General features: G+C 44.7%; 1 protein-coding gene across 3 annotated transcripts; it reads right to left on the bottom strand.

Annotated features, from left to right (window-relative positions):
* Nucleotides 1-31,866: 31,866 nt before the first annotated feature.
* Nucleotides 31,867-45,789, bottom strand: LOC125538172 (uncharacterized). 3 transcript variants are annotated; one of them, XM_087526130.1, is made up of 9 exons: nucleotides 45,404-45,784; nucleotides 43,904-45,061; nucleotides 40,505-42,796; nucleotides 40,151-40,322; nucleotides 38,595-38,845; nucleotides 36,651-36,810; nucleotides 36,484-36,573; nucleotides 35,390-35,700; nucleotides 33,999-35,200 (listed from the first exon to the last, which is right to left on the bottom strand). In XM_087526130.1, exons 1-9 carry the CDS (start codon nucleotides 45,689-45,691, stop codon nucleotides 34,760-34,762), a joined length of 5,163 nt encoding a protein of 1,720 aa, XP_087382256.1. In that variant the 5' UTR covers nucleotides 45,692-45,784; the 3' UTR covers nucleotides 33,999-34,759. The 3 variants fall into 3 exon arrangements, with proteins under 3 accessions (XP_087382257.1, XP_087382256.1, XP_087382255.1); XM_087526129.1 differs by having other exon boundaries at nucleotides 35,390-35,706; nucleotides 45,404-45,783; XM_087526131.1 differs by lacking the exons at nucleotides 33,999-35,200; nucleotides 35,390-35,700 and adding an exon at nucleotides 31,867-32,059 and having other exon boundaries at nucleotides 45,404-45,789.
* Between the last annotated feature and the right edge of the window lie 26,300 nt (nucleotides 45,790-72,089).

Raw genomic sequence — 72,089 nt, 5'->3', positions numbered from 1 at the left:
TTTACTTCATTGGTGAAGCTGCTAGAATTGCCAAACCCGATGGGAAAGATAAACATAGACCCGTTGTTGGCATGCCCGTTGTCTCGGTTAAAATAGGAGATCACTGTTATGATGGTTTATGCGACATAGGTGCTAGCATGAGTGCTATTCCTTTTACCTTATATCAAGAAATTATGAATGACATAGCACCCGCTGAAATAGAAGACATAGATGTTACTATTAAACTTGCTAATAGAGACACCATCACACCACTTGGGATTGTTAGAGATGTTGAAGTCTTGTGTGGGAAAATAAAATACCCTACTGATTTTCTTGTTCTTGGTTCCCCACAGGATGACTTTTGTCCCATTATCTTTGGTAGACCTTTCTTGAACATCGTTAATGCTAAAATAGATTGTGAGAAACAAACTGTTGGTGTTAGCTTTGGTGATGAGTCTCATGAGTTCAATTTTTCCAAGTTTACTAGAAAACCTCATAAAAATAATTGCCTAGTAAGGATGAAATTATTGGTCTTGCTTCTATTGTTGTACCTCCTTCTGATCCTTTAGCACAATATCTGCTAGACCATGAAAATGATTTGCATATGCATGAAAGAAATGAAATAGATAGAATCTTGTTCAAACAACAACCTCTGCTTAAGCACAATTTGCCTATTGAAACTCTAGGAGGTCCTCCTCCACCTAAAGGTGATCTTGTGTTTGAATTAAAGCAGTTACCTGACACTTTGAAATATGCTTATCTTGATGAGAAAAATATTTATCCTATTATTATTAGTGCTAACCTTTCAGAACAAGAAGAAGAAAGATTATTCAAAGTTCTAAGGAAGCACTGAGCTGCTATTGGATATACTCTTGATGATCTTAAGGGCATCAGCCCCACTCTATGTCAGCACAAGATTAATATGGAACCTGATGCTAAACCCGTTGTTGATCACCAACGTCGGTTAAATCCGAAGATGAAAGAAGTGGTAAGAATGGAAATATTAGAACTTCTGGAAGCAGGTATAATCTATCATATAGCTGATAGTAGATGGGTAAGTCCTATCCATTGTGTCCCTAATAATAGAGGTATTACCGTTGTTCCTAATGATAAGAATGAACTTATTCCACAAAGAATTGTTACAGGCTATAGAATGGTAATTGATTTTAGAAAATTAAACAAAGCAACTAGAAAAGATCATTACCCTCTGCCTTTTATTGATCAAATGCTAGAAAGATTATCTAAGCACACACATTTTTGCTTCCTTGATGGATATTTTGGTTTTTCACAAATACCTGTTTCTCAACCCGATCATGAAAAGACCACTTTTACTTGTCCTTTTGGAACTTATGCTTATAGACGTATGCCTTTTGGTTCATGCAATGCACCTGCTACCTTTCAAAGATGTATGACTGATATATTCTCTGACTTCTGTGAAAAGATTGTTGAGGTTTTCATGGATGACTTTTCTATTTATGGGAAGTCTTTTGATGATTTTTTAAGCAACCTTGATCGAGTTTTATAAAGATGTGAGCAAACAAATCTTGTCTTGAATTGGGAGAAGTGCCACTTTATGGTTAACGAAGCTATTGTTTTGGGCCATAAATTTTTTGAAAGAGGTATTGAGGTGGACAAAGCTAAGGTTGATGCAATTGAGAAAATGCCATGTGTCGGTGTCAAAACCGGCGGATCTCGGGTAGGGGGTCCCGAACTGTGTGTCTAAGGCGGATGGTAATAGGAGGCAGGGGACACGATGTTTTACCCAGGTTCGGGCCCTCTTGATGGAGGTAAAACCCTACGTCGTGCTTGATTATTCTTGATAATATGAGTAGTACACGAGTTGATCTACCACGAGATCGGAGAGGCTAAACCCTAAAAGCTAGCCTATGGTATGATTGTATGTTGTCCTACGGACTAAAACCCTCCGGTTTATATAGACACCGGAGGGGGCTAGGGTTACACAAGGTAGGTTACAAAGGAGGAGATATACATATCCGTATTGCCTAGCTTGCCTTCCACGCCAAATAGAGTCCCATCCGGACACGGGACGAAGTCTTCAATCTTGTGTCTTCATAGTCCAACAGTCCGACCAAAGGATATAGTCTGGCTGTCCGGAGACCCCCTAATCCAGGACTCCCTCAGTAGCCCCTGAACCAGGCTTCAATGACGATGAATCCTGCGCGCAGTGTTGTCTTCGGCATTGCAAGGCGGGTTCCTCTCCAAATTTCGAACGTTTGTCAAGTAGTGTCTGGTACCATAAATGTTGGGCTTCTTGGCTTCCGCACCCAATAAGGGCTATCTTCCATGCGTTCAATGAATACGAGGAGCCAGGGCATTTTTACATTCGCCCCCCTAGCCAGATAAATAAATTGTCTATTAAAGGGATGGGGATTCTTAGATCCAATCCATACCATCCTCCCCCAGCGAGAATTCATCGAAGCACGCTTCAGAAAGATCCACTCCAGCATGGCCGACCTCCGCGGCTCCTCCTCCCGCCCCCGTAGCCCTAAGCCCGGTGATTGGGAGAGGTGTTCCGTCCCACACAGTTGATTAGTCGAGCTGCAGACCAAGGGATTTCTCCCTCCAGTGTATACGGTTCCCGTCCGAGCCGGGCTCGCCACCTACAATGGCGGGGAGCAAGCGGAGAGCTTCCCCAGCCCCTCGACGAGGGATCGGGTATGCCTTGTTCCTTACTTATTAAGGGGACTCGGATTTCCAATTCATCCGTTCCTCCGCGGGCTCCTGGAGTTTTATGGCCTCCAACTGCATAATTTCACCCCTTCTTCCATTTTACACATCACCGGCTATGTTGCCCTCTGCGAGTTATTCCTGGGCTGCGAGGCTCATTTCGAGCTGTGGAAAAGGTTATTTTGCCTCGTCCCTCGCACACAGAAGGGGTCACTTTATCAAGTGGGCGAAGCCGAAATATGGCGCATCGCTGAAACCGGATACCTGTCCGGTACTCCGAAGAAGACGTCCGAAGACTGGCCTTCGGAATGGTTTTATATGGAAGACGTCCCCCTTCCGGACCCTGTTCGGCGGGGTCTTCCTGAGTTCAGCAATGCTCCTCTGAAGAAACGCCGAAGTTGGCACCCACGGAGCCCACAGGAGGAAGACAACGGAGAAATCCTTTACCTGATGAACCGGATTAAAGCGCTGGCTCAATCAGGATTGACAGTAATCGAGGTTATGTCAATATGCATAATGCGGGGAGTGCAACCACTTCAATATTGAGGGCACCCTCTGTGGTGTTTTAACGGGGAAGATGACGCCACCCGTTGCGGGCATAAGGGTCCGGACAACGCTGCCGCTTTAGCAAAAATTCTGTCCAAATTGTTCAAGGGGGAGGAAGAGGAGTTCATCCGCATCAAGCCACGGGATGGATTCTCCATGTACAACCCTCCAAGCTGTGTGAGTTATATCTCCTTACTCCCATTCTTCCCGCATTCTTTGTCGTAGGTACTCACCTTGCCATTTTGCGGCAGGAACTGCGAAAAGCCATAAGGGAGGTCAGCAGCCCATCTCCACAACCAGAGGACCCTGACCGGGCCCTCGGTCCCGGACTCGAAGAAGATCTGGACATATTCATGGAGCTGATAGACCGGCAGTTCTATTAATTAAGCTGTGATGACGCCATGGTGGCCATTACAGCCGACTATCCCGGACTGCTTCCTGCGTCACACGTAAGAAAAACCAAAAATCCCAACTCCAAAAACTAGGATCCCCTTTTAGACACTTCACCTACCATATTCATATGGTGTTTTTACAGGGAAGGCATTCGGGACGCCATGCCGAACCCGCAGCAACTCGCCAACAAGAGGCACCGAGGCCGGGCAGGCCAAAAAGGAAGGCGGTCAGGACGGAGACGCCGGCGCAGAGGTATGACAGAAACCCCGCTCCGTGGTTGTCGTCTTTCTTGAAATGTAATGACGTCCATGTTTCTTTAACAGAATAAACGCTCACCGGAATGTGTCCAGTGAGGCTGCCGATCACGCTTCCACCAGTCGGGCTCCAGGACCGGACATAGAGGCGGAAGCCGACATGGGGCGGACGCCGGATACTCACCCTACAGAGGATGCGGATAGACTATCCGCTACGAATTCAGAAGTGGAGAGCGCCATGAATCATAGGCGTCGTCGGGCCGTACTCCACGACGCTTGCTTCTCACCAGAGGCATTTTATGCCTTCAATTCTGGAGAGGTGTACCTTCGTGCTGCTCAAAATGGTCTAGCTAGAGCCACGGACTAGTATGTAAAGGATGTACGGGTAAGCAAAACTGACGATTATATGTATCAGTAGCCCCTGAGACTAGAAATAGTTAGCAGAACTGATTTAAGGATCATCTTATTGTGCATGTTCTTACAGAAAAGAATAGTCGACTGTCACAGGAGCTAGAGGAATGCAAGACCCAACTTCGGGCCGTTGTTGCCGCATTGAAGTAACCTAAAAAGTCCCCAACGGGTAACATTTCTTTCAAAGAATGATAGGTACCATATAGCGTGCGGCATGGCTACAGATCTAATAATAGATGTTGCAGATGAATCCGGAGAGAATCCGGAGGAGCAGCACACCGTACGACAGCTAAAGGCTGGCGAACACGTGCTGACTGAGGTCAGGCGGGAGACAAACAATCTCCAAGACGCCAATACCAAGCTGTGCGTGGAACTAAAAGATGTTCGAGCCCAGCTTGCGGACTCCGAGAAGGAGAATAAGCGGCTTCGACGCGGCATATTCAGTAAGTGCTTGAACGAACCCTTAATAAAGGGGACGGGGGAGAAGCCGGCTAACAGAGTTATGTCTGCAGGTATGCTGACGGGTTGTCCTGCGGAGGAGATGCCCGGGTCTGCGGGTGATCTTCTATCCGAGCTCTCACAATTGCACGAACAAGTTCGGTAGGTGATGCAAGGTATTGCCTAGGCCTTGTGGCCATCCGTCTCCCTGCAAGAAGGCATTGGAGAGCTTGTGGAGAAGCTCAAGGGAGCACGGCGGCGCTTCCGATTATGGAAGATATCTGCCTGCCGTCAAGGTGCCAGGGAAGCCTGGGCCATGGTGAAGACGCGGTATACCAAGGCTGACCCAAATCACATGGCCGAGGTCGGACCTGTGGGGCCTGATGGGAAAGAGATCCCCGTTAGCTTAGTCTATGGGCAAGTAGAATTAGCCGCAAAGTATTCCCAACAGGATTGTAGGCTAGACCGCGTGTTGGATGGTATAGAAGAGGAATTTAGTCAGTCTACATGACTATGTAATTAAAGTGACTGTTGGGGAATGTAGCAATTTCAAAAAACTTCCTACGCACACGCAAGATCATGGTGATGCATAGCAACGAGAGGGGAGAGTATTGTCTACGTACCCTCGTAGACCGAAAGCGGAAGCGTTAGCACAACGCGGTTGATGTAGTCGTACGTCCTCACGGCCCGACCGATCAAGCACCGAAACTACGGCACCTCCGAGTTCTAGCACACGTTCAGCTCGATGACGATCCCCGGACACCGATCCAGCAGAATGTCGGGGAAGAGTTTCGTCAGCACGACGGTGTGGTGACAATCTTGATGTTCTACTGTCGCAGGGCTTCGCCTAAGCACCACCACAATATTATCGAGGACTATGGTGGAGGGGGGCACCGCACACAACTAAGAGATCAATGATCAACTGTTGTGTCTCTGGGGTGCCCCCCTGCCCCCGTATATAAAGGAGCAAGGGAGGGAGGCGGCTGGCCTAGGAGGAGGGTGCGCCAAGGGGGGAGTCCTACTCCCACCGAGAGTAGGACTCCTCCTTCCCTTGTTGGAGTAGGAGAGAAGGAAAGACGGGGAGAGGAACAAGGAAAAGTGGGCTGCACCTCTTGTCCAATTTGGACCAGAGAGGGGGCGCGCCTCCTTCCTTTTGGCCTCTCTCCTCTATTCCCGTATGGCCCAATAAGGCCCATATACTCTCCGGCGAATTCCCATAACTCTCCGGTACTCCGAAAAATACCCGAATCACTCGGAACCTTTCCGATGTTCGAATATAGTCGTCCAATATATCGATCTTTACGTCTCGACCATTTCGAGACTCCTCGTCATGTCCCCGATCTCATCCGGGACTCCGAACTCCTTCGGTACATCAAAACTCATAAACTCATAATATAACTGTCATCGAAACCTTAAGCGTGCGGACCCTACGGGTTCGAAAACTATGTAGACATGACCGAGACACGTCTCCGGTCAATAACCAATAGCGGAACCTAGATGCTCATATTGGCTCCCACATATTCTACGAAAATCTTTATCGGTCAGACTACATAACAACATACGTTGTTCCCTTTGTCATCGGTATGTTACTTGCCCGAGATTCGATCGTCGGTATCTCAATACCTAGTTCAATCTCGTTACCGGCAAGTCTCTTTTACTCGTTCCATAATACATCATCCCGCAACTAACTTATTAGTTGCAATGCTTGCAAGGCTTAAGTGATGTGCATTACCGAGAGGGCCCAGAGATACCTCTCCAACAATCGGAGTTACAAATCCTAATCTCGAAATACGCCAACCCAACAAGTACCTTCGGAGACACCTGTAGAGCACCTTTATAATCACCCAGTTACATTGTGACGTTTGGTAGCACACAAAGTGTTCCTCCGATAAACGGGAGTTGCATAATCTCATAGTCATAGGAACATGTATAAGTTATGAAGAAAGCAATAGCAACAAACTAAATGATCAAGTGCTAAGCTAATGTAATGGGTCAAGTCAATCACATCATTCTCCTAATGATGTGATCCCGTTAATCAAATGACAACTCATGTCTATGGCTAGGAAACATAACCATCTTCGATCAACGAGCTAGTCAAGTAGAGGCATACTAGTGACACTCTGTTTGTCTATGTATTCACACATGTATTATGTTTCCGATTAATACAATTCTAGCATGAATAATAAACATTTATCATGAAATAAGGAAATAAATAATAAATAATAAATTTATTATTGCCTCTAGGGCATATTTCCTTCAGTCTCCCACTTGCACTAGAGTCAATAATCTAGTTCACATCGCCATGTGATTTAACATCAATAGTTCACATCACCATGTGATTAACACCCATAGTTCACATCGTCATGTGACCAACACCCAAAGGGTTTACTAGATTCAATAATCTAGCTAGTTCACATCGCTATGTGATTAACGCCCAAAGAGTACTAGGGTGTGATCATGTTTTGCTTGTGAGAGAAGTTTAGTCAACGAGTCTGCCACATTCAGATCCGTAAGTATTTTGCAAATTTCTATGTCAACAATGCTCTGCACTAAGCTACTCTACCTAATTGCTCCCACTTTCAATATGTATCCAGATTGAGACTTTGAGTCATCTGGATCAGTGTCAAAACTTGCATCGACATAACCCTTTACGACGAACCTTTTGTCACCTCCATAATCGAGAAACATATCCTTATTCCACTAAGGATAATTTTGACCAATGTCCAGTGATCTACTCCTAGATCACTATTGTACTCCCTTGCTAAACTCAGGGCAGGGTATACAATAGGTCTGGTACACAGCACGGCATACTTTATAGAATCTATGGCTGAGGCATAGGGAATGACTTTCATTCTCTCTCTATCTTCTGCCGTGGTCGGGTTTTGAGTCTTACTCAACTTCACACCTTGTAACACAGGCAAGAACTCCTTTGACTGTTCCATTTTGAAATACTTCAAAATCTTGTCAAGGTATGTACTCATTGAAAAACTTATCAAGCGTCTTGATCTATCTCTATAGATCTTGATGCTCAATATGTAAGCAGCTTCACCGAGGTCTTTCTTTGAAAAACTCCTTTCAAACATTCCTTTATGCTTTGCAAAATAATTCTACATTATCTCCGATCAACAATATGTCATTCACATATACTTATCAGAAAATGATGTAGTGCTCCCACTCACTTTCTTGTAAATACAGGCTTCACCGCAAGTCTGTATAAAACTATATGCTTTGATCAACTTATCAAAGCGTATATTCCAACTCCGAGATGCTTGCACCAGTCCATAGATGGATCGCTGGAGCTTGCATATTTTGTTAGTACCTTTAGGATCGACAAAACCTTCTGGTTGCATCATATACAACTCTTCTTTAATAAATCCATTAAGGAATGCAGTTTTGTTTATCCATTTGCCAGATTTCATAAAATGCATCAATTGCTAACATGATTCGGACAGACTTAAGCATAGATACGATTGAGAAACTCTCATCGTAGTCAACACCTTGAACTTGTCGAAGACCTTTTTGCGACAATTCTAGCTTTGTAGATAGTAACACTGCTATCAGCGTCCGTCTTCCTCTTGAAGATCCATTTAATCTCAATGGATTGCTGATCATTGGGCAAGTCAATCAAAGTCCATACTTTGTTCTCATACATGGATCGCATCTCAGATTTCATGGCCTTAAGCCATTTTGCGGAATCTGGGCTCATCATCGCTTCCTCATAGTTCGTAGGATCGTCATGGTCAAGTAATATGACCTCCAGAACAGGATTACCGTACCACTCTAGTGCGGATCTCACTCTGGTTTACCTACGAGGTTTCGGTAGTAACTTGATCTGAAGTTACATGATCATCATCATTAGCTTCCTCACTAATTGGTGTAGTAGTCATAGGAACAGATTTCTGTGATGAACTACTTTCCAATAAGGGAGCAGGTACAGTTACCTCATCAAGTTCTACTTTCCTCCCACTCACTTCTTTCGAGAGAAACTCCTTCTCTAGAAAGGATCCATTCTTAGTAACGAATATCTTGCCTTCGGATTTGTGGTAGAAGGTGTACCCAACATTTTCTTTTGGGTATCCTATGAAGACGCACTTCTCCGATTTGGGTTTGAGCTTATCAGGTTGAAACTTTTTCACATAAGCATTGAAACCTCAAACTTTAAGAAACGACAGCTTAGGTTTCTTGCCAAACCATAGTTCATATGGTGTCGTCTCGACAGATTTAGATGGTGCCCTATTTAATGTGAATGTAGCTGTCTCCAATGCATAACCCCAAAACAATAGTGGTAAATCGGTAAGAGACATCATAGATCGCACCATATCTAATAAAGTACGGTTACGACGTTCGGACACACCATTACACTGTGGTGTTCCAGGTGGCGTGAGTAGTGAAACTATTTCACATTGTTTTAACTAAAGCCCAAACTTGTAACTCAAATATTTTGCTTCTACGATCATATCGTAGAAACTTTTATTTTTGTTACGATGATTCTCCACTTCACTCTGAAATTCTTTGAACTTTTCAAATGTTTCAGACTTGTGTTTCATCAAGTAGATATACTCATATCTGCTCAAATCATCTGTGAAGATCAGAAAATAATGATACCTACCGCGAGCCTCAATATTCGTCGGACCACATACATCAGTATGTTGCTCGGTCCATTGTTCCGGAGAATGGAGTCTTAGTCATCTTGCCCATGAGGCATGGTTCGCAAGCATCAAGTGATTCCAAAAGCCCATCAGCATGGATTTTCTTCATGCGCTTTACACCAATATAACCTAACCGGCAGTGCCACAAATAAGTTGCGCTATCATTATTAACTTTGCATCTTTTGGCTTCAATATTCTAAAAATGTGCATCACCACGATCAAGATCCAACAAACCATTTTCATTGGGTGTATGACCATAGAAGGTTTTATTCATGTAAACAGAACAACAATTATTCTCTAACTTACATGAATAACCGTATTGCAATAAACATGATCAAATCATATTCATGCTCAACGCAAACACCAAATAACACTTATTTAGGTTCAACACTAATCCCGAAAGTATAGGGAGTGTGCGATGATGATCATATCAATCTTTAGAACTACTTCCAACACACATCGTCACTTCACCCTTAACTAGTCTCTGTTCATTCTGCAACTCCCGTTTCGAGTTACTACTCTTAGCAACTGAACCAGTATCAAATACTGAGGGGTTGCTACGAACACTAGTAATATACACATCAATAATCTGTATATCAAATATACCTTTGTTCACTTTTCCATCCTTCTTATCCGCCAATTACTTGGGGTAGTTCCGCTTCCAGTGACCAGTCCCTTTGCAGTAGAAGCACTCAGTTCCAGGCTTAGGTCCAGACTTGGGTTTTTTCACTTGAGCAGCAACTTGCTTGTTGTTCTTCTTGAAGTTCCCCATTCTTCCCTTTGTCCCTTTACTTGAAACTAGTGATTTTGTTTACCACCAACACTTGATGCTTTTCTTGATTTCTACCTTCGTCGATTTTAGCATCACGAAGAGCTTGGGAATCGTTTTCTTTATCCCTTGCATATTATAGTTCATCATGAAGTTCTACTAACTTGGTGATGGTGACTTGAGAATTCTGTCAATCGCTACTTTATCTGGAAGATTAACTCCCACTTGATTCAAGCGATTGTAGTACCCAGAAAATTTGAGCACATGCTCACTGCTTGAGCTATTCTCCTCCATCTTTTAGCTATAGAACTTGTTGGAGACTTCATATCTCTCAACTCGGGTATTTACTTGAAATATTAACTTCAACTCCTGGAACATCTCATATGGTCCATGACGTTCAAAACGTCTTTGAAATCCCGATTCTAAGCTGTTAAGCATGGTGCACTAAACTATCAAGTAGTCATCATATTGAGCTAGCCAAACGTTCATAACGTCTGCATCTGCTCTTGCAATAGGTCAGTCACCTAGCGGTGAATTAAACACATAATTCTTCTATGCAGCAATGAGGATAAACCTCAGATCACGGACCCAGTCCACATCATTGCTACTATCATCTTTCAACTTAGTTTTCTCTAGGAACACATATAAAACATAGGGAAGCAATAACGCGAGCTATTGATCTAGAATATAGATATGCAAATACTATTAGGACTAAGTTCATGATAAATTAAAGTTCAATTAATCATATTACTTAAGAACTCCCACTTAGAAAGACATCCCTCTAATCTTCTAAGTGATTGCGTGATCCAAATCAACTAAACCATAACCGATCATCACATGAAATGCAGTAGTTTTCAATGGTGAACATCACTATGTTGATCATATCTACTAAATGATTCACGCTCGACCTTTCGGTCTTAGTGTTCCGAGGCCATATCTGCATATGCTAGGCTCGTCAAGTTTAACCTGAGTATTCTGCGTGTGCAAAACTGGCTTGCACCCGTTGTAGATGGACATAGAGCTTATCACACCTGATCATCACGTGGTGTCTGGGCACGACGAACTTTGGCAACGGTGCATACTCAGGGAGAACACTTATACCTTGAAATTTTTAGTAAGGGGTCATCTTATAATGCTACTGTCAATCAAAGCAAGATAAGATGCATAAAAGATAAACATCACATGCAATCAATATAAGTGATATGATATGGCCATCATCATCTTGTGCTTGTGATCTCCATCTCCGAAGCACCGTCATGATCACCATCTTCACCAGCGCGACACCTTGATCACCATCGTAGCATCATTGTCGTCTCGCCAATCTTATGCTTCCACGACTATCACTACCGCTTAGTGATAAAGTAAAGCATTACGGCGCAATTGCATTGCATACAATAAAGCGACAACCATATGGCTCATGCCAGTTGCCGATAACTCGGTTACAAAACATGATCATCTCATACAATTAAATATAGCATCATGTCTTGACCATATCACATCACAACATGCCCTGCAAAAACAAGTTAGACGTCCTCTACTTTGTTGTTGCAAGTTTTACGTGGCTGCTACGGGCTTAGCAAGAACCGTTCTTACCTACGCATCAAAACCACAACGATAGTTTGTCAAGTTGGTGTTGTTTTAACCTTCACAAGGACTGGGCGTAGCCACACTCGGTTCAACTAAAGTTGGAGAAACTGACACCCGCCAGCCACCTGTGTGCAAAGCACGTCGGTAGAACCAGTCTCGCGTAAGCGTACGCGTAATGTATGTCCGGGCCGCTTCATCCAACAATACCGCCGAACCAAAGTATGACATGCTGGTAAGCAGTATGACTTATATCGCCCACAACTCACTTGCGTTCTACTCGTGCACAACATCAATGCATAAAACCTAGGCTCGGATGCCACTGTTGGGGAACGTAGCAATTTCAAAAAAATTCCTACGCACACGCAAGATCATGGTGATGCATAGCAACGAGAGGGGAGAGTGTTGTCTACGTACCCTCGTAGACTGAAAGCGGAAGCGTTAGCACAACGCGGTTGATGTAGTCGTACGTGTTCACGGCCCGACCGATCAAGCACCAAAACTACGGCACCTCCGAGTTCTAGCACACGTCCAGCTCGATGACGATCCCTGGACTTCGATCCAGCAGAATGTCGGGGAAGAGTTCCGTCAGCACGACGGTGTGGTGACGATCTTGATGTTCTACTGTCGCAGGGCTTCGCCTAAGCACCACTACAATATTATCGAGGACTATGGTGGAGGGGGGCACCGCACACGGCTAAGAGATCAATGATCAACTGTTGTGTCTCTGGGGTGCCCCCCTGCCCCCGTATATAAAGGAGCAAGGGAGGGAGGTGGCCGGCCTAGGAGGAGGGTGCGCCAAGGGGGGAGTCCTACTCCCGGTGGGAGTAGGACTCCTCCTTTCCTTGTTGGAGTAGGAGAGAAGGAAAGAGGGGGAGAGGAACAAGGAAAAGTGGGCTGCACCCCTTGTCCAATTCGGACCAGAGGGGGGCACGCGCCTCCTTCCTTTTGGCCTCTCTCCTCTATTCTCGTATGGCCCAATAAGGCCCATATATACTCTCCGCGAATTCCCGTAACTCTCCGGTACTCCGAAAAATACCCGAATCACTCGGAACCTTTCCGATGTCCGAATATAGTCGTCCAATATATCAGTCTTTATGTCTCGACCATTTCGAGACTCCTCGTCATGTCCCCGATCTCATCCAGGACTCCGAACTCCTTCGGTACATCAAAACTCATAAACTCATAATATAACTGTCATCGAAACCTGAAGCGTGCGGACCCTACGGGTTCAAGAACTATGTAGACATGACCGAGACACGTCTCCGATCAATAACCAATAGCGGAACCTGGATGCTCATATTGGCTCCCACATATTCTATGAAAATCTTTATCGGTCAGACCGCATAACAACATACGTTCTTCCCTTTGTCATCGGTATGTTACTTGCCCGAGATTCGATCGTCGGTATCTCAATACCTAGTTCAATCTCGTTACCGGCAAGTCTCTTTTACTCGTTCCATAATACATCATCCCGCAACTAATTTATTAGTTGCAATGCTTGCAAGGCTTAAGTGATGTGCATTACCGAGAGGGCCCAGAGATACCTCTCCGACAATCGGAGTGACAAATCCTAATCTCGAAATACGCCAACCCAACAAGTACCTTTGGAGACACCTGTAGAGCACCTTTATAATCACCCAGTTACGTTGTGACGTTTGGTAGCACACAAAGTGTTCCTCCGGTAAACGGGAGTTGCATAATCTCATAGTCATAGGAACATGTGTAAGTTATGAAGAAAGCAATAGCAACAAACTAAATGATCAAGTGCTAAGCTAATGGAATGGGTCAAGTCAATCACATCATTCTCCTAATGATGTGATCCCGTTAATCAAATGACAACTCATGTCTATGGCTAGGAAACATAACCATCTTCGATCAACGAGCTAGTCAAGTAGAGGCATACTAGTGACACTCTGTTTGTCTATGTATTCACACATGTATTATGTTTCCAGTTAATACAATTCTAGCATGAATAATAAACATTTATCATGAAATAAGGAAATAAATAATAACTTTATTATTGCCTCTAGGGCATATTTCCTTCAGTGACATGTATAATGCCTTCTAGCCGGATTGTAGATCATTTGTCATGGCGGACCTTTTCACTTCAACCTCGGGACCCGATAGTCCGGAGTGTATCCGAATACCCGCTCAGTTATATAAGAACCGGGGTATGCGTGGAGACCAGGCGTAGGGGTCATTAGTGCTTGAACAGACAAGTGCCCAACTAGTTATGTTATATTACATGGGTAGTAAGAAACATCTTCCAGGGAGAATAGTTCCATTAAGGGTTCCTTTCCCTGGGTATGCATGCCCTAAAGTGCATATCCGGACTGCGAGAGGAAACGTAGGAAAAAACATCTGGGGCACATATGGAAAATAAATAAAAATCATCTTTTGTTCACCGACCTAATATTCTCTTAAGAACGCTAGCTTTCGGCTTCACCCAGTCTGAGGTACACATCCGGCTGACCCGGCAGTAACAATCGCAGAGGTGCTCCCCTTATGCCCTAGCCGAATTAACGGGAACGTAGGGCATAAATACAAGAGCCAGGCAACCCAGCTTGGCCAAAACTTAAGTCATATCGATGCATATAATGGCGAAGAAAAGGTACATGCGGAAGAATAACACATGTGGTGGGCATGAGGCCTAGATAGATAATTAAGCTTCTGTGTAAGAAGCCCCCAGGTATAATGAGCGCGGTTAGCGCATCTATAGTGTGCAAGCGAGGCACAAGTTGGCCCTTGAAGGCCTTGAGAAAGAATAAAAGAAAGAAAGAGAAAAAAGATAGATAATATATATTCAAAAATGGACAGAGGAAGGAGACGAACATAGAGTCCGGCGCTAGGCGTAGAATCTTTGGAGCCTGGCTGTGTTCCATGGGTTCGGCTCAAGTCGATTATTTGATGCATCCGCAGACGGTACGCTCCACCGGTCAGAACTTGGTCAATAATGAAGGGACCTTCCCATTTGGGCTCGAGCTTGGTCTTTTTCTTCTCCGACATGCGTAGAACTAACTCACCAACGTTATAAGTTTTGGCCCGTACTTCTCTGCTTTGGTATCTGCGAGCCTGTTGCTGATAGAATGCGGAACGGGCTTTTGCCACATCGCGCTCCTCCTCCAGGGTGTCCAGACTGTCCTGCCAATCGAGCTTGGCTTCTCTTTCTTCGTATCTTCGTACATGCGCACTCGAGGTGAGTCATGAATTATGTCGCAGGGCAGAACTGCCTCTGCGCCGTACACCATAAAGAAGGGTGTGTATCCGGTACTACGATTCAGCGTGGTCCGCAGCCCCCAGAGTACGGAGTCGATCTCCTCTACCCAGTGCGTGTTAGACTCTGTTCAGGACCGCACTAATCTGGGTTTAATGCCGCTCATGATAAGACCATTTGCTCGCTCAACTTGGCCGTTGGTTTGTGGGTGATAGATGGAAGCATAATCGAGCTTGATGCCCATGTTGCTGCACTAGAGTTTTACCTCGTCGGCCATGAAGTTCGTGCTGTTGTCAGTGATGATGTTGTGGGGGACGCCATAACGGTGTACAACCCCGGATATGAAGTCTATCACCGGTCCGGATTCGGCTGTTTTAACAGGTTTGGCTTCTATCCATTTGGTGAATTTATCCACCATGACCAGTAAGTATTTTTTCTTATGGGTTCCCCCCTTAAGGGGTCTGACCATGTCAAGCCCCCAGACCACAAAGGGCCAGGTGATGGGGATTGTTTGGAGGGCGGTGGGTGGCATGTGGCTTTGGTTTGCAAAAAGCTGGCAACCGGCGCAGCATTGGACCAAGTCCTGTGTGTCTGCTCGGGCCGTCGGCCAATAAAACCCTGTACGGAAGGCCTTGCTTACAAGGGCCCGGGCTGCGGCGTGGTGGCCGCCGAGTCCGGCGTGAATTTCTGCCAAAAGCATCCGCCCTTCCTCTTCGGAGATGCACCTTTGAAGGACTCCGGTGGTGCTTTTTTTATATAGCTCTCCCTCGTGGACCTTGTAGGCTTTTGATCGCCGCACTATGCAGCGTGCCTCATTTTGGTCCTCGGGGAGTTCCTGCCTAGTTAGGTAGGCCAGGAATGGTTCTGTCCACGGGGCAACGATGGCCATTATTACGTGGGCTGAAGGTGTTATTTCGGTGGCGGAGCCTCCGATTATGTCAGAGTGTTCGGTATCGGCCATTTTGGCCGGGTCCGGACTATTGTTACCGGTGTCCCCTTCCCATACTACGGATGGCTTAAACAACCTCTCCAAAAAGATGTTGGGGGGACCGCATCGCGTTTTGCGCCGATGCAGGCGAGGATATCCGCCGCCTGATTGTTTTCCCGAGCCACATGGTGAAATTCGAGCCCCTCGAACTGAGCTGACATCTTTAGGACGGCGTTTCGATAGGCCGCCATCTTCGGATCCTTGGCATCGAAGTCTCCATTTATTTGGGATATTGCGAGGTTCGAATCCCCACGCACCTCCAGGCGTTGAATGCCCATGGAAACTGCCATCTGAAGACCATGTAACAGGGCTTCATATTTGGCTGCGTTGTTGGAGTCTGTATACAGTATCTGCAGTACGTATTGAACTGTATCTCCGGTTGGGGACGTCAGGACGACGCCAGCCCCTAGACCAGCCAGCATTTTCGAGCCATCGAAGTGCATGATCCAATTGGAGTATGCGCCGTACTCTTTAGGGAGTTCGGCTTCCGTCCATTCGGCGACAAAGTCGGCCAATACTTGTGATTTAATGGCTCGCCGAGGTTTGTATGTTATGTCGAACGGGAGGAGCTCAATGGCCCATTTGGCAATCCGGCCCGTAGTGTCGCGGTTGTTTGTAATATCATTAAGTGGCACTTCCGAGGCTACTGTAATCGAACACTCTTGAAAGTAGTGTCGCAGCTTCCGGGATGCCATGAATACCGCGTAGGCTATCTTTTGATAATGTGGGTACCGTGATTTGCATGGAGTGAGGACAGTGGATACATAGTATACCGGCTTTTGAAGAGGGAATTTATGTCCGGCAGCTTCTCGTTCGACGACGAGCACTGCGCTTACAACTTGATGAGTTGCTGCAATGTACAACAGCATTGGTTCGCCGATGTTTGGCGCGGCCGGGATTGGGTTGGTTGCTAGTATGGCTTTTATTTCTTCCAATCCGGCCGTGCCAGCGTCCGTCCACTCGAAGTGTTCGGTGCGCCGAAGGAGGCGATAAAGGGGTAATGCATTTTCTCCTAAGCGGGAGATAAAGCGGCTTAGAGCCGCCACACATCTAGTTAGTTTCTGGATTTGTTTGAGGTCCATTGGGATAGCCAACTGTGACAGAGCTCGGATTTTGGCCGGATTAGCTTCAATTCCTCTACTAGAGACAATGAAGCCCAGGAGCTTTCCGGCTGGTACGCCGAGAACGCATTTTTTCGGATTGAGCTTGATGTCGTATGTTCGGAGGTTTTCGAATGTGAGCCTCAAGTCGTCTATTAGAGAGTCGACGTGTTTGGTTTTAACAACCACATCATCTACGTATGCCTCTGCTGTTTTGCCGATCTGTTTCTCCAGACATGTCTGGATCATGCGCTGATATGTTGCGCCGGCGTTTTTGAGCCCAAAAGGCATTGTGTTGAAACAGAAGGGGTCGTATGGTGTGATAAATGCCGTTGCGTCTTGGTCGGACTCCGCCATCTTGATTTGGTGGTAGCCAGAGTATGCTTCGAGGAAACACAATGACTCATGTCCTATGGTAGCATCGATAATTTGATCAATGCGGGGGAGGGGGAAGGGATCCTTTGGGCAAGCCTTGTTGAGGTCCTTGAAATCGACACATAGGCGCCAGGATTTGTCCTTCTTTGGTACCATCACCAGGTTTGCTAGCCAGTTCGGGTGTTTTATTTCTCTAATGAATCCGGCCTCCAATAGCTTGGCTAGTTCCTCTCCCATAGCTTGTCTCTTAGGTTCAGAGAAACACCGAAGAGCCTGCTTGACCGGCTTGAATCCCTTTAGATTATGCAGGCTATGCTCGGCCAGCCTGCGTGGGATTCCTGGCATGTCTGAGGGGTGCCAGGCGAATATATACCAATTCTCGTGTAGGAACTCTCGTAGTGCGGCGTCCACGACGGGGTTTAACTGTGCCCCGATGGAGGCTGTTTTTGTAGGGTCCGTTGGGTGGACTTGGAATTTGACTATTTCATCCGCTGGTTTAAAAGATGTGGACTTGGATCTCTTGTCAAGTATCACGTCATCCCTGTCCACTGTGGAGCGTAGCGCGGTTAATTCCTCGGCCGAAAGGGCTTCGGATAATGCCTCGAGGGCCAATGCGGTTGTTTTGTTTTCGGCGCGGAGTGCTATGTCCGGATCACTAGCGAGCGTGATGATTCCGTTGGGCCTGGGCATTTTGAGCTTCATGTACCCATAATGGGGTATGGCTTGGAAGATAGTGAACTCTTCCCGTCCTAAAAGGGCGTGGTATCCACTGAACGGGGCCACTTGGAATGTAATTTCTTCGGACCTATAATTCTCTGGCGTGCCGAATACCACGTCTAGTGTGATTTTCCCAGCACAGCATGCTTCCCGACTGGGGATTATTCCTCTGAAGGTTGTGCTGCTTTGCTCAATGTGGTTCCAGTCTATTTCCATTTTTTGAAGGGTTTCCTCATAGATGAGGTTCAATCCACTACCGCCGTCCATGAGTACTTTGGTGAGTCGAAAGCCGTCCACAATTGGACTGAGGACCAGTGCGGCTGGTGCTCGGGCTGTTCGGAATTTAGGTTCATCACTGGCATTGAAGGTAATAGCCGTGTCACTCCATGGATTTATTGCTGCCATGTGGCAGATTTCGGCGAGGCTGCGGAGTGTTCGCTTGTGCCTATTATTTGATGCGAAGGTTTCAAAGACTGTTAATACCGTATTGCTATCCACGGGATGGTGCTCTGTGGTATTTGGGGTGAGAAGATCCTCACCACTTTTGGCCACCTGCCGGAGTATCCAACATGCTCTAAGGCTGTGTGTTGGTATGGTATCCGATGTACTATGAATTTTGCAGGGTCCGTTAAGCCATCCCTCCAATACGATTCCATGCCCTGAAGAGGGTTTTTGTTTCTTTGTAACTAACTCGGGTATCTTATGATAGTGCACCCTATTACTTCAGACTGGGTGTATATTCCGAGCCGGATTATCCCAAAATTTCTTTTCGGTTTTCCAGGCGTTTTCCATCGCACAGTACTTTCGTACTATGGATGCCAAGTCAGCGAAGCGTGATATGTCACGGCGACTCAAGGCCTTAAGGATTCCCTTGTCCATGCAATTATTGCAGAAAAATGAGACTGCGTCTTCCTCGCGACAGTCCTTAACCTTGTTCATCACAAGGAGGAATTTGGCCCAATAATGATGTACTGTTTCATGGGGCTCTTGCTGATGTGGGAAAGATCATTTATGTCTGGGTGGGTGGGTGGAATTGGATCCGAACCCCTACCCAATCTGAGACCCAGGGGCCAAGGTGTTTCCAATCTTGGAATTTCGGGTTCCGGGATGTTGCCCGATAAGTCTGGCCCGCTGCCTGACTCTAGGTTCAGGGCTTGGGTGATGTCCTCCCATAAACGGGTATCCGGCTCGGAGAGCTCAGGAATCCGGACATAGTTAGTCCTCAAGATAGAAGAAGAATCACCGCATTGTTCCTCCACCACCGCAACATGATGGGTGACCGGTGGAGAGTTAATCTCCCTTTGATCGGGTTTAAGCCCAATCCGATCGTAGTTCGTAGCAACTCCCAAGGCGGCGATGCGATCCAAGAGCTCGTTTAGGGAAGAGAGCTCCATTGGATCCATCTGCTCGGCGAATTCCGAGCCGACGTGGAGGCTGTTTTCGATGACCCGAGAAGTCATTGTCGGGGCAGCAGCCGAACGGGCGGTCATGATGAAACTGCCTAGCCGGAGAGTTTGGCCGACAGCCAGGGCTCCCCCGGCAGTGATGTTGTTTTTAACAACGAGACGAGGCATCCTTCCTTACGGTGACGGCACAGAGGAACTCTCAATGAAATCACCAATGTCGGTGTCAAAACCGGCAAATCTCGGGTAGGGGGTCCCGAACTGTGTGTCTAAGGCGGATGGTAACAGGAGGCAGGGGACACGATGTTTTACCCAGGTTCGGGCCCTCTTGATGGAGGTAAAACCCTACGTTCTACTTGATTATTCTTGATAATATGACTAGTACAAGAGTTGATATACCACGAGATCGGAGAGGCTAAACCCTAGAAGCTAGCCTATGGTATGATTGTATGTTGTCCTACGGACTAAAACCCTCCGGTTTATATAGACACCGGAGGGGGCTAGGGTTACACAAGGTCGGTTACAAAGGAGGAGATATACATATCCGTATTGCCTAGCTTGCCTTCCACGCCAAGTAGAGTCCCATCCGGACACGGGACGAAGTCTTCAATCTTGTGTCTTCATAGTCCAACAGTCCGGCCAAAGGATATAGTCCGGCTGTCCGGAGCCCCCCTAATCCAGGACTCCCTCACCATGTCCAAAAGATATCAAAGGTATTTGTAGTTTCCTTGGTCATGCTGGTTTCTATAGGAGATTTATCAAAGATTTTTCTAAAATTTCTAGGCCTCTTACAAATCTTTTGCAAAAGGATATCCCTTTTGTTTTTTATGATGATTGTTTAGAAGCCTTCAAAACACTCAAGAAAGCCTTAATTTCTTCACCTATTGTTTAACCACCTGATTGTAACTTGCCTTTTAAAAGTATGTGTGATGCTAGTGATTATGTTGTTGGTGTTGTTTTAGGACAAAGAGTTGATAAGAAACTGAATGTTATTCACTACGCAAGTAAAACTCTAGACAGTGCACAAAGAAATTATGCTACTACTGAAAAAAATTCTAGCAGTGGTGTTTGCTTGTGATAAATTTAGATCCTATATTGTAGATTCAAAAGTAATTGTTCACACCGATCATGCTGCAATAAAGTATCTTATGGAAAATAAAGATGCCAAACCTAGGCTTACTCGATGGGTTCTTTTGCTACAAGAATTTGATTTGCATATCACTGATAGAAAAGGAGCGGAGAACCCCGTAGCTGATAACCTATCTACGTTGGAGAATGTTCTTAATGACCCATTACCTATTGATGATAGTTTTCCTGATGAGAAATTAGCTTCAATAAATGTTTCTAATAGTACACCTTGGTATGCTAACTATGCTAATTATATTTTTGCTAAATACATATCCCCTAGCTTTACATACCAACAAAAGAAAAAAATTCTTCTATGATTTAAGACATTACATTTGGGATGACCCACATCTTTATAAATAAGGAGTAGATGGTATTATTAGACGCTGTGTACATGAGCACGAACAGGAACAAATCCTACGGAAATGTCACTCCGAAGCTTATGGAGGACATCATGCGGGCGACAGAACTCTTCACAAGGTATTGCAATCTGGGTTTTATTGGCCTACTCTCTTCAAGGATGCTCGTAAGTTTGTCTTATATTGTGATGAATGTCAAAGAATAGGTAATATCGGTAAGCGTCAAGAAATGCCTATGAATTATTCACTTGCTGTTGAACCATTTGATGTTTGGGGATTTGATTACATGGGACCTTTTCCTTCCTCTAATGGGTATACTCATATTTTGGTTGCTATTGATTATGTTACTAAGTGGGTAGAAGCTATTCCAACTAGTAGTGTTGATCACAACACCTCTATTAAAATGCTTAAAGAAGTTATTTTCCCAAGGTTTGGAGTCCCTAGATATTTGATGACTGATGGTGGTTCACACTTTATTCATGGTGCTTTCCGTAAAATGCGTGCCAAGTATGATGTTAACCATAGAATTGCATCACCCTATCACCCTCAGTCTAGTGGTCAAGTTGAACTTAGCAATAGAGAAATAAAATTAATTTTGCAAAAGACTGTCAAGAGGTCACATAAGAATTGGTCTAAGAAATTATATGGTGCACTTTGGGCTTATAGAACAACATATAAAAATCCTATGGGTATGTCTCCTTATAAAATGGTTTATGGAAAAGCTTGTCATTTGCCTCTTGAGTTAGAACATAAAGCTTATTGGGCAATTAAAGAACTCAACTATGATTTCAAACTTGCTGGTGAGAAGAGGTTAATTATTTGATATTAGCTCATTAGATGAATGGAGAACCCAAGCTTATGAAAATGCCAAGTTATTTAAAGAAAAGGTTAAAAGATGGCATGATAAAAGAATCCAAAAGCGTGAGTTCAAAGTTGGAGAATATGTTCTTTTGTACAACTCTCGTTTCAGATTCTTTGTGAGAAAACTCCTCTCCAAATGGGAAAGACCCTATGTTATCGAGGAGGTTTATTGATCTGGAGCTATCAAAATAATTAATGCCGAAGGTACTAACCCAAAGATTGTTAATGGGCAACGAATAAAACATTATATCTCAGGTACGCCCATTAATGTTGAAAGCAATATTATCCAAACTATGACACTGGAAGAACACATAAAAGAAACATTCCGGAACACTCCAGAATCGTGAAAAGAGGAGGTACATGATACGGTAAGTAAACGGACTCCAAAAAATCTGCACAAATATTTTTTGTCCGTTTTGGAATATAACAAAAATTAGGAAAATAAGAAACAACCAGGAAGGCACACCTGGTGGACACAAGACACCAGGGCGCGCCCAGGTGGGTTGTGCCCACCTCGGGTACCTTCTGGACTCCGTTTTTCTCCCGTTTGCTTGTTTCCCAAGATAAAAAATCTTTATATACCCCCCGAACCTATCGACCATTGCATCGCGGAGAAATCTTCTATTTTCTTTTCTTGCTGTTTTCGGTCAGATCTGTTGAGTCGGGCATCATGTCTTCTTCTTTGTTCAACAACATGGAAGAGGATTCTTGGTTGATGAAGATCGAGCTAAAGAGAGAACAGCCCATAGAAGCCGTCAAAGGGGACAAGCGCAAGGAGGATATTGGAGATCAAACGCCGGTGGTTGAGCAGGCCTGGCCTGCCGAGGAAGAAGAAGATATCCTTAAAGCTTACTATGATCATCTCACCCCCACCGAGATTGAAGCCTTTTGGATCATCGAAACGGTTCGTGTGCAAAATAAAAATCTCACCCGTGAAAATATTTTGTTGCAAGAGCACATCATCGCCCTCTGGAGCGTCATCCGTAGATTAGAGAATCTCTTGATCATGAAGGACAAGATCGCTACCACTTCATCACCACCACCACCTTCTTCATCACCAAAAGAAAATTTAGTATCGGGTATGGGCATTCCCCTTGGCTTGCGCCAAGCTTGGGGGAGGTGCATCGGTATCGTATCACCTCCACTATCTTTTGCCTTTATTTACCTTTTTGATCCATAGTTATCTTTTGCTTTAGATGAATAAAAGTTTAGTTCGATCCTTTCTTTTCGAGAGTTTGCTTAGTGATCTATCTTTGTAATCGTATGCGAGATATATAATAAAGTTTAGTTGGAGTTTTGTTTTCTTTACTTTCATGTTCAACAAAAAAGAAAGGAAATAAATGAAAAACATCATATGTTAATCTTTTGGTAAGTAATGACATCATCATAAGGAAAAGTATAAGTAGAAAATTTTATTGGAGATTGACAAACATAGCATTGGTCGATGATGCAATTCATGAAAGAATTAATAAGGGGAGAGAAGATTCACATGCAAATACACTATCTTGGAAATATTTTGTGATTGTGATCCCCCATCAAAATATTATATGCCAAAATTGTTGACATTAGATAAGGAAGACAAAGTAATGACTTATGTTTGTACATATTCACATAGAAGTTATATTGTCATAGATCCTTCAACATATGGTGCTTGCCCCCCATCTTTGCTAGCCAAAAATTCCGCACCAAGTAGAGATACTACTTGTGCATCCAAAAACCCTTAAACCCAAATCTTATTTTCAAGAGTCCACCATACCTACCTAAGGAATTGAGTAAGATCCTTCAAGTAAGTTGTCATCGGTGCAATAAGGCAATAAAAATTGCTTCGAAAAGTGTTAGATCATTTAGTGTAAGAGAAAATTGAGCGTTATACGAACTTGTGATGGCAAAGAATAAAAGCGACAAACTGCATAATAAAGGTTGCTATCATAAGGGGCAATATAACGTGATGTTCTTTTACACTAAGGGATTGAGCATACAAACAAAAAGCAGATGGAAACCTCTGCTTCCCTCTGCGAAGGGCCTATCTTTTACTTTTATGTATTTACTTTCATGCAAGAGTCAAAGTTTTTCTCTCTATTCTTTTTTATTTTTCTTTTGGCAAGCATCATTTGGTGAGGAAAGATTTAGGCACATATATCCAGTTGGATATGGGTAGCATGAGTTATTATTGTTGACATCACCCATGAGGTGAATATGTTGGGAGGCGAAATTATAAGCCCCTATCTTTCTATGTGACCGGTTGAAACGTTTTGCTCATGTGTATGCGGTGAGTGTTAACAATCATAGAAGACTATATGATGGTTGAGTGTGTGGACTTGCCTAAAGGCTCCGATATGTGATCCTTCCTGAAAAGATGATGAATTGTAGTTGCAAAGTTGACTGAGAACATAGTTTGTTGGTTTCCAATAGAGTTTATGCTTTATACTTCGATGTTGTGATGGATTGTTACTTATTCATGAGAAGTCTATGATAAAAGCTTTATGTTAAAGTTTGTTGTTGTTATAATAATTTACATGATGCTTCTATGTTCGTATTTTGTTTTTATCGACACCTCTCTCTCTAAGCATGTGGACATGTTTTTCGATTTTGGTTTTTGCTTGAGGACAAGCGAGGTCTAAGCTTGGGGGAGTTGATATGTCCATTTTGCATCATGTTTACCTATTGTTATTTATAATATTTTTATACATAATAATGTTTTTTGGAGTAATTCTAATGTCTTTTCTCTCATGATATGCAAGGTTCACACAAAGAGGGAGAATTTCGGCAGCTGGAAATATGGACGTGAAAAAGCTACGTCGGGCTACCTATTCTGCACAACTCCAAATGAGATGAAAATTCACGAGGAATTTTTATGGAATAAATAAGAATTATTGGAGCGAATAACTATTAGAGGGGGGCCACCAGGTGGGCACAACCCACCTGGGCCTGCTAGGGAGCCCAGACGTGCCCTGGTGGGTTGTTCCCTCCTTGGCCCACCTCTGGTGCCCATCTTCTGGTATATAAGTCCTTTTGACCTAGAAAAAAATAACAGGACGACTTTCGGGACAGAGCACCGCCGTCTTGAGGCATAACTTGGGCAGGAGCACTTTTGCCCTCCGGTGGAGTGATTCCGCCAGGGGAACTTCCCTCCCGGAGGGGGAAATCATCGTCATCATCATCACCAACAACCCTCTCATCTTGGGGAGGCCAATCTTCATCAACATCTTCACGAGCACCATCTCCTCCCAAACACTAGTTCATCTCTTGTGTTCAATCTTTGTACTGAAACTTCAGATTGGTACCTGTGGGTGACTAGTAGTGTTGATTACATCTTGTAGTTGATCACTATATAGTTTATTTGGTGGAAAATTATATGTTTAGATCCATTATGCTATTTAATACCCCTCTAATCATGAACATGTTTATCACTTGTGTGTAGTTACTTTTGTTCTTGAGGTCAGGGGACAAATCATGTTGCAAGTAATCATGTGAACTTGATATGCATTTGATATTTTGATAATATGTATGTTGTGATTCCCTTAGTGGTGTCATGTGAACGTTGACTACATGACACTTCACCATATTTGGGCCTAAGGGAATGCATTGTGGAGTAGTTATTAGATGATGGGTTGCTAGACTGATAGAAGCTTAAACCCTAGTTTATGCGCTACTTCGTAAGGGATCGATTTGGATCCAAAAGTTTAATGTTATGGTTAGATTCTATCTTAATACTTTTCTCATAGTTGCGAATGCTTGCGAGGGGGTTAATCATAAGTAGGAGGTTCATTCAAGTAAGAACAACACCTAAGCACTGATCCACCCACATATCAAATTATCAAAGTAGTGAACACAAATCAAGCCAACATGGTGAAAGTGACTAGATGAAATTCCCGTGTGCCCTCAAGAACACTTTTCTTATTATAAGAAACTGTTTTGGCCAGTCCTTTGCCACAAAAGGATTGGGCTATCTTGCTGCATATTATTTGCCGTTAACGTTATGTGCTCGTTACAAATTATCCTTCTACCAAATTATCTGTTACTTACAAATTCAGCGCTTGCAGACATTACCTTGTTGAAAACCACTTGTCTTTTCCTTCTGCTCCTCGTTGGGTTCGACACTCTTACTTATCAAAAGGACTATGATTGATCCCCTACACTTTTGGGTCATCAAGGCTCTTTTCTGGCACAGTTGCCGGGGAGAGAAGCGCTCTTGGTAAGTGGAAATTGGTAAGGAAAAATTATTAGGAGAATGATGTGATACATAAACAAACATCGTGTCCCTAGTAAGCCTCTACTAGACTAGCTCGTTGATCAAAGATGGTTAAGGTTTCCTAACCATGGACATGAGTTGTCATTTCATAATGGGATCACATCATTAGGAGAATGATGTGATGGACAAGACCCATCCGTTAGCTTAGCATAATGATCGTTCAGTTTTATTGCTATTGCTTTCTTCATATCAAATACATATTCCTTCGACTATGAGATTATGCAACTCCTGGATACCGGAGGAATGCCTTGTGTGCTATCAAACGTCACAACGTAACTGGGTGATTATAAAGATGATCTACAGGTATCTCCGAAGGTGTTTGTTGAGTTGGCATAGATCAAACTTAGGATTTGTCACTCCGAGTATCGGAGAGGTATCTCTGGGCCCTCTCGGTAATACACATCATAAGCTTGCAAGCAACCAACTAAGGAGTTAGTCACGAGGTGATGTATTATGGAATGAGTAAAGAGACATGCCAGTAACGAGATTGAACTAGGTATGAAGATACCGACGATCGAATCTCAGGCAAGTAACATACCGATGAACAAAGGGAATTAGGTATGTTGTCATAACGGTTCGACCGATAAAGATCTTCGTAGAATATGTAGGAGCCAATATGGACATACAGGTTTCAATGTTGGTTACTGACCTGAGAGGTGTCTCGGTCATGTCTACATAGTTCTCGAACCTCTAGGGTCCGCACGCTTAACGTTCGTTGACGATATAGTATTATATGAGTTATGTGATTTGGTGACCGAATGTTGTTCGGAGTCCCGGATGAGATCATGGACATGACGAGGAGTCTCGAAATGGTCGACAAGTAAATATTGATATATAGGACGATGGTATTCGAATACCGGAACTGTTCCGAAGGGTATCGGGTACTTATCGGGTCATCGGAAGGAGTTTCGGGCACCCCATGTAATCATATGGGCCTTATGGGCCAAGTGAGGGAACACACCAGCCCACAAAGGGCCGGTGCGCCTGATGTCTACTACGCAACTTTATTCTTGTAGACACGTGTAGGACAGTAGCAATTTTCCCTCAAGTGGATGACCTAAGATTTATCAATCCGTGGGAGGCGTAGGATGAAGATGGTCTCTCTCAACCAACCCTGCAATCAAATACAAGAAATCTCTTGTGTCCCCAACACACCCAATACAATGGCAATTTGTATAGGTGCACTAGTTCGGCGAAGAGATGGTGATAAAAGTGTAATATGGATGGTAGAAATATATTTTTATAATCTGAATAGATAAAAACAGCAAGGTAGCAAATAGTAAACGGGCACAAAAATGGTATTGCAATGCTTAAAAATGAGGCCTAGGGTCCATACTTTCACTAGTGCAATCTCTCAACAGTGCTAATATAATTGGATCATATAACCGTCCCTCAACGTGCAATGAAGAATCACTCCAAAGTTCCTATCTAGCGGAGAACATAAGACAGAATTGTTTGTAGGGTACGAACCCACCTCAAAGCTATTCTTTCCGATCAATCTATCCTAGAGTTCGTACTAAAATAACACAAAGCTATTCTTTCCGATCGATCTAACCAAGAGTTCATACTAAAATAACACCAAAGAAAATTCAGATTCATAATATAAAATCCAACACAAAGAACCTCAAAGAGTGCCCCAAGATTTCTACCGGAGAAACAAAGACAAGAACGTGCATCAACCCCTATGCATAGATTACCCCAATGTCACCTCGAGAATCCGCAAGTTGAGTGCCAAAACATATATCAAGTGAATCGATACGATACCCCATTGTCACCACGAGTATTCAATTACAAGACATATATAAAGTGTTCTCAAATCCATAAAAGTATTTAATCCGATAACAACGAAATCTCAAAGGGAAAAACTCAATTCGTCACAACAAGATAGAGAGGGGAAACACCATATGATCCGACTATATTAACAAAGCCCACGATACATCAAGATCGTGACATCTCAAGAACACGAGAGAGAGAGAGATTAAACACATAGCTACTGGTACAAACCCTTAGCCCCGAGGGTGGACTACTCCCTCCTCATCGTGGTGGCCGCTGGGATGATGAAGTGTAACATCCCAAATTTTCAATTTGGAATGTTATACACTAGATCATCATTGCATATCATATTTTATTTTGCTTTTGGTTCGATCCTAGAAATTCTACGCAACTCAAGGACCCACGGAGAGAGTTGGGGATTTCGTTATTTTCATATTAGAGTTTTCTCAAATTTTGAGAATAGGATCATTTGATTTTAATTATTTTATCATCAATTATTTCTATTACAAAAATATGAGAGAGGGAATAAAATGACTTTCCCAAAATAAAGAAATAATGAGGATTTAATAATAAAATCAAATAAGATTTTATTTTGGAGTTTTTCGGTATTTTATTTGAATTTAGGAAAAAAGTGTGTTTTTCAAAATTGCATTTAGGCCCCAAATAAATGTTCACCTTGTGCGGATTGATTTTAGAAGCCCAGGAAAATTTATTTCGGGATTTTTGGAGTCCGTTTAGTATTTCTTTTATTTTTTTTCTGCACGGAATAATTAAAAAAACTGAAACCGACCTACGGGCCGTGTTAGGCCCGGACTCCTCCGGGGCCGGCCTTTATAAGCCGGGGCACCCGACCCCCACAGCCCACCGAGCCGCCGTCGCCGCCGCCGCCACCCGCGCCGCCGCCGCCGACCGCCTGAGCCCCGCCGCCGCCGCCGGAATCTCACCGGAGTTGCCGGTAGATTTTTTTTAGACGCCGGTTTTTTTAGAAAACCGTTCGGTTTTTCCGACGGTTTTGTCGTTTTTTTTAGTTTCGGTTTTTTTAAAATAGATCGGTTTTTCCGGTTTATTTAATTAGCGAGCGTTCGTCCGTTCGTTCGTTCTAGCGAACGTTCGTCGTTTTTCTTTTCTCGGATTAAATCCGCGATTTTTCTGATCGCGATTCCTGATCCGATTTTCGTTTTAGTATAACTTTTCGCTCGTTTATCGGAATCAGGCGATTCAAGCGCCTGGAGTTTCGTCTCGAAACCCTCTTTCCGTTTAACCAACTTAAACAAGTTTTTGCCACTGTAAAAATTGCCCTAGATCTAGAATAGTAAACGAAGCTTGTTTCTTTTGCCGTTTGACTTTCGTTGCTTCGTTTGATTTGATTCTTTTTGCAAACCGGAGTTATTAAGTTGAACCTTCTGGTTAGATCTCTTATTTGAGTTTTACCCGTGCATTAGATGAATACTTATTGTATGCTTGTTTGTTTGTCTGCGATAGAATACCCGGAGTGCGCCGCCTGTTACTTCGAATCTCTAGGTTTCGCGGATCATCAGCAAGGCAAGTAACACTTTGATCATACCTCCTACTACCCAGTTTTATTGCATTAGTTCAATCCTCAAACATTGCATGATTAGGATCTAATTAAATTGTGGGATGGGAAGTAGTTGAGGTAGTACCTATTACCTATTATATTATCAAACCTTTGGGAGTTACTTCTACGTTTGCCTATTATGCCATGCTATGCTAGTAGACGTGGATTGGGTGAGTGATATCCATGACAGATGTGAGTTTGTTAATTAATGGTTTATCTAAGGTGGCAACTTAAACACACATCTGGGTGGATTGAGGTACCTGGGTATTCCAGGATTGCCTGTTTTTCTTTATGGACCGCCACCCAGGCCCAAAGGGATCATGAGATTTTTCATACTAGAAACTTCCGTGTGCAGCCACAAGCTATTATGGGCTCTAGCATAGTTGATTAAGTCGTGCGAACTCGTACAGGGTAGACTAGCAGATGTAGGGGAAAGTAGGTGTAACGGTCTATCCATCATAAGGTGCTAGCGGTTCTGAAAGACAATGTCTCGGTCATCCGTTTCTCAAACACCGTGTAGTGCGAGAAACCAAACGGAGGCGATCGAGTCTTGTGGGGAAAAGTGTGCAAACCTCTGCAGAGTGTATAAACTAATCATGGTTAGCCGTGTCCCCGGTTATGGACATCTTGAGTATCTAGTACCTGGATTATCATGTGGATCTCAACATGTCACTCTAAAATTTAATTTTGTTGGGTTTTGTTTAATGATGATGCTTAATTGGGATTGAGAATGCTGTCAACCATTCTCAATATTTAACAACTACTATGATAGTTAAATAAAATTTATTCCTTTGCAGTAGGGAAAAAATGGCTTGTCGCGAAAGGGTAACCATAGAGCTTTCCACCAGCCAAATATGCATATAGTATAGCTGTTTCATTCCATTACTCTCTATGTGTTACTTTGCCAGCATATTCCATGTGCTGACCCGTTTCGGGCTGCAACGTTAATGTTGCAGACTTTTCAGACGACGATTAAGGAGTTTTAGGTCGTGGTTCTATACTCAGTGATGCCGTTGGAGTTGATGGACTTACTTATCTTCCAAGCCTTCCGCTGTTATAGTTATTAGATGGCCTTAAGCCATATTTATTGTAATAAGTTCTCTATTGAGACAGTCGATGTAATAAGTGTGTGATTGCTACTCTGTTATAAATCCTCCAAGTACTGTGTGGTGTCAGCATTACTGATCCAGGGATGACACCTGAGCACAGAGATCAGACTGTTTGAGGTCTGGTCGCTACATGAAGATGGCCACGGGAGATGATTCCCCCCTCAGGCAGGGTGCCGGAGAGGGTCTAGATTGGTTTTCGGTGGCTACAGAGCCTTGCGGCGGCGGAACTTCTGATCTAGGTTGACCCCGATGGTTTCTGAAATTTTTGGGAATTTATAGGGTAAAGAGGGGGTGCGGGAGGCCACTGAGGTGGGCACAACCCACCTGGGCGCGCCTGGGCCCCCGGGCGCGCCCTGGTGGGTTGTGCCCCCCTCGGGGCACCACCCAGGTGCTGCTCTGGCCCATCTTGGGTGTTCTGGTCCATAAAAAATCTCCAAAAAGTTTCGCGGTGTTTGGACTCCGTTTGATATTGATTTCCTGCGATGTAAAAAACATGCAAAAAATAGCAACTGGCACTTGGAAACTATGTCAATAGGTTAGTCCCAAAAAATGATATAAAATGACTATAAAATGATTATAAAACATTCACGAATGATAATATAACAACATGGAACAATCAAACATTATAGATACATTGGAGACGTATCAGCGCCGTATAGGGGCCGACCATAGAAGGAGGAGAAGGAAAGGGGGAAGGGAAAGGAAAGTGTGGAGTAGGACTCCCCCTTCCTTTCCCTCCCCCCCCCTCTTTCCTTCCCCCTTGTGCATACATGGAAGGGGGGCGTAGGGCAAGGCAGGGCCTCTAGGGGGCGGCGGCCAAGCCCTAGGGCGCCCTGGCTGCCTCCCCTCCCCTCCCACCTATATATATGTCGGGAGGGGGCACCACACAAGGACACACAACATTGTCTTAACCGTGTACGGCGTCCCCCTCCACAGTTTACACCTCCGGTCATATTCTCGCGGTGCTTAGCGAAGCCCTGCGAGGATCACTTCACCATCATCGTCACCACACCGTCGTGCTGACAAAACTCATCTACTACCTCGACGTCTTGCTGGATCAAGAAGACGAAGGACGTCACCGAGTTGAACGTGTGTAGAACTCGGAGGTGCCATACGTTCGGTACTTGATCGGTTGGAGCTAGAAGAAGTTCGACTACATCAACCGCGTTGTCAAACACTTCCGCTTACGGTCTACGAGGGTATGTAGACACACTCTCCCCCTCGTTGCTATGCATCTCCATGGATAGATCATTGCGTGTGCGTAGAAAAAAATTTGTTTTCCATGCAACGTTTCCCAACAAGGCGTGCCCTGGTGCCTAGTGGCACCTAGGTAGCCTTCTCCAGTATTTCTTTTCTCCAATATTTTTTATATATTCCAAAATAAATCTCCCTACAATTTCAGCTCATTTGGAGATGTGTAGAATAGGTATATCTGACGTAGCTTTTTCAGGTCCAGAATTTCAGCTGCCGGTAATCTCCCTCTTTGTGTAAACCTTGCATATTATGAGAGAAAAGGCATTAGAATTACTCCACAAAGTGTTAAATTGAATAGAAACACTATAAATAATTGATCACTAATGCGGAGTGAAACATGTTAAAGAGCGATTAGAAAAACAGTTGGGCAGTTGGAAAGGCAAGTTACTCTCCATTGGAGGGCGACTAGTTTTGATCAATTATGTTCTCACAAACATGGTTCTCTACATGTTCTCATTTTTTCAAATTCCCAAAGGGGTTCTGCAAAGACGGATTTTCAGATCCAAATTCGTTTGGCAAGGAAACAATGAAAATAAAAAGATAGGCTAACCAAATGGAGTGTGATTTGTCGACCAAAAGACCAGGGAGGTTTAGGTGGTCAGGACCTTCTGGTCAAGAATGACGCCTTACTCAGTAAATGGGTGTGCAAGCTACTTATCGAGGATACTGTTTGACAAACCCTGTTGTGCAATAAGTATCTAGGCCAAAAAGCGTTGTCCCAGGCATATTGAAAACTTGGTGACTCACATTTTTGGTCTGGTCTGATGGCGGTAAATAAACATCTTCATACGCCGTAATGGACGGCTCCGAGATACATTTCTAGGAGGACAGGTGGCTAGGAAACGCCACTCTTCAGAAACAGTATCCAGCCTTGTACCGCATTGTACGCGATAAGAATGCTACTCTTACGCACGTGCTCAGCTCCTCCCCGCTGAATGTATCATTTAGGAGGGATTTGATTGGCCTCCGCCTTGCGTCATGGTAACATCTTCTATCCCGTTTGGATTCGATTAACTTGACACAAGGGCGGTATGTGTTTCGCTAGAATCTCACTACATCTGGATCCTTCACAGTTGACTATATGTATTGTGCACTCTCGCACTCAGAGATTCCCGTGGATAATAATAAACTAATCTGGAAATCAAAGATGCCACTAAAAAATAAGATTTTCATATGATATTTTCGGAGAGGAGTTGTGTTAACAAAAGACAATCTCAGCTCAACGCAACTGGCAAGTAAGAAGTGTAGCTTTTGTACTCATGACGAGATAATTAAACACCTCTTCTTTCAATGCATAGTTGCGCGTTGTATATAGTCAATCATCCAAATAGCGTCCAATATGTATTTGCCCATAATTGTTGCCAACATATATGGTCAAGCTTGACGGAACACCAAATATTTTTAGTACGCTGATACGGGTGGAAGCGTCTGCCTTATTATGGTCGCTTTATCTATGTAGAAACGCTTGTGTTTTTAATGACAAAACATCTCCTATGCAGGTTATTTACTGTTGTAGGCACTGGCATCGTATGTGGTTTATGCTACAGCAAATGGAGTACCAATCGTTGTTGAAAGAGGTGTGTATATGCTTGGAGTGGGTGACCAGAAAGATTTTTACCCAACATGGATGGCAACATAATCCCCGAATCGGTCCACCTCCACCATCGACATTGGCATAGTTTCAGACTCATATAGCTTTACTTTTGCAAACTTGTCATTTTTTCTATATACTTTGTTAGACTGTTTGTTTAAGATTGTGTGTATCTTATCTATGCAGAGGCCGGACTTCGCTCATTATGTTTTATACTGTATCTACTTGATGCTATATTTCTGAGTTAATAAAACATCATTTATTGAAAAATCTAGCTTCGAACTTGCGCTGTGTACTTGGTCTGTTCTCGGCAACGCCCGTTAAATATTCAGTATCTAGGTAGATGGGTCGGCAGTCCGACTTGGCCATCTCCAAGTTTACTAATCCAGCAAATGGATGCAGCGTCATCCATCCCTCGTTGGCAACAGCGCGATCCAGCCGCTCTCGCAATCAGCCGCGAAACCACGTGAACTTATCTCCAGTATATCCAAGATCTCGAAAAAAGAAAAGTCGTCCACGGAACAGTCAGACAGGGCATCTTGGAAGGCTTGAAGCCGCGACTGATCCTATACTAGTCTTCCCCGTGAGGCCAGTCCCAAATTGTTATTTTTCCACTGAAGAAAGGGGTTCAAAGAATAAATCACAAAAGTAACCACCTGGCCATGAAAAATCTACGTACTGAACATGGGCAGTACGCACAGGGTTCCTAAACTCTAGTACCACTACAACAGGTCTCACACACGACACGGCCGCCGGCAAACGGGTTGGATGACACATCAAGCTATGCATATTGTCCATACTGGAACAAGGATCATGCATTAGCAATTCCCAAACTCAGAACCCATGTTGGCAGTTTCCAGCAACCAAAGTGCCAATTAACTGAGCAAAACAAACCCAACCAGGCGCTGTGAAGAAGACAATAGTGTGGGCTCTTCTACCCTCAAAACTACAATCAAACTCTGCAGCGTTTCTGGATTGCAGCAGCAGAACACATAAAAGGATCCAATTCAGGGCAAGGGACGTGCGGAAGGCAATCCTGTAGGGAACACGGCAGATTCCTTGCAGTCCTCCAGTAAGTTTCCTGGCGACGTCAATGGCCTCGAATCACCATGCACAACGGGCATGGACGGAGTTCAGAGTCGTAGCAGCCTGGTTTTGTCAGCTTAGCACAGCTCCTCCATGGCCGATGAGAATGCTAGTACAAGTGTAACCAGTCAGCAGAGGGTTACAGCAGCGGAGTTCATGACAAAGGATTGTCAGGGGCTCAAGGTCACAGTGCTGCGAAAGTTCCAGGGTCCAGCTTGTCGCCTACTTTACCAGTCAGGCTCAAAACTGAAACTGCTGATTTCTACCGGGGAGAGAGTGGAGGAGAAAGTGTGATATCAGAACCGATAGGAGAAGCGTAGTACTCGGTCATTTGCAACTGTGGACTGCTCACATCAGGCGAATACTGGTGCTTTGTCACCTTCCCTTCTGCAGGAAACTCCGCATGCCCGCTGCTCTTGTCTCTGGAGTCGACACCCCTGGCCCTGGGTATCCCCTCCACTTCCACAAATTCCTCCCAACTCCTCTCGTACTCATACGGCTCTCCTGTGCGATTTCTATGGTCTTTCCATATTTCCCACAGCCGCTCCCCTACCTCTTCTATTCTTGGGCGGTCATCCACTTCATAACTTGTACACCAGGATGCTAAACTAAGCCAGCCTCCAAGAAATTCTTCATCCAGGTGATCAGCCAGACGGTCATCCAATATCTCGCTGGCATGGCCTGCCTTTAATTTCTCGAGAGCCTGCATGCACAACAACATAGGCTGGCGTGTCATTCTACAGAATTTTGAAACACAAGGACAAAAGGCATCGGCCATTGTGGTTATAAAAACTGCACTAGACCTTCTCCATGCCCATTTTTACATGACATGAACTTCATTAGGATAGACACGTCAACTGGAGACAAAAAAAGCATACGAGGTTCAACTTACCCATGCCACAATGCCAAACCTTTGCAGTTCATCAGGATGGTTGTCAAAGATCACCGGGTTTAGAATGTCTTGGTTCCACATTTGCGGTCCGCGGGGAGATATAATTTCTAAGAGTATTACACCAAAAGTGTAGACATCGGATTTAACTGTCAGCTCACCACGGATGTATTGTGGATCCATGTAGCTAAATGTCCCTATCACTTGGTTCACGGTACCACTTCTTGACAATTCAAAAGTGCCCAACTTTGCTCTATAACTCTCTGTCAGAAGGATTTTCGTTGTCTTCAAATTATAACAGATCATTGTTTCCCCTGCTACTATTAAATGATGACCATAACGAAAAAATTCTCATCAAATACCCATGATGAAATAAAGCTATCAAATTAGTTGAGCAGTGGCAAGCAAGTATAAATGATCAACGATTTTAATAACACATAATTTATCTGCTCAGCATTTGAATTAGACAAAATGGAAAGACTATTTTTAAAAATAATCAGGCCGGCTGAAGGAAAATGAGACACGTTAAAACTCGTCCTAATAAAAGGGATAGCAATGTCTTCCTCACCCAAAAGTCAAGCTTGTTCCTTTCTCTGCCAAAAGCTCTGCCATGCCGGTTTATAATCACAGCAATATCCTTCTCCCACCCAAAAATCAAGCTTAGTCTTCGCTCCAAAAATTTCGGATACCCCAGTTTATGGCTCTCTCTCACCCAGGAGCCCCATCTCATTAAAGACATGCAGTCTAGCTACACTTCACAAAACTGAACTCCTAGCTATCAAATATTAACCTCCTAGAGTGCATGCAGTCAACTTAAGTTATTTTAACCTGGCTATGTGAAAACTGAATCGGGTTTGTTATTTAAAAATATATGATGATGCAAATTAGTAGTCAAAATTTAATTTGGAAATCATGCTAACATTCAAAATCTTTCTCTTTCTACTGAAGGGAGTATGCATTGAAGTACTCAATTTTTTTTGTTGAGAAACTGAAGTACTTGAATTTACAAATAACTGTATGGTGCAATTTACAAATAACTGAACCAATGTGTACTTGAATTTCTTTTTTGTTGACACCATGAGTTATCACTTTCTTACCAGCAGATAAATGAAGATAGGTCAAGGCAATAGCAACATCAATAGCGATCAATATGCGTTGGTCCAAATCCAGGATTTTCTGATATTGGCCTGCAGATAAGTTAAAATTGATGCAGGTAATTCAAATTTCCCAACGGAAGGAAGAACAAATGAGCAACTTAACATACCATGCAGGTGTTGCCTTAGACTGCCATTTGGAACATACTCACTGATCACAATAAACTGATTCCCTTTATTAATAACACATAGAGACCTCACCAAACTCCAGTGATTGATTGCTGCAAAGAGCTGCACTTCCTTGTGAGCTTTCGCAGCACGATCACAGTCCTGAAAACAAAGAAGACTTAATTACAACTTGCTGAAGAACAACATTGTTATTATTATCTGGGGAAATTCTCTACACTAGGAAGGACAGGCCGGCTGCAACTGCGATGCATGAAGAGGCTGCACCCTTTAGTATTTGATCAGGTTTTGATTAGTAATGAGTCATGTTATTGTTAGAAAAGAGGAGTACCTTCCAGGGTTTAAATTAGGTACAGATTGAGTTAGAACCAACTTGTCAATCACGTCATGGTTGTCCTATGTAAATAGTCTGTACTCGTTAGAGCATACAATATTAAAGAAGTTTTCGCCCTAAGACTCTTTTCCCTTACTCTTCTGCCCTAGCTGCCTGCTGGCTAAGGCACCGGCTGGCCAGATTACTGATCTCTGGCCCTAGAGCTTCCCCGGGAAGGCGAAATTAGCATCTCTTGTCCTGGTACCGTGGTACGTGACAGATATCTCCTTCACAGTGTAAGATGCATCTAGAGTCTCTACAGGAAAGTGAATATTTTCCACCGTTCACCAACATCTTGCTAGTAAGGAAGTATCCTGCTCTTGTTCGTATGAGGTATGACCATATGCGCCTTTACTTTCACATCCGATTTTTTTATGAGCTTCAAGAGATTTCAGAGTTGGAACTTCCACAAGACCAGTCAATGATTCCTAGTGGGTTCGACGCTTCCTCACTGGAGAAGCTACAACAACACGTGAACTTACATAGATCACTCACATGATCGTCACTGCATAGGACACCATTGTGCCATCATCTGCTGGCTCTTCTCCACCGCAGCCAGCGCCCTGCACCTGCTCCTTCTGTTGGGAGATGCCACGCTTCCTGATGGGTTCGTTGTTCACCAGCTTTCCTCCACGGCGGCCAGCCTCTCAACACTACTCCCTCGGTGCATCACGATGATGCAGAGGTCGGGGGTCAACCTCCTTTTCGGAAAAAAAAAATCACTACTCCCTCCAATGCCGCAACTGAAAGCCCATGCAGACACTGTTGTCGACCTCAAAATCATGGTCAGACACCCAGATCTAGGTTTTGATTTTCTTATTTTTTTTACAGGAAGTTAGTTGAAGCTTGTCTCTGATTTCTAAAGGTCTAGTTCATTTTTCTTTTAAGTTTGGCGGATTCCTAGTTTTCAGAAGTTCACGAAAGATTGTTAGAATTCGCTCTGCATTTTTTAAAGGTCATCCAAATTTATTTTTTGGAAGTTCATCATTTTTTTAGTAGAGAAGTCTTCCCTGAACCCTGATTTTTTCAGAATTCTTGCAATTTCTTCCAATCTTGTTGGAAGCTCGTCCCAAAAAAATGGAAGTTTATTTGCCAACATTTTAATACCTGTTTCAAGAATTGTTGAAACTATGGAGACGGCCATGAATGACGATCAGGGAAGAGGGGACGTGTGCTTTCTGACAGCACACACAAGGGGCTGTTAGAAATTGACTCTGTCAGGAAGACTGACAGCAAATTAGCATCCCCCATGAATCATGATCCCAGTCCCCAACGTTTTCTCTCTTTTATCCCCGTGCCATGGGGCCTATCCTTGCTCCTCAGAGCTGTACCTCTGATATCATTGGTCCTCAGACCCTTACCAACCCCAGCATGTGACATAAATACAAAGTAACAAAATTAAGACCTACCAGAAGTAGGTTGTCAGCAAAAACATCATGAATAATACCGTAATGAGCGGCAAACAAACTGTAAGTTTTTATTAGAAATAAATTGCTAAATGATGAGAAAGGACACAGATCGAGAAAATAAGAGAATAGGCGAATGTGGAGACAACCTTTTTAGCTCTCCTCACGGCAACAATTTGGTTATTTGGTAAGATACCCTTGTAGACTTCCCAGGATCCACTTTCACTTAGCTTAAGTGAAGGTGAAAATCTCCGAGTAGCCTTGTGAACCTGCTTAAGGCTTAAGCTCAAGGATCGTACTCCAGGTATTTGTGCAGGCATTTTGGACCTAGACAGCTGGTGAGAGGTTGGTGGGGTCTCCACTGATGGCATGCTTACTGCAGAGGATGTAATACGCTCCACTGGAAATGAAAAATTGTTAAGCACAACAGTCAAACAAAGTATAATTCTTCCTAATGTTTCCGCTTCCAAAATAATTTCACAAATAAGACTTCCAGATGTACCCTTGTTTGCTTCTCAACATAGTAGTCTGGTAGAGTACATGAACATAGAAGGTGAGCCACAGCAAAAAGATTGGTAATCGAACTGTGCTGAATGCTCGCTGGCGCAAAAGCATTGAGGCAGCTGCCGCTGCATGCCCGCCCCCCTGACCTGGTTTTCTAGTTGCTTCAGCCCTTCCTGTACAGTTTTTTTGTGCCTTTTGGCCTTTTCTCTGTTTCTTCTTGTTGCTTTAGTATTTGCGCTATTCCGGCGCTTTCTTCTAATACAAAATGACATGCATTTGATGTGTGTTCGAGAAAAAAATATTAGGGAAAGTTGGACCCATGCACCTACACAGTCAGCAGTTTTTAAAAAATGCCACTGGCTGTATGTGTCACCTAGTTAAAAGTTTGCAGTGCTGTGGTTTCAAATATTAGAGATGTATGTTTTGTAGTAGGACACTTATTTGTATTTCCTTTTGTATTAGAATTCCTACTTATCTCTTCCCATGTACATGTATATATATTGGCCTTGAGCTCATGGAATTGATCAATTTGCTATTCCTAAAAGTTAATGCTTTTTTTTCGAGAAAACACAAAGCTTTCTTCTCGAAGCATCCATAGGACGTTAATGTTTTTAAGCTGCAATAACGTTTAATGAAGGCACAACATTCTGTCATACTTCAACAAGCCACAAAAGAAAGCCATCTAATAGCACTTAAAAGAATCTAAAGCATTGTTTTATCCCTTGAGAATAATTATGCATATATCTCCACCGATCAATGCATACTTGATCTGATTCATAAGCTTCGATCCAATTAAACCATTCGGTTTTTGAAAATAACTAAATGCTTCTCTTCTCTTCTACTTGTCGTATCAGACATCAACGTGGTCAAACAATACACAGCTTTGGCCATTACTACTTTTAGTTATACATTAGAATTACTAAGTATAATGATATAGAAGAACAGGATGCTCTTACTTTTATTGTGTGGAGCGTCTATGCAGTCTTTTGTTGTGACACGGCATAAATATTAGCCCAGAAACATACCTAACCACAAACAGGAGTATTCTTTCCTTATGCAGAAGTGTCATTTATACACACGAAAACAACTTAATGTCACAACAAATATATGTTCAGTCTAGAATGACAAATAAAATGCAGTAACCTGAGTTGACACATAGGTTTTCTGTTCAGTCTAGAGTGGCAAATATTTATGTGCTAACCTGATTGTCCCGGACTGGTATTAAACTTCGGGAAAAGTTTCCGGATTATTGAGGTACCAAGGCCTGTTGTGGCTGGGTTTTTCTGTAAAGATACCAAGGATGATTCACCGGCGGATTGCCAGCCCAATGAGTCCACATCCACAACATGGCGAGTATTCGTATAGGCATCATCCTGTATTTCCATAAGATAACTGGATGTGAGGACCAGTGGACCACAGAAAAGTGTGAAAAGTAATAATTTTTTAAATATTATGTCATTAACCTGACATATTTTGTACCGCTAAGTAACGGGAGAAGAAAAGTAATACGTTGAAGAAATAAGTACAGCAACAAATGAAGCACACAGTTACTTACCTGAGTGGTCAATTCATTTAAAATCCTTGTCCCAGATGAACTTTGATTTGTTTTTTCATTCCGAATCTTGCTACTGGATGATTCTTGAGTGCATTTTACCTCCAGGAGCTTCAAAGAGATTACTGCTTCCCGATCATCCCCCACACATGCATCAATTACTATTTTCTCGATAGTATGCAAGGATTCAAGCCATTGCAAGCAACTGGAAGATATCCTGCACCCAGTAATCATTATGTTTGCTGGTGACGGAGATGACAGTGGCCCCAAAGGTTCCCCACATGACAGAATCCTGTTACTATCTTTTATTCCATATTTCCGACACTTTGGCAGAGATGGTTTGAACATGAGATTAGGGCAGGATAGCACGGACAATTCCTCAAGAGCAGGGAACATGAACTGCTGATTCCCATTGTTCGTCAACAACAGTATAGGCAACTCTTCTAGGTTTAGTAAATTTTCCAATTTGAGGTGTATTAATTTCTTGAAGGGGTGTGTGCCCCCAGAAAGACCCATACCTAGATTTACAAGGTTAGGCATATCTTCTATATGCAAGTGCCGCAAATTTATGAGCTGGCCCAGTGGAGGAAGATCTTTACAGTTTCCAAGCCAGAGCAGATGGAGTCTGACAAGGTTGGGGAGTAAAGTCACCATGTTGTTCATCATCCATGTAGGCCATGCAAATCCTGAATACCCAACTAGCTCAAAATGCTCTAAACCCTGGTGTGGTTGGAGCTTTTCCAGAACTTCTTCACCTAAATCTTCATCTACTCCACGCACAGCTGGATGAGAAGTATTAGTCCACTCCAGCTTAAGGAAACGTAGCTCTGGACGATTCTTCAGATTTGCTCTCTCTGCAATAGTTAAGCCCCTGGACCCTCTTGTGAGGTCTGGAATAACAAGCTCGTCGGTAGTTATGTGCCAGTTTTCAGCAATCCTAACAGAGCACCGGATGTATGGTGGAAGACAGGCCACTATCAACGGATCTTTCGTCAACAGAAATTTCAGTCCTGTCATTTTATGTATGATATCTAGGAACATCTGAGGTAAACTATGGGATGGATGCTCAAGAGCACAACCAGTGAGGTCCAACGTATGCAGCTTCTGAAGCCTCACAAAAGACACAGGTACGACGAGAGGATTTTGCGACAAGTTCAGATATTCAAGATTGAACAAGTAGCCAAGAGATTGCAGACAGTCAATGGTAGGGAGGCACCATGAGAGATCCAAAAACTTCAGTCCAGTGAAGTTATTTAAACAGTTAGGCCGAGTCGGCAGCTTAAGACATTGCTGTAGGTTCAGATACTCCAAATTGGTTGTTAACATCCCAACACTTACATGAAGTGCCTCGCAGCCAGTTAGATCCAAAATTCGAAGGTTCTTGATATCCCCAAAGGACGGAGGGAGGTTTTGAAGTCTGCAACATCTCCTAAGTATAAGGACTTCCAACTTGACGAGATTGCAAAAAGATCCAGGCAATTGTTTGAGCTCATAGCAGCTCGACATGTTCAGAGACCTAAGAAGATAGAGGTTGCCAAAAGATTCTGGTAGCTGCTTGAGGTTGAAGCAACTAGACAGGTTTAGATCCTCCAATTTCATTAAATTACCAAATGAAGGAGGCAACTGTGGAAGCTCAGTGCAGCTTGACAAATCAATAAACCGAAGATCCTGAAGATTGCAGAGAGAGTCAGCTAGCTCACCAACATCATAACGACATGACAGCCTAAGATGCTCTAGTGTTTGGAGATGACCAAGGGTTGCAGGCAAGTTTTGAAGTATGTCACAGCCTTGCAGGTTCAAATATTTTAGCTTCTCTAAAGAACCAATGAAAGAGGGCAATTCCTTGAGAGAAGTATTTGATAGATCCAACGCCTCAAGATTTATCAACGTACTCATGGAAGAAGGTAATGTCTGAACTTTCAAGCCAGAAATATCAAGGTATCTTAGATGTTTCAAATGGCCAATGGAGGCAGGTATTTCTTCAATGCAGCTTCCACTGAGATTCAAAACACGCAGATGCTTCAGTAATTCAAATGCTTCTCCATGGAGCTTTATAGCCTCAGCATTCAGGAAGTGTAATGCCCTTGCCCTTGTGAGCAATGCACTGCAAAGTGTTGATCGCCCTTTGTAATGGGTCAACAATGCATATTGGAAGGAGAGCTCTTTTGCATTATCATTCATTTCTCTATCACCCAAAATAATAATATCATTGCAAGCAACATGCCTTGCAAATTCATGGACGAAGTTATGCATGTAGAGTGTTGTAGGAGATGTACTGATCTCCATTCCATTAACCTGGAAACAAACAGAACATAAATCATATAATTCCCCAACATAACCACCTTATTTGAATTTGGACTAGTTTACAACCATCAGTGGGAGAACCTAACTATGATACAGAACATGAACCAAGAAAGCGTGATATGAAAAGGCTAAAGGTGGGTGTCAGTGTTTAAAACCTCATCTAACTTCTCTTGCCCTGCCTGGCAGCATTTTTTGGGTGAATACTGACGGGGCAACAACTAGCAGATAAATGTCCAGTGAAATTCGAAGTCCCATATATTTTTTTTCTCTGGAAACCTTCATTCTGAGCCTGAAGCTCTCAAGCACAGAAAGATACAGGCAAGACATGCATGCATAGTCAACCTTCTAGAGCAATAAGGAGGTAGTAGTAGGCAAGCAACATGGCCACATGAATGGTCATCCTGAAAGATCGAAATGGAAGCTCCCAAAGATATTCCAAACTAAAGCTATGACATCATTGATGCATTCAAATCTAACTAAATTATTACTACCTCCGTTCTAAAATACAAGACCTCCTAGAGAGCATGCTGTCAAACTTCTCTCTCTTTCGTAACTAATGAACAAAAAACTACTTAGATTTGTTTGGTACAAACTGTAGCATTACATTTTTCATGAAAAATAGCTTCAAAATTTATTTTTTTACCAAGATATACATATAAAAAAGTTGCTTAAAGTTGCATCTTGAGACTGTCCATATATAAAACGTCATGTATTTTGAAACGGATGGAGTACTAACTAAAGGCTAGATAAGCTCAATATACTACATACAAATACCAGAATCTTGTAATACGCATGATTCATCATGAACCTATTGGTGAGTCATTTACCATCTGATAAAGAAAGTACCATTGATTCTAAAGGATAATAACCTTGATCATATATTCATGAATGACAGGCGAAGATTGTCGAGAACAAAAGTTACGTATTTACTCATCAGTCGAAGTTTATAAATGAAAACCGTAAACAACAATAAGTAAAATATGAACTTACTAACGTAGGCAGCAAATTTTCACAATGGTATATCCGTAAATGGTTGAAAAGCATACTTCAAACAGTAAAAGAAAAGACTGTCAATCCAAAAAATACTTGGTGACTTACTGAATGTGTCTTCCTGACTTGGAGGAAATGTATTGACAGAAGGTCCTGAATGTACATCTCCGCCTGCACATAGGATGGCAAAGTTCCATGTTTTGATCCAATAATATCAAGCGCAATCCACTGTCTGATAAGTTTTTCTTTATCAATAATAGATCCCTTAGGAAATACTGATAAATATAGAAAGCATAGTTTCAGCGCTGAGGGCATGTCATAGTATATTTGATTCAGTGATGAAAACACTTTAACTTTCATGGAATATGTGCTCTCTAATTTCCATATTGGTTCATCCCTTGCTGCTAACCAGACATCCATGACTTGATTGTGCACTACTGAACCAAGAAAATGAGCTAAAGATGGTATTCCATCACATCTTTTCACAATTTGCTTCCCAATTTTCTTCAGGCATGCACTAACAGTACCTCCATCCCCAAAAGCTTTTTCAGAAAATATTTCCCAACAGTCATCTTCAGACAATGGAAACAACTTGTACGGTGGGAAGGTGTGCATTAGCTCTGCAGTTATTTCACTGGAAGTGGTCACCAAAACCTTGATCCACTTGTTCGTACGCCTGAGCATTTCCTTCAGTTCATCCAACTGGCTTTTATCTATGCTACAAAGGTCATCCAAGACAATTAGACAACGTTTGTCATGAAGTGTCTTCTGCAAACGATTCTTTAGCAATTGGAGATTTTCATGGATCTGAATGTTGGTATTGATTTCTGAGGGTCCTTCTTTTGTTCCATTAGCTTGTGTGATTATATCAGCAGCAATGTTTTTAAGTTCAAATTTCCTATTTAAGTCGATCCAAATACGAAGATCTAAATTCCACCCTTCTCCCTGGTCATGGAAAATTAATCTGGCAAGAGCTGTTTTCCCCAAACCAACAAGGCCAACTATGGGAATGATGGACAATGTTTCTGTATTATTTTCCAACATTAATTCCTTTATTTTTTCTTTGTCACTATCTCTTCCAACAATTGCAGCTCTATAGAACTCTTCTTGGATATCAGATTGCTCAAGATCAGACTTTGGGTGCTGCATCAAACTGAAAACCACAGAATCTCTTGCTAAAAGATCCAACCTTTTTCTGAGTATCTTCATTCTATTCACTCTGGTATCGTACAAGAAAAATGGACATGAAGAACACAATGATGTTGCCTGCAAAATTTATTTTAAAAATGATCAATCAACAAGAGTTTTAACTAACTAGATGGTGCAATATAGCTGATGCGTTGCACTGCCAAATCAGTTGTACAAATATATATACAGCAGCAGCTCCATTTCAAACATTGGTTGTAGAAATACTAGTATATGACAGGAGCAAATGTAAACTGTAATCGGCAATAAATCTATGAAGGATCAAGTGTAGCACCGTAATAACCTAAAGAGTAGCATTATCGACACAAAACGAAAAGGAATTTTTAGTAATTTGCACTAGCGGTTATATCCAATATAAAGAAGATGCCTTGGAAAGCCATTTGGGGGTTGGGGCTATCGAACCTTTGTAATACAGCCGGTCCTCTCAGATCCGATGCCATTTTGGTCTTCAAACTCGTCCAAGAGATGTTCAGTGTCATAGACAATCTGATTTATCTTCGCCATCCAATCCTGCACCTCCGTACGCACCCTAAAATATCTCTCCACACTAACCAGCACATCTTGCAACCCCGCCAGAGTTCGCCACAGATGCGCCACGTGCTCGTCTACGCCCGAGGGTAGCTCCGACCGGCGAGCGTCGGAGGCCAGCCGGCGTAGGAGCCGGTCAACGACAGCGCCGGCGGTGGCCATATGGATATTCCAGAGTCTATAGAGGCGAAGAAGAAGACCGTGTGCCCGTGTCCATTAAGAGCATCTCCAGCCATTGAGGAGGCATTTTTTTTTTCATCCCTTGGAGGGCTGCTGGTAAAAAAAATTCACCTCGGATTAAGAAAATATCCCCTCGTTGCCGCCCCTCCCCTCCCCTCTCACGCATGTATCCCCGCCATCATCACCATGCGAACTGCCGAACCGGCTGGCGCTCCGCGGCGGCAGGCTACCTCTGCTTCCTCCTCTTCCTCGAGCTCCCCTCCGTCTCCGTCGCGCCCGCCCGCGTCGTCGTGAGCTCAAGGCCCTTTGTAACACCCTGGTGTAATGTTGCTATAGTAATTCCTGAGATTAAGTTAATCATTTTGCTAAACAAGTGTTTGATCATCCTTATTCTCTCTCATTTCAAATTCAAGTTGAATTTAATTTCAAATTTTGAGTGAAATTCAAATTGCTCAAACATGAAAATTAAAATGTTTATCATGTGTCAAATGATCCACAACTAATATTGGTGGTGAACCAACATTTTTACAAAGTGTTTAAGTGGCCTAAGCTACTTAAAACAGTGACCTAAGCAATAAATTAAATGTCTTTTTAATTTATAAAATTGGCAAACTTTTTTAAAAAGGTCTCACAATTTTTTTGGCAGTGCACAATATTCTTTGAATTTGTTTTGACCAGTGGCATATTTTTGCAAGGTCATTTGTGGCTAAAAGAAAATGCAAAAGCTACTGAAATAAAAAAAGAAAAGAAAAGGCAGGGGGAGAGAGAGAACCCCCAGCCCCCTGGGCCTCAACCAGCCTGGCAGGCCCAGCCGGCCCAGCTTCCCGCACTGCGCCCCCTTCCCGTTCCTCGGTCGCGCGCTGCTACAGGGGCTCGTCGCCGTCGGACCACCTCGCCGGCAACGCCGCGGGTGGATAAGAGCACCCTCTCCGGCTCCTCGAGTCCCCCCCCTGTCCTCCTCGTCATTTTCCCCCTCGCCCCCTCTCTGCTTCGATTTGGGCGGATGCCCGAGCGCCACCATCGCCGCCGTTCGCCGTAGCCGCGGCCACTGTCACCCATACGCCGCTCCGTCAAGTCCAGGAGCTCCGGCGTGGTCCTCCTCTTCTTCCTCGACACCGGATCGGGACCGGGAGGGACCGACGTCGTCGCAGTCTTCCTCTTCCTCCTCTACGGCCACCGCACGACCTCGCCGTCAATCTGCAGCACCGGTCCTCCCCGAGCTCACTACCTAGTCCCCACGCTCCCGCGGTGAGCTCCTGCGCCGAACACACCCTTCCCTAACCCCCCTCTAGTCGCCCGTAGCCGCCGCTCCGCTAGCACCCGCACGCATCGTCGCCGACGAGCTCGCCGTCGTGGCCTTCGCCAATGTAACGCGCGGCTAAGCCTCGCATCGAGCTCCGGGAGCTCGTGCGAGTCCAACGCCACCACTAGCACGCCTCCCTGTTCCTCCTAGCTCCGTTTTCACTAGAGCCCGAACTCCGGCGCCGCTTTAGCTCGTCGTCGACGCCGCTTCGGTCGTTCCCGGCGCCTCTCGCTAGCCTAGATGGACGCGGCGCTCTCTGCTCGTTCGAACGCACCAAGTCCCGCGCCAAAAGACCCCTATGCGCGTTTTCCAGTGAAGTCCGGCGAGCCCCACCGTTGTTTTGGTCGCCGGCGGCGAAACCCCGCCGCCGCCAACGTGGCACACCTGGGGCCCGCCTCTGGGTCACTGCCCGTGGGCCCCCTGGCCCCAGTTGGCCGTGGTCAACTGTGCTGACTGGGCACGCAGTGTCACTGACACGCGGGCCCCACCTCATATTTTGTTAAATAAACGTTTTTATAAATAAAAATAATTAGTTAAGCTAATTAGTCACTGACATGTGGGGCCCAGCTGCTAATTAACCTTGTTTAATTAAAATAACCCACTGTTAGCCCTCTGTGTATGACATGTGGGACCCACTGGTTAGGTTTGACCTGGTCAGCCGCCCTGCTGACTGTTGATGTCACTGTGACATCATGCTGGCGCAATAAACCTCTTTGTTAATTTATTTAATTCCAGAAAATGTTTAAAACTTTGAAAATTCGTAGAAAATAAACCGTAACTCGGATGAAAATGTTTTCTACATGAAAGTTGCTCAAAAAAACGAGACGAACCCGAATACGCTACCCACATACCTGTCAGATGCCTATAACTATCTGAGCATGGAACATTCCCCCTCCTGTCATCTGTGTGACACAGGTCCGGAACCGGGAAAACATTCCCGGTTGAATTCCCCCTTTACATATATCGTGTAGCCATATGTTAGGTCACACCCGACATAGCATATTGCCATGTGATGCTTTGTGATGCTTTGTTTGCTTTTTATTTATTGTTTCTTCCCCCTCTTCTCTCCGGTAGACCCCGAGACCGATGCTCCCCCTGTGATCGACTACGTCGACGACGACACTTCTTCCTTTTCAGCAGAGCTTCCAGGCAAGCAAACCCCCCTTGAGCATTTCGATATCGCCCATTTCTTTCCCTCTCATGTTTGCATTAGAACTGCTACTGCTTTATGTATGATCCTACTCTGATGCATAGCCTGTTTTTGTTACCTGCTTATTCTAAACTACTTAGTATAGGTTGGTTAGAGATCCATCAGTGCCCCCCACCTTGTCCCAATTGCCCCGCTTTATGTTCGATGACTCGATCAACGTGATCGACGCCCATGCCCCGACACCGCACATCACCCCCACTAGTTGTATGACTCTGCAGAGTTACCATCGAGTGCCGAGGGTGGAACCTCATACATCACTCCTGATGAGATCTCTGTAGTGTAGCTATTCGGTCGTGGTCATCGAGGGTGATTTCCTCCTTAACCACTTCCGATACAGCTCTGTCGTGCAACCCCTCAAGTGTGAACCTCGAGGGTGGATCCTCTTACATTCACCTTGATGATTACATCGAGTGGAATTCATCGGGGTGATTCCTCGGTTTTTCCCCTTGATGTTTGGACACACGGATACTTGGACTTTACAACTGTTACTTAGAAAGGAGGGTCGACCTTGAGGGGTACCCGCGAGTGATGTGGAGACGGGTTGACCTGGAGGGTACCCGAGAGTTGAACACGAGGCGTGGCAGGGCATTCTTAGCCCTTGTCGCAAGTACTCGAGACGGGGCGACGGGGTCACATCTTTTGTGAGTCTCTGCTCGTGACCGCACTACCAACACACTAACGGTTTGGATATTTGATCCAATGGGCCTCTGGCCTGATAGCACTAACCATCACGTGGGCATTGTATGGGCGTTCTGCGTCGTATGCATTAGCCGAAGCTTAATAGACGTCAGCGACTGAGCGGCGCGCGTCAAGTTGGACTGGTAAGCACCTGCCTTTTTGAAGGAGGTAGCTAGGTCTGCTCATCGGCCACGTACGCAACGTGCAGGAGTTCCGGGGCGATGTCCCATGACCCCTAGGGGCATAGGTTTAGCCCAGCGTGCTTGACCTCTCTATTAAGCCTAGGTTGGGTTACGGCGTATTGTTTGGCCGAGGCCGGGCATGACCCAGGAAAGTGTGTCCGGCCGGAGTTAATCGAGCATGGTGGGTAAGTTGGTGCACCCCTGCAGGGAAGAAAACATCTATTGATAGCCTGTCCTACGGTAACGGACACTTGGAGTTGTATCCTGATTGATACAACTAGAACTGTATACTTGAGGTGATAACTAGATAGTGTGGCTCTGGGATTGCTTTCTCGCAGGGAGTCGAGAAAGGATCTCTGGCCAAGGTTGATACTACTACTACTTTATATTATGTTGATATGTACTCTTCTATATTCTGCAAGATTCTTGAAGATGCTTGAAGATGCTAGTGTTCGATAGGCTAGGCTTTCCCCTTCTCTTCTGGCATTCTGCAGTTTAGTCCACAGATACAACCCATTCGTTTGATACAGATGCATACTTAGTTTATATCTGATGTAAGTCTTGCGAGTACTTTGGATGAGTACTCACGGTTGCTTTGCTACCTCTTTTTCCCCCATACCCGATTGTTGAGACCAGATGACGGATCCCAGGAGCCAGACGACACCACTGATGATTACTACTACCCCGAGGGTGCCTACTACCAAGACGGCCGCTGACGACCTGGAGTAGTTAGGAGGCTCCCAGGGAGGAGGCCTTGCCTTTTCGATCGTAGATGCTTTTGTGCTAGCCTTCTTAAGGCAGACTTGTCTAACTTATGTCTGTACTAAGATATTGTTGCTTCCGTCGACTCTTGTGTATTCGAGCTTATGTATTCAAGCCCTCGAGGCCCCTGGATTGTAATATAAAGCTTGTATTGCTTTCAATTTGTGTCTAGAGTTGTGTTATGATATCTTCCCGTGCGTCCTTGATCTTGATCGTACACATTTGCGTGTATGATTAGTGTACGATTGAATCGAGGGCGTCACACCCTTCCCCCTCCCCGTCCGCCCCGGCGTCCTGCCCTGCCCGGTCGCGAACCCAACATGGTGTCTGCGTCAGCGGACATGGCGACGCCAGACACGGTGTCTGCGTACTCTATCCAGAGCCGGTGGTTAAGGAGGCGGATGGCGACGTGGTTGGACGGGACCGGGAACTAGCGGAGGCGGTCGGAGACCGTGGGGAGCACGGTGGCGAGGCGGATCCGGGCGAGCGTGCGAGAAGACCCGCCACAGCCGCAGCCTCCCGTCCTGGTGGCCCGTCACGACCTTGCCTCTATGGCCGACGGCGGTCGCGGCGACGGAGTAGGACGTGGAAACGGCAGAGAGGGGCGGCACGCTGCAGGTGTTGAGGGATAACACGACGATGTCAAGGCGGCGGAGGAGCTTGGGTTGGCTGGCGGGCAGCGGGACCGGGGAGGCGGGGCCTGAGAACCTGACGGAGTCGAGGTGGGAGTAGAGGGTAGGGAGGTGGCGGAAGCGGTGGGCGAGGACGGGGAGCGTGACGGCGAGGCGGGTCGGGAGGCAGTTGGCGATGGTGAGCACGACGTCGTCGGGGAGGTTGGAGAAGAAGTCGGGCAAGTCGGCGGCCACCGCCTTGGACCCCGCAGGCTTCGGGCCACCGGAGCTACGGGGGAGGCAGCTTTGACTGCGCGAGCGCGAGCCCCGCCCCGGCCATGCGTGCTGTGTGCGGTAGGTGGTGAAAGGAAAGGGAGAGGAGAGAGAAAAGAGAGAAAGGAGAGGAGAGAGGGGAGAGAGAGAGGCTGGTAGTGGGCATGTGCATGCAAAAAAAGCAACTGCGGGCGTCCCAGTTGCCCCCAAGGGGGCTAGGTCTGGGGTGAGAGTGCCGGCCGTAAATATTGCCAAATCCGGCGAAAATCGGGTCTCTGGGTGCCCGAGTGGGGCGTTTTTTATCCGCCGGCGTCCAAAAAGTGGCTTGGGGGCCTTCTTGGGGGTGGAGATGCTCTAAGTCCGTCATGGTGGAAAGAGATAAAAGGTGTTCCCCCATTTCTGCAAGGATCCAAAAATTATCCAAGTTTTTTAAAAGGGAATATGAATATCATAACTAGTACTATCATGCATGTCAACTAGACAATTTTGATAAGATGACATAAAATTAAATGAAGAGAAAAAGGGTAGTTCCAATCTTGCTAATACCCCCCACCCCGGATGAACCCATGGTACTTAACACTGTTTTTTTGGTGAGAAGATCAGATCTATTATAAAGATTCATCGGAAATATAAAACACCTCAAACATAAAATTACATCGAGGTTCATGGACCACCGAACGACCATTGTCGCGGCCAGAATGAGCCGCTGATGAGCCGATGTCGCTGCTCCTATACCGGAGCCGGCCTAACCTTGTTGATGACAGTCGGGAAGTCTTCGTGCACGTGTGATACGTCTCTAATGTATCTATAATTTATGAAGTATTCGTGCCATGTTTACAATAGTTTTATATGATTTTGGTATCATTTGATTAGAACTAACCCGGACTGACGCTGTTTTCAGCAGAACTACCATGGTGTTGTTTTTGTGCAGAAATAAAAGTTCTCGGAATGCGATGAAAATCAACGGAGAATTTTTGTGAAAAAAAATAATAAATACTGGAATGAAGAGTTGCCGGAGGGGAGGCCCGTGGGCCCCACGAGGGTGGAGGGCGCGCCTCTGTACCTCGTGGACTTCCCGTGGGCCCCCCTGACTTGTTCTCGACGCCAACCTCTCCTATAAATACCCAAACCTCCAGAAAATAACCTAGATTGAAAGTTCCGCCGCCGCAAGCCTCTGTAGCCACGAGAAATCAATCTAGGCCCTCTCTGGAACCCTGCCGGAGGGGGCCATCATCACCGAAGGCTATGGAGGAGGATCCCGAAGGGGCCATCATCGCCATGAAGGCCAAGATCCAGAGGGAGAACCTCTCCCCATCCACGGGGGAGGCCATGGAGGAGGAAGCACAAGGGGGAGAACCTCTCCTCCTCTCTCTCGGTGGCGCCGGAGTACCATCGGGAGGGGAATCATTGCCGCGGTGATCGTCTTCATCAACATCACCATCCTCATCTCTTTTACGCGGTCCACTCTCCCGCACCCCGCTGTAATCCCTACTTGAACATGGTGCTTTATGCCGCATATTATGATCCAATGATGTGTTGCCATCCTATGATGTTTTGAGTAGATATCCTTTGTCTTTGGGTTGATTGATGATCTAGATTGGTATGAGTTGTATGTTTTATTTTGGTGTTGTCCTATTGTGCCCTCCATGTCGCGCAAGCATGAGGGATTCCCGTTGTAGGGTGTTGCAATACGTTCATGATTCGCTTATAGTGGGTTGCTTGAGTGACAGAAGCATAAATCCGAGTAAGGGGGTTGTTGTGTATGGGACAAGGGGGACTTGATGCTTTAATGCTATGGTTGGGTGTCGGTGTCAAAACCGGCGGATCTCGGGTAGGGGGTCCCGAACTGTGCGTCTAGGCCGGATGGTAACAAGAGGCAAGGGACACGAAGTTTTACTCAGGTTCGGGTCCCTCTTGATGGAGGTAAAACCCTACGTCCTGCTTGATTAATATTGATGATATGGGTAGTACAAGAGTAGATCTACCACGAGATCGGAGAGGCTAAACCCTAGAAGCTAGCCTATGGTATGATTGTTGTTCTGTATGTTGTTCTACGGACTAAAAACCCTCCGGTTTATATAGACACCGGAGAGGGTTAGGGTTACACAAAGTCGGTTACAATGGTAGGAGATCTACATATCCGTATCGCCAAGCTTGCCTTCCACGCCAAGGAAAGTCCCTTCCGGACACGGGACGAAGTCTTCAATCTTGTATCTTCATAGTCCAGGAGTCCGGCTGAAGGTATAGTCCAGCCATCTGGACACCCCCTAATCCAGGACTCCCTCAGTAGCGCCCGAACCAGGCTTCAATGACAATGAGTCCGGCGCGCAGATTGTCTTCGGCATTGTAAGGCGGGTTCTCCTACAAATTTCGTGTACCTGTTGAATAAAATCCGGTTTCTTGTAAATGTTGCGCTCCTTGGCTTCTACGCCCAATAATGGCTGTGTCCCACGTGTTAAACGAATATGAAAAGTCTGAGTGTTTTTACATCCACACCCCTAGCCGCGTAAATGAGCCGCCCATTTAAGGGGACGAGGATTTAGATCCAAACCACACCTTCTCCCCTTCGCGAGTGTTCATCAGAGCGCATCCGACAAAGGTCCATTCCACCATGGCCAGCCGTCGCAACTCCTCCCTTCGCCCTTCCAGCCCTCAGCCTGGATATTGGGAGAGATGCTCCATTCCGCTTAGCGAGCTAGTGACGCTCCAGACCAAGGGATTTCTCCCCCCGGCCTATATGGTCCCGGTTCGAGCCGGTCTTGCCATCTATAATGGCGGAGAGCAAGCGGAGAGTGCCCCTAATCCCTCCAAAGGAGAGTGGGTATGCCTTGTCCCTTATTTAATAAGAGGGCTTGGATTTCCAATCCATCCATTTTTCCGGGGCTCCTGGAGTTCTATGGCCTCCAGCTACACAGTCTTACGCCTGCCTCCTTATTGCATATCACGGGCTTCGTAGCCCTCTGCGAGTTGTTTTTGGGTGTTGAGGCTCATTTCGGGCTGTGGAAAGAGCTATTCTGCCTTGTGCCCCGTTCTCGGAAGGGGTCAATATACCAAGTGGGCAAAGCCGAAGTGTGGCGCATCGCCGGGACCGGATATCTATCCGGAACCCCAAAGAAGGCGTCCGAGGACTGGCCTTCGGAATGGTTTTACATAGAGGACGTCCCGCTGCCGGATCCTGTCCGGTTCGGCCTCCCTGAGTTCGACAGTACTCCACTAAAGAAGCGCCTAAGTTGGCGTCCACGGAGCCCTCAGAGGGAAAGTGACAAGGACGTCCTTTACCTGATGGGCCGGATAAGATTGTTAGCTCATTCCGGACTGACCATGATCGGGGTCATGGCCGCATGCATCATGCGAGGGGTGCAGCCGCTACAGTATAGAGGCCACCCCATGTGGGACTTCAACAGGGAGGACGACGCCACCCGTTACGGCCGTAAGGGACCGGATTCGGCTGCGGCTTTAACAAAGACCTTGTCTGCTTTGTACAAGGGAGAAGAGGAGGAATTTCTCCGCGTCAACCCACAGGATGGATTTTCTATGTACAATCCCCCAAGCTAGGTAAGTGGTCACATTCTTGCCCATCCGTTTTATATTCCCATTGTTAAATATTCAGTATAACGACTTCAACGCGGGAACTGCACCAGGCTGTTAAAGAAATAAACAGCCCTCCTCCACAACCCGAGGACCCAGGACGGTCCCTCGACCCGGCCTCTCAAGAGGATCCGGACTTATCTGTGGAGCTGATTGATGGAGTGTTCCATCAATTGAGCAAGGACAACGCCTTGGTGGCCATTACGGCCGATTACCTAGGGCTAATCCCGGCCTCCCAGGTAACTGAGATCGAAGTCCCAGTACCCCGAATAGGGGTCCGCCCTTTCGTGTTTTCAGTTTCCTGATTACAACCGAGCTTTGCAGGGGAGGTTTTTGAGACGGGAGGCCGAACCTGCGGCGACAAGCCAACGAGGGGCCGCAGGGCCCCGTGGGCAGAAAAGAGGTGCAGTCCGGACCGAGGCGTCAGCGCAAAGGTATGGCGCACCCCCTTATCCCAGGTGTTATACCTTCAAGGCATATTAACACTCATGCTCTCTTCAGGACAAAGAGACCTCGCCGGACTATATCCGGAGAGGCTGCCAATCGCGCCTCCACCAGCCAGGCTCCAAAGCCTGGTCCGGAGGCGGAGGCGAACACAAGGCGCGCACCGGACGCTCCTCCAACGGAGGATGTGGACAGGTTGTCTGCCACCAACTCTGAGGTGGAGAGTGTCATGAACCACAGGCGTCGCCGGACAATTCTTCGCGACGCTTGTTTCTCCCAAGAGGCATTAGATGCCTTCAATTCGGGAGATGCGTACCTCCGTGCCGCTCAAAATGGTCTAGCCAGAGCCACGAAGCAATATGTAAAAGACATACGGGTAAGAAAATTTTGGTAATTATATATATATACCAGTAGCCCCCGAGACTTGAAACAGTTAGAATAACTGATTTAAGGATCATTTGTTATGCAGGTTCTTACAGAAAAGAATTCCCTGCTGTCCCAGGAGCTGGAAGAGTGCAAAGCCCAACTTGAGGCCGCACTAACCGCGGCAGGGGAGCCCAGGGAGACCCCCTCTGGTAATATACACTTCGAAATATAAGTATTTTGCGAAGCGCGGCATGGGTGCGAATCTGACAAATGAAATTGCAGATGGCGCCGGATTGAATCCAGAAAGGCAACATCTCCTACGCCAGCTGAAGGTTGGTGAGAAGGTGCTGACAAAGGTGAGGCGGGAGAAGAACAATCTCCAAGATGTCAACACCAAGCTGGGCGTCGACCTGAAAGATGTTCGTGCCCAGCTGTCAGACTCCGTGAAGGAGAATCAGCGGCTTCGGCGCGGCATATTTAGTAAGTGCTTGAACGAACCTTTGAAAAAAAGTTCGGCGGGGAAGTCGACTAACAGAGTAATGTCTGTAGGTGTGCTAACAGGTCGTCCTGCAGAGGAGATGCCCGGTTCTACGGGTGACCTTCTTCCCGAGCTCTCGCAATTTCTCGAGCGAGTTCGGCAGGCGATGCAAGGCATCGCCCAGGCCTTGTGGCCATCCATCTCCATGCCCGAAGGTCTTGGAGAGCTTGCGGAGAAGCTAAAGGGAGCACGGCGGTGCTTCCGATTGTGGAAGATATCGGCCTGCCATCAAGGCGCTAGGGAGGCCTGGGCCATGGTGAAGACGCGGTACACAAAGGCTGACCCCAACCACATGGCCGAGGTCGGTCCTGTGGGGCCCGATGGGAAGGATATCCCTGTAAGCTTAGTATACGGCCAAGTAGAATTGGCCGCAAAGTATTCCCAGCAGGACTGTAAATTAGACAGCCTGCTAGATGGTATTGAAGAGGAATACAATCAGTTAGAATGACTATGTAATTTAATTGACATTTATAATGCCTTCTAGCCGGATTGTAGATCGTTTGTCATGGCCGACCTTTTCGCTTCAGCCTCGGGACCTGACGGTCCGGAGTGTGTCCGAATTCCCATGCGGTTATATAAGAACCGGGGAATGCATGGAGACCAGGCGTAGGGGTCATTAGTGCGTGAACAAACAAGTGCCCGACTAGTTATGTTATATTACATGGTTAGTAAGAAACATCTTCCAGGGAGAATAGTTCCGTTAGGGGTTCCTTTCCCTGGGAGGCATGCCCTAAAGTGCATGCCCATTCTATGAAAAAGACGCGGGAAAAAGCATCTAGGGGCGCATAAATAAATAAGTGAAAAGATCAACTTTTAGGTCACCGACCGAATATTCCCTTAAGAATGCTAGCTTTCGGCTTCACCCAGTCTGAGGTACACATCCGGCTGATCCGGCGGTAACAATCGCAGAGGTGCTCCCTTTACCGCCTAGCCGAATAATCGGGAACGTAGGGGTAAGCACAGGAGCCAGGCAACCCAGCTTGGCCAAAACTTAAGTCATATCGATGCATCTAATTGTGAAATAAAAGGTACATGTGGAAGTGTAACACATGTGTTGGGCATGAAGCCCGTATAAATAAGCTTCTGTTAAAAGAAGCCCCCAGGTTTAATGAGTGCGAATAGCACGTCATTTGATGAGCCTTTAAAGGCTATAAGAGAAAGGAAGGGGAGAAGGAGAGAAATGTAAGACAGACAGTATATAAAAAATGGACAGAGGAAGGAGACGAACACAGGGTCCAGCGCTAGGCATAGAATCTTTGGAGACGGGCTGCATTCCATGGGTTCGGCTCGAGTCGGTTATCCGATGCATCTCGCAGGCGGTACGCTCCACCAGTCAGGACTTGGTCAATTATGAAGGGACCTTCCCACTTGGGCTTGAGTTTGTCCTTTTTCTTGTCCGGCAGGCGTAGAACTAATTCGCCAATGTTGTAATTTTTGGCCCGTACTTCTCTACTTTGGTATCTTCGAGCCTGCTGTTGATAGAATGCGGAACGGGCTTTTTCCACGTCACGCTCCTCCTCCAATGCGTCCAAACTGTCCTGCCGATCGAGCTCGGCTTCTCTTTCTTCGTACATGCGCACTCGAGGTGAGTCATGAATTATGTCGCACGGCAAAACTGCCTCTGCGCCGTACACCATAAAGAATGGTGTGTATCCGGTGGTACGATTCGGCGTGGTCCGCAGCCCCCAGAGTACGGAGTCGAGCTCCTCTACCCAGTGCGTGTTAGATTCCTTGAGGGACCGCACTAATCTGGGTTTGATGCCGCTCATGATAAGACCATTTGCACGTTCGACCTGGCCGTTAGTTTGTGGGTGATAGACGGAAGCATAATTGAGCTTGACGCCCATGTTTTTGCACCAGAGTTTTACCTCATCGGCTGTAAAGTTCGTGCTGTTATCAGTGATGATGCTGTGGGGGACGCCATAACGGTGTACAACCCCGGATATAAAGTCTATCACCGGTCCGGATTCGGCCGTCTTAACAGGCTTGGCTTCTATCCATTTGGTGAACTTATCCACCATGACCAGTAAGTATTTTTGCTTGTGGGTTCTGCCTTTAAGGGGTCCAACCATGTCAAGCCCCCAGACCGCAAAGGGCCAAGTGATGGGGATATTTTGGAGGGCGGTGGGTGGCATATGGCTTTGGTTTGCAAAGAGCTGGCAACCGACGCATCGTTGGACTAAGTCCTGGGTGTCTGCCCGGGCCGTCGGCCAATAAAAGCCTGTACGGAAGGCCTTGCTTACAAGGGACCGAGCTGCAATGTGATGACCGCCGAGTCCGGCATGAATTTTAGCCAGGAGGTTCCGCCCTTCCTCTTCGGAGATACACCTTTGAAGGACTCCGGTAGTGCTTTTCTTATAAAGCTCTCCCTCGTGGACTTTGTAGGCTTTGGATCGCCGCACTATGCAGCGTGCCTCATTTTGGTCCTCGGGGAGTTCCTGCCTAGTAAGGTAGGCGAGGAATGGTTCTGTCCACGGGGCGATAACGGCCATTATTACATGGGCTGAAGGTGTTATTTCATTGGCAGAGCCTCCGATTGTGTCAGAATGTTCGGTGTCGGGCAGTGCGTTTGGGTCCGGGCTGTTATTGTTCGGCTCCCCTTCCCATACTACGGATGGCTTGAACAGCCTTTCCAAGAAGATGTTGGGGGGGACTACATCGCGTTTGGCGCCGATGCGTGCCAGGACATCTGCCGCCTGATTATTTTCCCGGGCTATATGGTGAAATTCAAGCCCTTCGAACCGAGCTGACATTTTTAGGACGGCGTTGCGGTAAGTTTCCATTTTTGGATCCTTGGCATCGAAGTCTCCATTTATTTGGGATATTGCGAGGTTCGAGTCCCCGCGCACCTCTAGGCGTTGAATGCCCATGGATAGTGCCATCCGGAGACCATGTAAAAGGGCCTCATATTCGGCTGCATTGTTGGAGTCTGTGTACATAATCTGGAGTACGTATTGAACTGTGTCTCCTGTGGGGGACGTCAAAACGACACCAGCCCCTAGTCCGGCCAACATCTTGGAGCCGTCAAAATGCATGATCCAATTTGAATATGTGTCGTACTCTTTAGGGAGTTCGGCCTCCGTCCATTCTGTGACGAAGTCGGCCAAAACTTGCGACTTGATGGCTCGCCGTGGCTTATAAGTTATGTCGAACAGGAGGAGCTCAATGGCCCATTTTGCAATCCGGCCCGTTGCGTCACGGTTGTTTATAATATCGTTAAGTGGTACTTCCGAGGCTACTATTATTGAACACTCTTGAAAGTAGTGTCGTAGCTTCCGGGATGCCATGAATACCGCGTAAGAAATCTTTTGATAATGCGGGTACCGTGATTTGCACGGAGTGAGGACAGTGGACACATAATAGACTGGCTTTTGAAGGGGGAATTTGTGTCCGTCCGTTTCTCATTCGACGACGAGCACTACGCTTACAACCTGATGTGTTGCTGCAATGTACAATAGCATTGGTTCGCCAATGTTTGGCACGGCCAGGACTGGGTTTGTTGCCAATATGGCTTTTATTTCGTCGAGTCCGGCCGTGGCTGCATCCGTCCATTCGAAGTGTTTGGTGCGCCGAAGGAGGCGGTAAAGGGGTAGGGCCTTTTCTCCCAAACGGGAGATAAAGCGGCTTAGAGCCGCCACGCATCCGGTTAACTTTTGTATTTGTTTGAGGTCCTTTGGGATATCTAGTTGCGACAGAGCTCGGATCTTGGCTGGATTTGCTTCAATTCCTCTACTGGATACAATGAAGCCCAAGAGCTTTCCAACTGGAACGCCGAAAACGCATTTTTCTGGGTTGAGCTTGATGTCATATGTTCGGAGGTTATCAAATGTGAGCCTCAAGTCGTCTACTAGAGATTCAACATGTCTTGTTTTGACGACCACATCATCTACATATGCCTCCACTGTTTTGCCGATCTGGTTTGCCAGACATGTTTGAATCATGCGCTGATATGTTGCGCCGGCGTTTTTGAGCCTGAAGGGCATTGTGTTGAAGCAGAATGGGCCGTATGGTGTGATAAATGCCGTTGCGGCTTGGTCTAATTCTGCCATCTTGATTTGATGGTAGCCGGAATATGCGTCGAGGAAACACAACGAATCGTGTCCTGTGGTAGCGTCGATAATTTGATTGATGCGGGGGAGGGGGAAGGGATCCTTTGGGCAAGCCTTGTTAAGGTCTTTAAAATCAACGCACAGGCGCCAGGATTTGTCCTTCTTTGGTACCATCACCAGGTTTGCTAGCCAGTCCGGATGTTTTATATCTCTGATGAATCCGGCCTCCAATAGCTTTGCTAGCTCCTCTCCCATGGCATGTGTCTTAGGTTCGGAAAAACGCCGAAGAGCTTGTTTGACAAGTTTGAATCCTTTTAGGATATTTAAGCTGTGCTCGGCCAGCCTGCGTGGGATTCCTGACATGTCTGAAGGGTGCCAGGCAAAAATGTCCCAGTTCTCTTGTAGGAATTCTCACAGTGCGGCGTCTACATCAGGGTTTAACTGTGCCCCGATGGAAGCTGTTTTATTGGGGTCCGTTGGATGGACCTGGAATTTGACTATTTCGTCCGCCGGTTTAAAGGAGGTGGACTTGGATCTTTTGTCGAGTACGACATCGTCCCTATTCACCGTGGAGCGCAACGCAGTCAGTTCCTCAGCCGCCAGGGCTTCGGATAGTGCCTCGAGGGCCAGTGCGGCTGTCTTGTTTTCGGCGCGGAGTGCTATGTCCGGATCACTAGCGAGAGTGATGATCCCGTTAGGCCCGGGCATCTTGAGCTTCATGTACCCGTAATGGGGTATTGCTTGGAAGATTGTAAATGCTTCCCGCCCTAGCAGAGCGTGATAACCGCTGCTGAACGGAGCCACATGGAACGTGACCTCTTCGGACCTGTAATTATCCGGCGTGCCGAACACCACATCTAGTGTGATTTTTCCTGTACAGCGCACTTCCCGACTGGCGATTATTCCTCTAAAGGTTGTGCTGCTTCACTCAATGCGGTTCTAGTCTATTTCCATGTTTTGAAGGGTTTCCCCATAAATGAGGTTCAATCCGCTGCCGCTGTCCATGAGTACCTTGGTAAGACGAAAGTCGTGCACTATTGGACTAAGGACCAATGCGGCTGGTGCTCAGGCTGTTCGGAATTTAGGTTCATCACTAGCGTTAAAGGTAATAGCCGTGTCACTCCATGGGTTTATTGTTGCTACTTGGTAGACTTCGGCAAGGCTGCGGAGTGTCCTTTTTCGCATATTATTTGATGCGAAAGTCTCGAAGACTGTTAATACCATATTGGTGTCTCTCGGGTGGCTTTCTGTGGCCTCTAGAATTAGGAGATCTTCGCCAATTTTGGCCACCTGCCGGAGTATCCAACATGATGTAAGGCTGTGAGTTGGTGTGGCGTTCTCTGTACTGTGAATTTTACAGGGTCCATTAAGCCATCCTTCCAGTACGGTTCCATGCCCTATAGAGGGTTTTTGCTTTTTGGTGTTTGACCCGGGTGTCTGGCGATGATGCACCCTTTTATTTCAGACTGGGTTTGTATTCAGGGCCAGATCGTCCCAAAATTTTATTTTGGTTTTCCAGGCGCCTTCCATCGCATAGTACTTTCGTACAATGGATGCCAAGTCAGCGAAGTGTGTAATATCATGGCGACTTATGGCGTTTAGGATTCCCTTGTCCGTGCAATTATTGCAGAAGATTGAGATCGCGTCTTCCTCGCGGCAGTCCCTTATCTTGTTCCTAACCAGGAGGAATCTGGCCCAGTAATGATGTACTATTTCTTCGGGCTCTTGCCTGATTTGGGATAGATCGCTTATGTTCGGGTGGGTGGGTGTAATTAAATCTGAAGCCTCACCCAATCTGAGGCTCAGAGGCCGAGGAATTTCCGAACTCAAAAATTTGGATTCCTGGATGTTGTCCAATGAATCTAGCCCGTCGCCTGACTCTAAGTTCAGGTCTTGAGTGATATCCTCCCCTCCGCAGGTATCCGGCTTGGAGGGATCAGGAATCCGGACGTAGCTAGTCCTTAAGATAGATGAAAGGTCGCCGCACTGTCCCTCTACCATGGCAACGTGATGGGTGACTTGGGGAGAGTTAATCTCTCTCAGATCGGGTTTAGGCCCAATCTGGTTGTAATCCATAGCGACTCCCAGGGCGGCGATGCGATCCAAGAGCTCGTTTATGGAGGAGAGCTCCATTGGATCTAATTGCTCGGCGAGTTCCGAGCTGACATGAAGATTGTTTTCAATGGCTCGAGAGGTCATCATCGGCGCAGAAGCCGAACAGGCGGTCATAAGAAAACCACCTAGCCGGAGGGTTTGGCCGACAGCCAAAGCTCCCTTAGCAATGGTGCCATCTTTAAAGACGGGGCGAGGCATCCTTCCTGATGGCGACGACACAGAGGAACTCTCAATGAAAGCACCAATGTCGGTGTCAAAACCGGCGGATCTCGGGTAGGGGGTCCTGAACTGTGCGTCTAGGCCGGATGGTAACAGGAGGCAAGGGACACGAAGTTTTACCCAGGTTCGGGCCCTCTTGATGGAGGTAAAACCCTACGTCCTGCTTGATTAATATTGATGATATGGGTAGTACAAGAGTAGATCTACCACGAGATCGGAGAGGCTAAACCCTAGAAGCTAGCCTATGGTATGATTGTTGTTCTGTATGTTGTTCTACGGACTAAAAACCCTCCGGTTTATATAGACACTGGAGAGGGTTAGGGTTACACAAAGTCGGTTACAATGGTAGGAGATCTACATATCCGTATCGCCAAGCTTGCCTTCCACGCCAAGGAAAGTCCCTTCCGGACACGGGACGAAGTCTTCAATCTTGTATCTTCATAGTCCAGGAGTCCGGCTGAAGGTATAGTCCGGCCATCTGGACACCCCCTAATCCAGGACTCCCTCATTGGGTTTTACCTTAATGATCTTTAGTAGTTGCGGATGCTTGCTAGAGTTACAATCATAAGTGCATATGATCCAAGAAGAGAAAGTATGTTAGCTTATGCCTCTCCCTCATATGAAATTGCAATGACAACTACTGGTCTTGTTAACGATTGCCTTGGATAAATCCGCACACCGACCCATCATTATTCCATACTCGCTATTTATAATATTTAGTAATATATTCTAACTTTATGATAACAGCCCCTATTTTTATATTTTATCTCTTCGATACCATGCAAAGTTATCCTCTTCATACGCACAACGTAGTTTTATTTCTTGTTTCTAGTTGGAAGCAAACATTCGGTGTACGTAGAGTCGTATCAGTGGCAGATAGGACTTGAGAGAATATTGATCTTACCTTTAGCTCCTTGTGGGTTCGACACTCCATAGTTATCACTTCCACCATTGGGAATTGCTATGATGATTCCCTACACTTGGGGATTATCAAGCTCTTTTCTGGCGCCGTTGCCGGGGAGCAATAGCGTGGGGTTGATATTCTCGTGTGTGCTTGTTTTCTTTCTTCACTAAGTAGATTTTGTTTTTCCTTTTTGTTTCTGTTTAGTTGTGGGTGAAATATACAAAAAAGAATGAAAATACAAAAAAAATACTTGCCTCTCATACCTAAAAAGTTTTTCAATAAGAGAAGTGATTGTAAGGTTATGCATTGGAGAAGTGAGGGTCGACCTTGAACACTTGTGTTCATGCTCATGGAAACAATGTAAAAAAAATTCATGGAAGCTTCTCTGAAAATAATTACCCCCTTGTATATATCCATTGTATAATAAAAATAATGTGCCAAGCTTCGGTTTTAGGATGATTAGATTGCTTGTTTACTATGTGCAGTACAAAAACAGAAAATTTGGCTATAGCGCGTGAACTTACATTTTTTACTGGAAAGTCAAATGGGTCTGAAACTTTTTACACATTACTTCTGTACAAATTTTTTAAATTTTTACATTTTTTAGAATTTTTTGGAGTTGCAGAAGTTTACTAAACTTCCAGATTACTACAGACTGTCCTGTTTTTGACAGATTCTGTTTTCTATGTGTTGATCGCTTATTTTGATGAATCTATGGGTAGTATCGGGGGGTATGAACCATGGTGAAGTTGTAATACAGTATATAAAGTGATAATATGAAATTGGAATGAATTTACAAAAGTACATAAAGGTAGTGATTTGCTTTAGTATACTAACGGATCTCACAAAGTTTCTGTTAAGTTTTTGTGGATGAAGTGTTCGAAGAACGAGGAGTTACCGATGTGAGAAGAATAAAGAGAGGCAAGAGCCCAAGATTGGGGATGCCCAAGACATCCCAAGTAAATATTCCAAGGATACTCAAGCATCTAAGCTTGGGGATGCCCCGGTTGGCATCCCATCTTTCTTCTTCAACAATTATCGGTATACCTTGATTTTTGTTTTGTTCACATGATTTGTGTCCTTTGTGTTTTTCTTTTTCTTTAAGAACCATGCTAGTATGAGATATCCCTTAATAGATTTATAGAATGATTCATGTGCTTCACTTATATCTTTTGAGTATGACCTTACAGAATGCTCTTTGTGCTTCACTTAAATCTTTTGAGTATGGTTTTATAGAATGCTTCGTGTGCTTAACTTATATATTTTGAGCTTGGATATTGGTTAGTCTATATTAATTGTAGAATGCTCCATGAACTTCACTTATATCTTTTAGAGTATGAATAATACTATCATCTAAAGTGGACTTGGAAGAGTGTTGACTTTAGTTAGTAATGATTCCACTATTTCGAAAGAGGTTCCAATTGATTATGAGAACAAAGCTGCTATCTATGATGATTATTGTGATGACATGTTGATGTCTACTACACAACCTTCTTCTTGTAGACATTGTTGGGCCTCCAAGTGCAGAGGTTTGTAGGACAGTAGCAAATTTCCCTCAAGTGGATGACCTAAGGTTTATCAATTCGTAGGAGGCGTAGGATGAAGATGGTCTCTCTCAAGCAACCCTGCAACCAAATAACAAAGAGTCTCTTGGGTCCCCAACGCACCCAATACAATGGTAAATTGTATAGGTGCACTAGTTCGGCGAAGAGATGGTGATACAAGTGGTATATGGATGGTAGATAAAGGTTTTTGTAATCTAAAAATATAAAAACAACAAGGTAACTAATGATAAAAGTGAGCGTAAACGGTATTGCAATGCGTTGAAACAAGGCCTAGGGTTCATACTTTCACTAGTGCAAGTTCTCTCAACAATAATAACATAATTGGATCATATAACTATCCCTCAACATGCAACAAAGAGTCACTCCAAAGTCACTAATAGCGGAGAACAGACGAAGAGATTATGGTAGGGTACGAAACCACCTCAAAGTTATCCTTTCTAATCTATCTATTCAAGAGTCCGTAGTAAAATGACACGAAGCTATTCTTTCCATTCAATCTATCATAGAATTCGTACTAGAATAACACCTTAAGACACAAATCAACCAAAACCCTAATGTCACCTAGATACTCCAATGTCACCTCAAGTATCCGTGGGTATGATTATACGATATGCATCACACAATCTCAGATTCATCTATTCAACCAACACAAAGAACTTCAAAGAGTGCCCCAAAGTTTCTATCAGAGAGTCAAGACGAAAATGTGTGACAACCCCTATGCACATGCTCATGGGCGGAACCCGCAAGTTGATCACCAAAACATACATCAAGTGGATCAATAGAATACCCCATTGTCACCACGGGTATCCCACGCAAGACATACATCAAGTGTTCTCAAATCCTTAAAGACTCAATCCGATAAGATAACTTCAAAGGGGAAACTCAATTCATCACAAGAGAGTAGAGGAGGATAAACATCATAAGATCCAACTAAAATAGCAAAGCTCGCGATACATCAAGATCGTATCATCTCAAGAACACGAGAGAGAGAGAGATCAAACACATAGCTACTGGTACATACCCTCAGCCCCGAGGGTGAACTACTCCCTCCTCGTCATGGAGAGCGCCGGGATGATGAAGATAGCCACCGGTGAGGGGTTCCCCCTCCGGCAGGGTGTCGGAACGGGTCTAGATTGGTTTTCTGTGGCTACGGAGGCTTCTGGCGGCGGAACTCCCAATCTATTCTGCTCCTCGAAGTTTTTAGGGTATATGGGTATATATAGGAGGAAAAAGTATGTCGGTGGACCTCCGGGCTGTCCATGAGGCAGGGGGCGCGCCCAGGGGGGTGGGCGCGCCCCCCACCCTTGTGGGCAGCCCGGGACTCTCCTGGTCCATCTCTGATACTCCGTGGGCTTCTTCTGTTCCAAAAATAAGTTCCGTGAAGTTTCAGGTCAATTGGACTCCATTTGATTTTCCTTTTCTGCAATACTTAAAAACAAGGAAAAAACAGAAACTGGCACTAGGCTCTAGGTTAATAGGTTAGTCCCAAAAATCATATAAAATAGCATATTAATGCATATAAAACATCCAAGGTTGATAATATAATAGCATGGAACAATCAAAAATTATAGATACGTTGGAGACATATCACATGTATGCTATAAAGAATAATGTTAACCATGAAACTTGCCATCATGATTTTAATTTTCAATTATATTATGCCTCATATGACCGTTATTCTGTTGAGTTTGCTCCCATTATTCCGAATGAGAAGAATTTTGCTTATGCGGAGAGTAGAAAAATTTCTATGCTTGTAGATCATGAAAAGAATGCTTTATGTGATGGTTATATTGTTGAATTCATTTATGATGCTACTGAAAATTATTATGAGGGAGGAATATATGCTTGTAGGAGCTGTAATAATATCAAGTTTCTTCTCTATGTGCTTAAAGTTTTGAAGTTATCCTTGTTTTCCTTCCTATGCTAGTTGATCCTTGTTCCTATAAATTGTGTGCTCAAAAATCCCTAGGCATAGGAAGTGTGTTAGGTTTAAATGTGCTAGTCATATTCTTCATGATGCTCTCTTTATGTTTCAATTCTTATCTTTTATGTGAGCATCATTGAAATCATCATGCCTAGCTAAAAGGCATTAAAGAAAAACGCTTGTTAGGAGACACCCCAATATTTACCCTTAATGTTTTTGTGTGTTCACATGATTAATATACTGTAGTAATCATGTATTATAGCTTTTGTTTCAATAAAGTGCCAAGTAAGACCTTTGGGAAGACTTGGGTGAAAGTTAATGTGATCTGGCTGTAAAAAACAGAAACTTTGCACTCATGAGATTAGCTGTCATTTTTTTACAGAAGAGTGTGTTTGAGTTGATTATTTTTTCAGAAGATTAATAGACAAATTCCTCACATAAACCAATTTATTTCATAATTTTTGGAGTAGCAGAAGTATGGTTGTTGTTCAGATCATTATAGACTGTTCTGTTTCTGACAGATTCTGTTTTCATTGCATTGTTTGCTTGTTTTCTAGTTTCTATGGCTTATATTTCTCAATATAAATTGTTGAAATGATATGGAACAGTAGGCATTGTGTGAGAACAATTATGAACCTTGTATTTGACAGTACCAAAGTGAATGGTTAACTCTTTATCATACTAACCTATCTCACGAAGTTCCGTTAAGTTTTGTGTGATTGAGTTTTTCAAGCTTTGGGTGAGATATCGATATGAGGAGAATAAGGAAAGACCCTAAGCTTGGGGATGCCCAAGGCACCCCAAGGTAATATTCAAGGAAGACTCAAGCGCCTAAGCTCGGGGATGCCCCGGAAGGCATCCCCTCTTTCGTCTTCAAAACTATCGGTATGCCTTACTCGGAGCTATATTTTTATTCGTCACATGATATGTGTTTTGCTTGGGGCGTATTTTCAATTTTACTTGCTGTTTGAATAAAATCATTGGATCTGAAATCTTGAATGAAAAAGAATCCTCCCATGGCTAGTTAATTATTTGACTACTCAGTGTTCTTCACTTATATATTTTTGGAGTAGTTTGTCATTTACTCACATGCTTCATGTATATCCTATGAGTAAATGGTTGAATGAATTGAATATCGTAAATCTGAATTTATATACGTTTCATATTCTTATAATATGGGGAGTAATGACTTCACACATAATAAGTATAGGTAGTAAACTTATTGAAAGTTAGCAAACGCAGAATTGGTCACTTGAACAATTCATGAAAGAATATTGAAGGAAGAGAGATTTCACATATAAATATACTATCTTGGACATCTTTTGTAATTGAGAGCACTCATTAAAATATGACATGCTAAAAAGTTGACATTGGACAAGGAAGACAACTTAATGGGTTATGTTTTCCTATATCCGAAACGTTATATTGTCTTGGATCATCCAACATGTTGAGCTTGCCTTTCCCTCTCATGCTAGCCAAATTCTTTGCACCAGGTAGAGATACTACTTGTGCTTCCAAACATTCCTTAACCCAGTTTTGCCATGAGAGTCCATCATACCTACCTATGGATTGAGTAAGATCCTTCAAGTAAGTTGTCATCGGTGCATGCAATAAAAATTGCTCTTTAAATATGTATGACCTATTAGTGCGAAGAAAATAAGCTTTATACAAACTTGTGATAGGGAAGAAATAAAAGCGACAGACTGCATAATAAAGGTCTTTATCACAAGCGACAATATAAAGTGACGTTCTTTTGCATTAAGATTTTGTGCATGCAACCATAAAAGCGCATGGCAAGATCTGCTTCCCTCTGCGAAGGGCCTATCTTTTACTTTTACCTTCTACCCTTATATAAGAGTCATGGTGATTTTCACCTTTCCTTTTTACACTTTTTTCCTTTGGCAAGCACTTGTGTTGGAGCGATCCGGATATATATATCCACTTGAATGTAGGTTTTCATAAAGTATTATTGTTGACATTACCCTTGAGGTAAAAGGTTGGGAGGCGAAACTATAAGCCCCTATCTTTCTCTGTGTCCGATTAAAACTTTGAACCCATAAATATCACGTGAGTGTTAGCAATTGTGAAAGATTAAATGATAATTGAGTATGTGGAGTTTGCTGAATCAAAACTCTTATGTAGACCCTTCCCGAAATAAAATGAATTGCAATTGTTTGCTGACTAAGAGCACGGTTAGTTAGTTTTCAAGGAAGTTTATGATCTATACTTTAACATGTGAATAGCTTGTTACTTGATCATGAGAAGTTTCATGAGTTGAGCTACTATTATGATATATAATGATGATGATAGAAAAGGTGATTGGAACTATCATTGATCAAACTTATGCACTTGCTAGCATTCACACTTCATAAATTATTTCTTTTATCATTTACCTACTCGAGGACGAGAAGGAATTAAGCTTGGGGATGCTGATACGTCTCCAACGTATCTATAATTTATGAAGTATTCATGCCATGTTTAAAATAGTTTTATATGATTCTGGTATGATTTGATTAGAACTAACCCGAACTGACGCTGTTTTCAGCAGAACTATCGTGGTGTTGTTTTTGTGCAGAAATAAAAGTTCTTGGAATGCGATGAAAATCAACGGAGAATTTTTCTGGAAAATATAAAAAAATACTGGAACGAAGAGTTACCGGAGGGGAGCCTCATGGGCCCCACGAGGGTGGAGGGCGCGTCCCTGTGCCTCGTGGACTTCCCATGGGGCCCCTGACTTGTTCTCGACGCCAACCTCTCCTATAAATACCCAAACCTCCAGAAAATAACCTAGATCGGAAGTTCCGCCGCCGCAAGCCTCTATAGCCATGAGAAATCAATCTAGGCCCTCTTTGGCATCCTGCCGGAGGGGGGCATCATCACCGGAGGCTATGGAGGAGGATCCCAAAGGGGCCATCATCGCCATGAAGGCCAAGATCCAGAGGGAGAACCTCTCCCCATCCAGGGGCAGGCCATGGAGGAGGAAGCACAAGGGGGAGAACCTCTCCTCCTCTCTCTCGGTGGCGCCGGAGTGCCATTGGGAGGGGAATCATCGCCGTGGTGATCGTCTTCATCAACATCACCACCATCATCACCATCCTCATCTCTTTTACGTGGTCCACTCTCCCGCACCCCGCTGTAATCCCTACTTGAACATGGTGCTTTATGCCACATATTATGATCCAATGATGTGTTGCCATCCTATGATGTTTTGAGTAGATATCCTTTGTCTTTGGGTTGATTGATGATCTAGATTGGTATGAGTTGTATGTTTTTTTGGTGATGTCCTACTGTGCCCTCTGTGTCGCGCAAGCGTGAGGGATTCCCGCTATTGGGTGTTGCAATACGTTCATGATTCGCTTATAGTGGGTTGCTTGAGTGACAGAAGCATAAACCCGAGTAAGGGGGTTGTTGCGTATGGGATAAAGGGGACTTGATGCTTTAATGCTATGGTTGGGTTTTACCTTAATGATCTTTAGTAGTTGCGGATGCTTGCTAGAGTTCAATCATAAGTGCATATGATCCAAGAAGAGAAAGTATGTGATACGTCCATTTTGCATCATGCTTTTATATCGATATTTATTGCATTATGGGTTGTTATTACACATTATGTCACAATACTTATGCCTATTATCTCTTATTTTACAAGGTTTACACGAAGAGGGAGAATGCCAGCAGCTGGAATTCTGGGCTGGAAAAGGAGCAACTATTAGAGACCTATTCTGCAGTACTCCAAAAGTCCTGAAACTCCACGAATGTCAGTTTTGGAATATATAAAAAATATTGGGCGAAGAAAGCACCAGAGGGGGGCCACCCACCATCCACGAGGGTGGGGGCGTGCCCTACCCCCTGGGTGTGCCCCTGCCTCGTGGGCCCCCTGGCAGGCCTCCGGTGCCCATCTTTGGCTATATGAAGTCTTTTGCCCTGAAAAAATCATAAGGAAGCTTTCGGGACGAAACACCGCCGCCACGAGGCGGAACCTTGGCGGAACCAATCTAGGGCTCCGGCGGAGCTGTTCTGCCGGGGAAACATCCCTCCGGGAGGGGGGAAATCATCATTGTCGTCATCACCATCGATCCTCCCATCAGGAGGGGGTCAATCTCCATCAACATGTTCACTAGAACCATCTCCTCTCAAACCCTAGTTCATCTCTTGTATCCAACATTTGTCTCAAAACCTCAGATTGGTACCTGTGGGTTGCTAGTAGTGTTGATTACTCCTTGTAGTTGATGCTAGTTGGTTTATTTGGTGGAAGATCATATGTTCAAATCCTTTATGCATATTAATACCCCTATGATTATGAACATTTATATGGTTTGTGAGTAGTTACGTTTGTTCCTAAGGACATAGGAGAAGTCTTGCTATAAGTAGTCATGTGAATTTGGTATTCGTTCGATATTTTGATGAGACGTATGTTGTCTTTCCTCTAGTGGTGTCATGTGAACATCGACTACATGAAACTTCACCATTGTTTGGGCCTAGGGTAAGGCATTGGGAAGTAATAAGTAGATGATGGGTTGCTAGAGTGACAGAAGCTTAAACCCTAGTTTATGTGTTGCTTCGTAAGGGGCTGATTTGGATCCATATGTTTCATGCTATCGTTAGGTTTACCTTAATACTTCTTTTGTAGTTGCGGATGCTTTCAAGAGGGGTTAATCATAAGTGGGATGCTTGTTCAAGGAAGGGCAGTACCCAAGCACCGGTCCACCCACATATCAAATTATCAAAGTAACGAACGCGAATCATATGAGTGTGATGAAAACTAGCTTGATGATAATTCCCATGTGTCATCGGGAGCGTTTTCCTTTATATAAGAGTTCATCCAGGCTTGTCCTTTGCTACAAAAAGGATTGAGCCACCTTGATGCACCTTGTTTACTTTTTTTACTTGTTACCCGTTACAAATTACCTTATTACAAAACTATCTGTTACCAATAATTTCAGTGCTTGCAGAGAATACCTTACTGAAACCCGCTTGTCATTTCCTTCTGCTCCTCGTTGGGTTCGACACTCTTACTTATCGAAAGGACTACGATAGATCCCCTATACTTGTTGGTCATCAGTATGTTAGCTTATGCCTCTCCCTCATATGAAATTGCAATGACGACTACTGGTCTTGTTAACGATTGCCTAGGATAAATCCGCACACCGACCCATCATTATTCCACACTCGCTATTTATAATATTTAGTAATATATTCTAACTTAATGATAACAACCCCTACTTTTATATTTTATCTCTCCGATACCATGCAAAGTTATCCTCTTCATACCCACAACGTAGTTTTATTTCTCGTTTCTAGTTGGAAGCAAACGTTCGATGTACGTAAAGTCGTATCAGTGGCAGATAGGACTTGAGAGAATATTGATTTTACCTTTAGCTCCTTGTGGATTCGACACTCCATACTTATCACTTCCACCGTTGGGAATTGCTACGATGATTCCCTGCACTTGGGGATTATCAACGTGCCCCCTAAAGACCAGCGTCCCGGAGCCGCAGTCGTCGTCATTGAATCCATAAATCTATCTAAAGAATTTGACACTAAATATCCTTGTTGTGTACGCACACAAGAAACCCTAACCTCGCCGCCCCGAGAGCTGGCAGGAATCTATGCGGAGCTCCTTCTAATCCGTCCCAGTGAACGAACTTGAGG

The sequence above is a fragment of the Triticum urartu genome, chromosome 5A (assembly GCF_056163025.1).
Source record: "Triticum urartu cultivar PI428250 chromosome 5A, HENAU_Tu73, whole genome shotgun sequence".
NCBI classification, from domain to species: Eukaryota; Viridiplantae; Streptophyta; class Magnoliopsida; order Poales; family Poaceae; genus Triticum; species Triticum urartu.
The sequence above is the reverse complement of the archived record's forward strand: the minus strand, read 5'-3'. Positions and strand labels throughout refer to the sequence as shown.

What these genes read in the sequence shown, in the direction of transcription:
- LOC125538172 (XM_087526129.1), bottom strand. Translation starts at nt 45,691, where the DNA reads ATGGCCACCGCCGGCGCTGTCGTTGACCGGCTCCTACGCCGGCTGGCC. An exon ending in CCGTGAGGAGAGCTAAAAAG is followed by an intron (nt 36,811 to 38,594) that starts GTTGTCTCCACA and finishes CTTTGTTTTCAG; the next exon opens with GACTGTGATCGTGCTGCGAA. An exon ending in TCTAAGGCAACACCTGCATG is followed by an intron (nt 36,574 to 36,650) that starts GTATGTTAAGTT and finishes ACTTATCTGCAG; the next exon opens with GCCAATATCAGAAAATCCTG.